This window comes from Elgaria multicarinata, chromosome 1 (genome assembly GCF_023053635.1).
Source record: "Elgaria multicarinata webbii isolate HBS135686 ecotype San Diego chromosome 1, rElgMul1.1.pri, whole genome shotgun sequence".
Classification (NCBI taxonomy): Eukaryota; Metazoa; Chordata; class Lepidosauria; order Squamata; family Anguidae; genus Elgaria; species Elgaria multicarinata.
In genome coordinates this window covers 25,543,898-25,615,986 of record NC_086171.1, presented here as the reverse complement: position 1 = coordinate 25,615,986, position 72,089 = coordinate 25,543,898, and the positions used below count along the sequence as shown (strand labels likewise).

Genomic DNA, 72,089 nt, shown 5'->3' with positions numbered 1-72,089 from the left:
TGTAATGCCTCCATAAATTCATTCTGATCACTGCTCACACACTTTTGGAAAGCATTACCATCTGTTTTGCAGATAAATATTACAATAATTAATGTCAGCACATGTTTACATTATAGAATCTTAGAAGATTTCCTCCCTTCCCTCTGCCGAAATAAAGATGCCTTTTAAAAGACCAGAGTGAAATGTACTGTCGTTATTAGGTAAAATGAGTGTGTGTCAATAATGGCTTCTTTTATTGCACAACTTTGAGACATTTTAAAGTTTCTGTTCTCCATTTAGGCCAGAAGTCTTGGCCATAATTATTGTACATAGACCAAAAAGAGCTCGAAATCTGCAGATCTAGCAACAAAGACTACAGCAGCTGTGACCCACTGACCCCACATTTGCAAATATTTTATGTGCTCCCCCCACCCAAAAAAACCTGACTCAGGAGAAGGGAGTCTGCACCCGCCTTAGGTAAGAGTTTGAAGTTCTTGTAGAGGACCTGATAGATGCTGTCACTGCTGGGACAACCACTTTAACAGAACCAAAGAAGTGTTGTGAATCAGGTACATGTCCCCTTCTTCCTGCACTTCCAGAGGAAAGAACTACCAGAAGTTCCAATGGGGTTTTTCATAGAACTACTCATAATTCTGCTGGCTTGAAAGCCAAGTGACACTTGATGGACAATCCGAAGCCAGTGGCTGATATAAAGAACCCCAGATCTTTCACTTTTGCTCAGTCTGAGGCACTTTCTCACCATTGTTTTTTGGAGGGATCATCCCTATGTATCCAAATGTGTTTTTTGGAGGGGATCCTGGGATCAGGTAGGGATGATACCTCCATTTCCCCAGGATAACTGAGACCTCAGTTATCCCGGTTTTACATGCAGTCCTGGGATGTTCCTGAGGACCACGGGTGGTGCGGGCGCCCATCTCAGCTTCTTCCCTCTTCCCCACAAGTAGCGGAGGTCATCAGAGGGAAGGAGCCAGTACGAGGGAGTCCAGGGCCATTGGGGGTGGGGTGGGGAGCAGGGGTGGGGCTTTTTGTTTTTTACCATTTCAATTTCGCTGGAACGCAAGTGCGCTCCAACGCTGGCCCTTAAAAAAAAAAAGGCAGCTGCAACGGGCATGATGCCCGTGACATCACACAGCCCTTTTAGACTGAGGGCGACAATCCCAGAAGCAGGTATATCTGGGATCGCCCCCCCTCCCTCGCTCTACACCCATAGGTGTAGAAAGGGCCTGAGTAACTCATCACTGAGGCAGGGTGTCAAGTCTTTCCTGTGCTCAAGCCAGCCAGTGAGCAATCAAGCAGTGTTCACCTGAGCACCTCACACTCTGGAAGGTTTTGCCGTTGCATCATACACTCATTGAATTTCTTCATTATAGATCTATGAGTTGTTAGGGGAGGGACCACTTCAAGTCAGGGAGCACCATTAGGGGGGTATCAGAAAGTCTTCCTCCCTCTGCCCACATGCCACTGAATTTTCGGCCACATGTTATGCCCTATATCCCTGGCCATCTTAATAGTTCTACATACTGAATAATTATTGACCAGAAACCAAGACACAAGGTTGCTTGTCCTGTATTAACCATTTTTCTAGAAGCATAATATAGAAAAACGCTTATTGAAATGTTGTGGAATTCAAATGATTTTACTCGTTAGATTTACTTGTCAACGTTGGAAAGATTTGATTTGATGCTTGTGTATTTACCTACCTGGACACTAAGGTCATTATCTGAGGCTATCCTCCAATTGCTCATGCCAAATGATGCAAGATGCGTAACTACCATATAGAGGACCTTTTCAGTGGTGGCACCCCATCTGTGGATTGCCCTCCCCAGAGAAGCTTGCCCACCTGCTATATTGTGGTCTTTTTGTCACCTTTTTATCCTCCCAGGCATTTAAGAACTGTTAGTGCTTTTAGTTCACTGCACTTTTATTCCTGTTGGGTTTTATTTTTTGCTACTGATTTTATTTTGGCTTTATTATGTGCTGTATTTATTCATGGTTTTATTGTTTGCATTTTATGTTTTAATGTATTGTACACTCACAGAGAACTTGGGGTATTGGGTGATTTAAAAGTATAATGAATAATAAGTAACAAACGAATGAATTAATGTGTGTTTCTTTGTTTGTTCATGCTATTAACAAAATGTCCTGGTCAACCAGTTTTTGCTTATTTTTATGTTAGTGTCACAGTTATAACCTGTTCTGTTAAATAATGCTGTCTGGCAGTATTGCTAAGCAGTATTACAGTTGATTCGAAAATAGTGCTTTCCCTATATTTTAAACCCGAAGGTGTCCAACAGTAGACCTTAGGCTCTCACTGAAGCACAACTCATGCACACTTAGAATCATAAAATCATAGAATTGTGGAGTTGTAAGGTACCACAAGGATCATCTCGTCCACCCCTCTGCAATGTGTAGGAAAACCAGTTAAACCATCCATGAGAGGTGGCTGTCCAGCATCTTCTTTAAAACCTCCAGAAATGGAGAACTCACAACCTCCATAGGTAGAGTGCTCCACTGTTGTACAGCTCTTACTGTCAAGAAGTTTTCCCTTATATTTAATCAAATCTAGGTAGCTGTACCTTATACCCATTATTTTGGTTCCTAATTTCTGTGGCAATGGAAAATAGTTCTTGACCACCTTCCCTGTGGCACCCTTTTATATACCTAAACACTGCTAACATGTCTCCCCTCAGTCTTCTTTTCTCCAGACTGAACATCCCAAGTTCCTTCAGCCTGTCCTCATAGGGCATGTCCTCACTTGTACGTACGTACGTACGTACGTACGTACGTACACACACACACACACACACACACACACACACACACACACACACACACCTGAAAGGTGAAGTCACACATTTGGAAGGAAGATTTCCAATGGAATGAGGCTGGCAGCATCTTACGAAGCCTATGAGACGAGTGGTGAAAGATAACATTGTGAGTGGGAATGCATAGGGCTCAGTACTGACCAATTGGCTGGGGATGAGGACATGGAGCCTGATCAGACTAAAGCTGAGAGGCCAAGAGAATGGGGCTCCCTGATCATTGTGTGTGTAGGCCAAAGAAAGTTGGCAACTATTGACTTGTAATTACTTAATGGGATGAGTATGGAGAGAAAGACTATTAGACATACAGAAGGATGAGGACATCAATTACAAGGCAGCCTTGCGAATAAGTCCACAAAGCTTACTTCAATATATACATACATACTAGTCTGCTGTGGGCTGGCAGAGGGAGGATGGAGAGATTGGTCCCTCCTGCATCATCCCTTTGCATTTCTATGCTGGGCGCAGAGGAGGGGCCCTTGGTTTCAATGGTGGATGCAGAGGAGGGACAAAGCTTTCCTCCTCCTCTGTCAGCTGTCTCGCTTGCGTGCTATTCCTCCTTGCCTACGGCTACCAGGATAATGCTTAAGAGAGACAGACAGAGATCCCTGACCACTAGGCAGTCAGCCAGAGATTGCGGCCTAGGACTTAGGTGCTTAATGCAATATGCGAAGGCTACAACTTGCAGGAACAGGCCCATATCTCTGAATGAAATGTGGCATGAAATGATGGATTCTGAGCAGCCAGAGGGCTACTCCATAGGTCAACAGAGACTATGTGGAGAACGTGGATAAATGTTGCTCCATGGTAGCAGCTCCACTTACAAATACCCTGTAAGGTAAATTAGGTTGGCAGACAGTGACTGGCCCAGTGAGCTTTATGGCTGAGTCGCATTATAGAGTAGGAAGACTCTCTCGGAGTTGGCATCAGCTCCATTGGCCCCAGTACCCTGGAAAGGCTTATCACTGACCTTGGTCCACTGCCACAGAGGAGGAGGAGCCTCCACTGCTGTCAGCTCTCTCCCTCTGAGCAGCGGGCAGAGAGAAGCCTATTAGAAGGGTCCTACCAGAGGACATTTTGTCACATGCCCCTTGAAGTATGTGCTAGTTTTAACCTAGAAAGCTTCACACGGCTTGGGACCGCAAGACCTGACAGACTGCCTCTCCCAACCTGATCTTACTCAGATATTACAATCAACCTCTGACGCCTTCCTCCAAGTCCTACCTCAAGGGGGGCCTAGAAGGTGGCAACAAGGGAGAGGGCCTTTTCAGTGGTAGGCCCCCAATTGTGAAATGATCTCTCCACGGAAATTGTTTTGAGCTGTTTAAATTGTTTTTAAAGTTTGCATCTTTACATTTTTATGCTGTATTTTACCTTGTGAATAGTTGTGAGAGCTTTGGCTATTGGCTGGTATAGAAATGAAATAAAATGAAATAAATAAATAAAATGGAGTCAGTATTGCTTGCTCTCTCACTAGCCCGTTAAGCGGATTCCTTCTATCAAAACTGATTCTCTACCACCATAACACCTTCTTGAATATTTCCCCTCCCCCACTGGTGATAATAATTCTAGGTAGCGCCACGAAGGGCTACTATAAAGTCCATGCAACTATAACAATAATAAAAGCCTGTGGGGAAAGAATGAAAGGGATGATTTATTATTTCTTCACTTCTTCCTTTATTGCTTTTTTCAGGTGGATAGTGTGTGTGTTTGTGCGTGCGCGCGTGTGCGACACACACACACACACTTGCATGAATTTCTCTTGCTCTTTTTCCTCATATACGGCTAAAGCTCCCCACTTAACACGCGAGGCTGGTGCACAATATGTTCCAGATGCAGAAATACGTGTCTGACAGTCTTGAAACAGAACTATTTTATATTTAGTCTTTAATAAGCTCCTCTTTGTCCCAGAGAAAATAAGTCACGGCTGAATTTTTCTTTCTTCAGCGTCGGCATTTTGTACACCTGTTAAGGGACTTGGCATTTGAAAGCCTTTGTCTGTTGAGAGAAGTGGAATGAATTTTGAATTTAATGAGGTTTTGCTAACATTGCATATCCCTTTGGTAGTCTGTATGTGCTGCTGGTCCCACTTTCCATAACAGCCATGTAGATATTTGAGGGGCTTGGTGTAGTTTATCAGAACCGGCTGCTTTTCTGACAGGTATTTCCCCCCTTTTTCTTTTGCAAGAGTAGCACAGAGAGAGCCTTTTCTTGAATCTAGTCTAGATTTAGGCCTCTCTGGAGAGAGTTAAATCTAACACTACTACTCAGGGCAGAAAGAGTGGCCAATAGATTTTCCTGGATAGTTTCCACCATGGATTCAACCCAGACAAAGGCCATGAGTACCTATCTGATTTTCCATTAAGGTAATTACTGATGTGATTGTTTGCAGAGAGGAGATGCACCATACATGTTTCCACTGGAAAAATGATAGCTGCAGAGAGATTATGCAAAGAACTGCACAGCAAAAGCTTTTTGTAGTAAACACGAATTTTTACTGTCAGTCTGACAAAACACAGGAGGCATGCTAGGCCTCATGATTCTTTACTGCCACCTACTGACTTCTCCTATATGACAACAAATACAGGGATACGAATAACATTCTTCAGGCCAGGGGTTCTCAGGACAAACTAGACAAAGGTTGTGGTGAAATCCACCACCACCCTTTCCATTTTCCTTGCTTTTCCATTTGCAGGCAGCAAAAAATGGGAGAGAAAATTCCATTGTTATTTTTCAGGCTGGCACACAACAGAATAAAATATTGGAGGAAAGCTTACTAGAATTTCATAGCAATCCTCTTATCAATGGCCAGTTTCTCCTAGAATGCCTCTGCAATGATACAATGCCCCTTTGAAACGCCCTCGTACCTTTGAAAATTGCATGCCAGGTAGAGGAGCAACAGGTGTAACTTTTTCCATTGCTGCATCCCCATGACAGTCGGAACTACGCCATGCTGTTTGTCATGAAGCACACAGGTAACCCACTGCAACAAAAAAGGTGACAACCCCTCAGAGGAACCGCTATAAAAAAGGAAGTTACCATTGAATGCTACAGCCAGAAAGACGGTTAGAAATAACATTTTAATGTGAAAGAGGTAGGACTCATCTAAGTCTTAGGTTGGTTCATGTGATCCTTCAAAAGCAGTCAACCTAAGAAGAAAGCTTTTCAGGGTTATAGCTTACTTAAAATACAGAGGGCACATTACATCTCTTAGTTATCAATAGGAAAGCTGAGCATGTGTTTTAAGACTCTCCCATCAAGATCCATAAAACTTAGAGAGTTTTACTTTGGCTGGATCACACCAATCTCTATCTTCTATAGCTGTCTGTAGGGCATTCATCCAGTCCAGTATGACTTGAAAGGTTATGTGCTGGATCAACCACACAATCTTCTGCAAGATCTAGATGTTCTTTGGGTAGAATTTGTCTGCATGCTGCCTCAAAATAATTTCACAGGGCTGGATGGATATAAAAATGTGTTGCATATTATTTCTCTTTTTTTAAAAAAGGTGTATTTGCTAGTTCCTATCAGATTGAAGTTAAACATGAAAAACACATTATGCTACTCTTAAGGACAAACACTGCATCTTTGTTTTCTAACACTTAGTGTACACCACTGAAGCAGCTGTTATAATCTTCAAAACATTATATTGCTGTCCAACAGATAAAATATAAAAAGAATGATGTAACAATATGGCTTTTAAAGGTCTCGTATCACGTGATATGAAGAGGGCGAGCAGGAAATAATTGACATAAGATGTGTTTAAGCACTTACCTGCATAAGTACATTCACATACATTATGGGGGAAAACAGATTATGGTTCAGCCGAGTTCAGCATTACACCTACAGATACACGGTCACTGCCAATTGTTTTTCCTGTGTTGCTCAACTGTTCAGATTTAAATTACTAAAAGACTATGCGGAGCGGGGGATGGGCAGGGACGTTCCAGCAGCAACAGGTCCCTTTAACTGCTGTGATGAAGAGGGGATTTCACCAGGTTCTCCATATATACAAATGACACCTGCTGAAATTCCCTTTTCTATGCAACTGTTAAAGATACAGGAGCCCTGACTGTCCTCCTTTTCATATGGTCACCCTATTAAAACACAAATCTAAGGACAGAATGAATGGCATCAAATAATTTCACACTTGCAGTTAAAACGAGTTGGAGGAGACAGGATTGTTTTGATGCAGTAAGTATTCAGAAAACACTTGGCTATATGACTGGGTGGCTAACTGATTTGACAAAAAAATCTTCAGCTATCAACCACACTTGTTTATCCACTCATTAGGACATTTTAATGCACATTCACTATGGGTTTATTTAAGGTGACCATATGAAAAGGAGGACAGGGCTCCTGTATCTTTAAGAGTTGTATTGAAAAGGAAATTTCAGCAGGTGTTATTTGTATATATGGGGAACCTGGTGAAATTTCCTCTTCATCACAACAGTTAAAGGTGCAGGTGCCCTGCCCTCTTTTAAATCTGGTCACTCTAGTATAGCTCCTGCACCTTTAACTATTGTGATGAAGAGGGAATTTCACCAGGTTCTCCATATATACAAATTATACCTGCTGAAATTCTTTTTTCTATGCAACCGTTAAAGATACAGGAGCCCTGTCCTCCTTTTCATATGGTCACCCTAGGTTTATTGAACATTATGAGCCTTTCTATATGAGGCTTTTATTGTTCACTCACAGTAGTCATCATCATCCAGGGCCTCTCCCATGCTTTGAATCCTTTATCACGAATTCTTTTCTTGATGGGGTATGTCTAGTATTTTTTTTCTCAGTGGTGTTATAGAACCCTCATGTAATTGCACAATTACACTATACCACAGCACCACCTAGTGGTTGTGTAATGGAACATATAGAAAGGCAGAGAAAGAAAGAAAAAACATGTACACGTTTTTTCTTCCTTGGCAAGGCTATCAAATCTGTTTTTCGTGCACTTGAATAGTATTTCAGATGGCCTCATTCCATTATAAATCCATTTCAGCTAAGTGCCCTATGCTGCTTAGAGGAAGGGTGGGATAAAAATGAAATAAATAAATAAATAAATAAATAAATAAATAAGAGAAATCCTATACTCTTACTATGCTGGGGTGGGGTTAAGGGGGCTTTAACCCGTTGTTCACCATTGCAGTTTAGCTCAAAGTCTTGTACATTTTTGCATTAGGGGAAAGCTTTGATTTGTGCCAATGGAAGATTTATTTATTTATTTATTTATTTATTTATTTGCATTGTTATACTGCTCAATAGCTGAGGCTCTCTGGGCAGTTCACAATACCTAAAATGCAGCAAATCAAAACATAATATAATTAAAAGCTTAAAAATGCCAAGTAAAACCAAAATAAACCTATCAGCAGTTACAGCCCAGGGAAAGCCTTTGTAAAAAGATGTGTTTTCAGGAGGCGTTTAACAGATGTTACATTTTCTGCCTCCTGAACCACACGAGGGAAGGTTTTCCAGAGGGTGGGTGCCGTTACAGCAGGCATAGGGGGCTTGACTGGGAAAACAGTGAGAGGCAAAGGGTTAAAACTCTCCCCAACACTCCCCAAGTCCTGATCTGAATTGGCCCCTGGCCGTGCTATTTACTTTAAAAAGAAAAAGAAAAACATTTACGCAATTGCTAATTGCGTGAATGTTTTTTCATTTAGTTTTGACCCGAGCAGTTACTTACTTAGATGGAGTGGAATTTCCATCCGTGCAATGAAACAATGCTGATCACAATTCAAAAGTGGTTGTAACAATTAAGGCTGTTCCAGGGATTCCCCCCCCCCATCCTCCCTGTGTATCCAAATGACACACAGGGGATCCAGGGAGCAGGCAGGGACGATCCCTCCATTTTCCTGGGATAACCCTTATATGCAGAAAGGGCCTAATTTAAAAAGTCTCTCCTATGCCCAGAACATCTCCTGTCTATTTTTCTGTAAATTCCTAAACTTCACATACTTATATCCTTATGAACAAGCTGGACCTAAATTCAAAGGTGCTTGACTTATTTTTCACTCTGCCATTGAATATTTTCTTTAACTATTCTTCTTTGACTTGAATTCTTTGTCTGAACTTTAAACAGGCAAGGCAGATTCTGCCAAATGCATTCTTACACACAAGCAATATCCATTATCTCTAATCACAGTTCCAAAAAGAAAATACATCCCCTCCTAGAGACATGGGGAGGCGGGGGAATTCAGGATTCATTTGTCGAATTCTAATGAAACATTTAAAAGATGTTATCAAAGAAAACGGTGTACAATGCAAAGTTTTATGCAAGCAAAGCAGCCTGGTTGTGATCTAAAAATAACAATAATTATTATTATTCCTCTTTTGTTCAAAGTGATAAATAAAATGAAAGCATAGTTTCCTAATAGAATGAACACATTAACTTGTTTCATTTTTGAACGCAATGAATACATTATTTGGTGATACAATTGTTCTTTATTGTTTCAGGGCCCCTGCCAATTAATAATTAGAATTAAAAAGATTATAAAATACAGTATTAACCATCTATTCCACTAAGCTATAGCTAAGTGGTGCAATCCATCATTCCCAGTGACCCTTTCAATGGTATCCTTCACCAATCTGATAATTTAACAATCGCCTGACAGCCTAATTCCTTCCTCAAGTGGTCAACATGTTTTCAGCAGTAACTTCTTTTTCTTTCTTTTTTTCTTTTTGGTTTCCAGCAGCACATTATAGATTCTCTTCTGAAATGCTATTAAATGCAATATACCTTCCCACTTTTGGAACCACATCAAGAATTTTGGAAATGCCTGGAGAAGCCATTTCCATTTTTCAAGCCACTCAGAAAAAGAAAACCTTCCATATCTACCTCTCTTTTTCTGTTCCTCTCACAGACCACAAGACATGCAGTCAAACCCTAATCAAATCCTCAGTAGAAAAAAGTCCTCCTGGGTCCAGTGGGACTTACATACAGGGTAGAATGCTTGGGATTGCAGCATTAAATCTGCATTACGCAGCAATCATATGGCTACACCAGTGTTACACTAATTATTTTCTACAACAGCTGTGTGTTAGCGTGACCATATGAAAAGGAGGACAAGGCTCCTGTATCTTTAACTGTTGTATTGTTGTATTAATGACTCAATACTTTTTTAGCTGTGTATATTATTTATGTTTATTTTGTTCTGATTTTATCTGTATGCCACCCTGAGATCCTAGTGATATAGGGCAGGATACAAATGTTTTAATAATAAATATTGAAAAGGGAATTTCAGCAGGTGTCATTTGTATGCAAATGCCCCTCAAAGTGAAAAACTGTTCTATAAGTCCATGTGACTTAGGCCTTAGCTAGACCTAAGGTTTATCCCGGGATCCTCCCAGGGTCATCCCTGCCTGCTCCCGGGATATCCTGTGTGTCATTTACATGAACAGGGATGACCCTGGGACGATCCTGGGATAAACCTTAGGTCTAGCTAAGGCCTCAGAAAATACTGGTGCACTGTAGAATCAAGGTTGGATTCATAGAGCGTCTTCAACCAAGGGGGAAATCGCATTTCCCTCCCGTCACTTTGCCTCATGCAAAACTTTGATCTCAAGCTACACAGACTAAGGGCAGGTATATTTTTTGACTAATCCCAATCTTCTTCCCAGTAGATCCTTTAGTCAGCTGGAACTCTCCCACACACTTTGTTTTCTTAATATTGTCAACGGGTTCCTCTAAATGAGCAATTTATTGCATGCTCATGATTGGTCACTCACAGAAGTTTGTGGGGCTTTTAAATGACATTGTGAACAACCAGGATGTCTCCCATGGCATCCGTTGGAAATTCCAGCATGGAAGGAATTGCTTTTAAAGTGGTAATATCTGAAAAAATGGGATCTTCTACTACCAGATGGTGCTGTTTCAATTGAAGGAAACAATTAAAGGAGAAGTATTTTATTCAAACCATGTGGTCACCCCTCTCTGTCTATGTAATTAAGCCCATAACAATCCCGCTAAAAACAGGAAGCACAAACACCCTGCGTAAGCAACGTGATTTCCACTTAATGAAAGAGGGCCCAAACTTCCTATCATTTAACCAGGTTTTTGGTAGTTCCAGGGAGATTTTGCCTGCTTAAAGCCTCCCATCACAAACATCTATGCCTGGGAGGACTTGCATTCCTGACCACAAAAACAGTGAGGGACTGTTATTGTCCCTTCTTGTGGCTGTTTGAGAATTAGTGGTACAGGCAAGCATCCTTCTTTCTAGATATGGGAGAATGCAGGGCTTCCCCAAAGCTTGAGCTCTTAGGACAAATGGTCTTAACTCTGACCCTCTCAATCTTTCCCCTCCAGCACTTCTTTTCAGCACACTGTAACTTACTCCATCACTGTAACCTACTCCATCACTCATCTCTTAGAATATCTCCCCATTTTGCTCCCACGTCTATCTCCGTTCTTGCAGTGATCTTTGTCCTATTTGCACTCTAAAACTTGTTCTGAAACTCCTTACCCATACTGCCCTAAAAACCCACTGATTTACCAATTCACCACCCCCCAAATCCTCCAATTGGATTCCACTCATTATAGTCCATCTCAGTTATGCTTTCTTCTCTTTCATATTAGGCTATACACCAGATTGCCAGGAAAATCACACAGTGCATGTTCTTGTCTCTAGATCAGCCTTCTCCAACCTTTCTCCCCCCCCAGTTGTGTTGGACTTCAATTCCCATCATCCCCATTGACCAACACATCTGTAGGGAGCCAGCTTGAGGAGGGCTGGTCTAAGCTTAACAAGCCATTTTTAAATATACTTGCTACTACAACCATTAATACCAATGGTATTTTCAACCCTGTAAATGCCATTTTTCATTTAAATACTTTAAATAAATGGTTTAATTGTACATATTTCAATTATAATAAACCATTGTTATTCTCCTTGAGTCTGCTAAATAAGATGCCTAGTCTAAAGTCTAATAAAATATCCTACATACAGGTTTGGGTTGAACATATGAATGCACACATATACATGTCAACCAATTTATATGATGACAAATGTAATTCCCAACCTGCAGTCTTTAATTCCCAACCTGCATTCTACCTTCTAATTTGACTATATATGTGTTTGTAGACAAGGCCATGATTTTAACAAGTTTCAAACACCAGTGCAATGCAACATAGTAATTGTCTAGAGCAGCCTTCCCCAACCTGGTGCCCACCAGATTTGCTGGACTACCACTCCCATAATCCCCCAACCAGCAATAATAACTGGGGGGTAATGGAAGTTGGAGAAGCTGCCCTAGAGTATCAAATTTTTGTACTCCGACACTTGAGGGTATTTATTTGAAGATTCCTGCAAACCTATATTTGGCAGTTCCTTGATGTGTGTTCTCCAAGGCCGTAGCTAGACCTAAGGTTTATCCCAGGATCATCCAGGGTTCGTCCCTGCCTGAGCGCTGGATGCCCTGTGTGGCACTTAGATGAACAGGTTTGACCCAAGGACAATCCTGGGATAAACCTTAAGTCTAGCTACGGCCCAAGTTATCAACAGAGGAACCATGAGAATACTTACAGCTTTGCTTTACTGGGAACACTTCTTGGAATACAGAAATTATCATGCATCATCACAGTGTGTCAACAGAAGTTAGAAATCAGATAACTAAAGTTGCAATAAACTGTCTGGAACGGTATGGATAGCTAAATCAGGATTTCCCTTTTTAGTTTTCCAAAGCTGGAAAGAAGAAAATTAAAAATGTATGAGTGCTGGTGTGGATTAAAACTATTCTAAGCGATGTTCCTGCACTGTGACACATTTTTCTCCTTCCTTTTCTCTTTGTTAATACCATGTTGTTCATAAATGAAGGTTTAAGTCTAAGAGCTTTATCACACCAGCGTTATACTGTGCAATCACTGCGAATTGCATGCAAAGGACTCTGAAGTTTTCCAGTTCATAATCTGCTTTTATTGTGAAGTACTCCCATGCAACCTGCTTTAATTGTGCTATAAAATCAAGAGAGTCGCTGTATTTTGATTCTAGTTTTCGAGCGTATCATTAGAGTGGCCACTGGAGTGCAGGAGCAGGATTTGAAGAAAAATTAAACAGATGCTTACATCTGTGTAAGCTTTAAAGATAAAGACATCAAAATTGGCACACTAATAGATATTAAGGAGAGCTTTAAGCATACCAAATTTGAATCAGATTTGAATCAGATTATGATTTTTTTACATTTCCCCCCTTAAACCCACTTCCTGGTATGCAAAGGATCTTGCCGCCTGGTAGCAACAACAGCAATAACGCTGACAGCTTAGTACTGTAGGGATAATTCAAGGGAAACAGGTACGTGGGATGACGCTTTAAATGACTGAAAAAACAAAACAACGTTGACAGTCCTGAGTATCAGTTTTTTAAGATGAGTGTTTGGTGCCACCGTGTGGTTGGTTTAGTTTTATTTATCTGAGTCAGTGCAAACATTCCACTAAACTAAGACCATTCCACAGAAGTAAATTCCACTGGAATCAAGGGGACACGAATAGGATCAGGGAGTAAGACAGAGACTGAGCTAACAGTCATGATAGAACTATAGTATGCAAAAGAAAATAAATAGGGCTGTTCATTTATGTCATTCAATAACCTTCTTTCACAAATTCAGAGTGCTGGTTATGACCTATAAAGCCCTATATGGCTCAGTTCCAGGTTACCTGAAAGACTGTATTCTCCCTTATGAGCCTGCCTGTGCTTTGAGATCTTCTGGAGAAGCCCTTCTTTCAGTCCCACCATCTTCACAGGCGCGCTTGGTGGGAACATGGGAGAGGGCCTTCTCAGTGGCTGCTCCAGTGCTTTGGAACTCTCTTCCCGGGGAAGCTAAACTGGCTCCCTCCTTGATGGGCTCTTGGAAGCAGGCAAAAACTTGTTTATTCCAGCAGGCTTTTGGAGAATAAGCTGGTCCTCCATCTATGTTAAGGACTTCTAAAGTTTGTGTTTTAATATTGTAATTATTATTTTTTGTACATTTCTTTTCCTAGGTTTAAAATGTATATGTTTTTTAACTTTGTAAGGCTGCCTTGAGGCCCAGTATTGGGCAAAAGGCGGAATACAAATAATAATAATAATAATAATAATAATAATAATAATAATAATACACAATTTTGATACTACACATATTAAACATCAATGCTGATTGCACATGAAATGAACTAATCTGATGCCATACTTTACAAACTACCACACATTATGGGGGTTACGTAGCATGAGAAGCATGCTTGGGAGTCTAACCAGCATCCCAGTCCAGTATGGAGTGACTCTTTCCTTAGGGCTCCCGAGTTCATTGGAGAGAAGAACCCTTAGAGAAGAACATGCTGGATCAAACCAAAGGCCTATCATGTCCAGCATTCTGCGGCCTGTGGGAAGTCTCCAAATAAGATGCGAGTACAATAGCACGGCCCCATTATGTGTACTAACAACTGTCACACACAGACATATTGCCTATGATATTGGAGGTAATATATAGTCATCATGACAAGTAGCCATTGATTGCCCTTTGTGAATTTGAGTAATCCCCTTTCTAAAGCCACCAAGATGATGGCCCCCACTACACCTTGTGGAGCGAATTCCATAACTTTGTGCTATGTGAGGAAATACTTATCTGTTCTGAATTTCCCACCATTCAGCTTCATTAGATGAACCCAAGTTCTAGCATTATCAGAGAAGAAGAAAAAATCCCTATAAACACCACGTATAATTGCATACAGTCGATCGTGTAACTACTTACTGCCTTTATGTTAAGCTAAAAAGCCCCAAGCATTATAACGTTTCCTCATAGGTGTGAAAAGCGGGAGGGCTGGTAAAGTATGAACAAGACAAATGGAGTCCAAGCCTGGATCTTGAAAGGTTTGGGCTCTGTTCCCCTCAGACTGGAGATAAGGCTTTTTGAACTGGGGGAGTTCACATTCTAAGCTCTCTCAGGCCAAACTTTGGCCTATCAGTTATGGGAGCGGGACAATAGAAGGGAATGTTCAACAAACTTAAAAGCACTGGAATCTGGGCTGTTATGTTCTTAACCAAGCTAAATGTCTACAGAGCAGAATAATTCCACACATTAAGCTGTGCTTACCATGTCCTTCAAAGGATACTACTCTATTCATTATATCCATTTTTACATTTATTTTGTTCTGTTTTTTGTGTTGCTGATCCCTAAGAGGACCTTATGGGAGGAAGATGTGTTAGAGCAGCATTCCCCAATCTGGTACCTTCCAATGTGTTGGACTACAACTCCCAGAATCCCCAGCTAGGCCGGGAGTTGCAGTCCAACACATCAGGAGGGCATCAAGCTGGAGAAGACTGCACTGTTAGTGTATGAGCACAAGGGCCACTAGATGGCACTATAGGACAAGAGTTAACAGAAAGAAGGAAAATGGTTCAGTTCCTAAAGTTCAGTTTCTCTTACATCACAAAGAGGACCCAGACTTTCCAGTTATGTCTCTCCAGCTATGTTGCAATGTACTGCTCTGTGCACTATTGCAAATACATGTGTCTTTACAATAAAGCTGCCAATTCTGGCCTTTATTCACAAAACATTCTTTCTTGGGGAGAAGTTGCTACGCAATAAATGCAAATTTTACAAATTCATTTGTTACAACAATCCAGAATTTTTCTCTCTTTCAAGATAATGCTTCTGTTTAGAGAAAACATGCCTTCCTTCAAAAACAAAAAAAATGAGAGCCTTGCCTAAATGAGAAAAACAAATTGAGGCACACGCTTGCACAAACGCAATGCAAGCAGAGAAGATGAAAAAAAGTATTTTGAGGAGCATATCACTAACAACTTCAAGGCCAACAATAAAGAATTCTTTAAATACATCAGAAGCAGGAAACCAGCCAGGGAGACCATTGGACTGTTGGATAACAATAGAGTTAAAGGAGTACTGAGGGAGGACAAGGAGACTGCAGAGAAGCGGAAATAATTTGTCTCATTTTTCACTGCAGAAGATATAGGACGGACAGATACTTATGCCTGAAATGATGTTTTCAGGAAGGGAGTCTAAGGAACTGAGGCAAATAGCAATGACAAAAGTTAAAGTCTCAACATCATTCACAAACTGAAAGTAAATAAATTACTGGGCCCAAAAGATATCCATCCTAGAGTTTTTAAAGAACAGCCCTGAGATCAGCCTCTGTACCAGAGGACTGGAAGATGGCCAATGTAAGGCCAATTTTTAAAAAGGGATCTAGGGTGGAACTGGGGAATTACAGGCCAGTTAGCTTAAGGTCTGTTTCTGAAAATAGGTTGAAAGCATTGTTAAAGATAAAATTAGTAAGCATATAGAAGGAAAAGCCCTGCTGAAGAGTAAGTCCTGTCTCATTAACCTTTTAGAGTACTTTGAGAATGTCAATAAACACGTGGACGGGGGTGATCCAGTAGACATTGTTTACTTGGACTTCCAAAAGGCTTTTGATTAAAGCCCCTCACCAAAGACTCCTGAGCAAACTTAGCAGTCATGGACTAAGAGGAGAGCTTCTCTCATGGATCAGCGACTGGTTGAAAAACAGAAAGCAGTGGGGTTTCCCAGGGATCTGTTTTGGGACCAATAATTTTCAACTTGTTCATAAATGAGCTGGAATTAGTAGTGAGCAGTGAAGTGGCCAAGTTTGCCGATGACACCAAATTATTTAGGGTGGTTAAAACAAAAAGGGATTCTGAGGAGCTCCAGAAAGATCTCTTCAAATTGGGAGAACAGGCATCTAAATGGAAAATGCAGTTTAATACAAGCAAGTGTAAAGTGATGCATGTTGGGGCAAAAAAAACCCAACTTCAATATAACTTCATGGGATCTGAGAATGACCGACCAAGAAAGAGATCTTGGGATTGTGGTGGACAGCTTGATGAAAATGTCGACCCAGTGTGCGGCTGCTGTAAAAACAAAAAACAAATTCCATATTAGGAATAATTAGGAAAGGAATTGAGAATAAAATTGCAAATATCATATTGCCCTTATATAAATCTATGCTGCGACCACACTGTGTACAGTTCTCATCACTGCTCCTAAACAAAAATATTGTAGAGATGGAAAAAATGCAGGAAAGGGCAACTAAAATGATCGGGGCTGGAGCATCTCCCCTATGAGGGAAGGTTACAACAGCTGGGATTGTTTAGCTTGGAAAAAAAGGAGGCTAAGGAGAGACATGATAGAGGTGTATAAAATTCTGCATTGTGTGGAGAATGTGGATAGGGAGACATTTTTTCTCCCTCTGTCATAATACTAGAACCTGGTGAGAGATGCAGGACAGAAAAAAGTACTTCCTCACACAGCAAAATTATGGAATTCCCTACCACAGGACATAGTGATGGCCACCAATTTGGATGGCTATAAAAGAGGGTTAAACAAATTCTTGCAGAAGAATTTGTTGTTGTTATTTACATTTATATACCAAAGCTCTCTGGGCAGTTTACAAAGCTTAAAACATTGAACATTTAAGAAAACAGATATACAAAATTTAAAACCCATAAAAACATAATATACTAGTCCTGCCTTGAGTAATCAGAGGTAATAAGCCTATGTATACCCATTGCTGTGGAACACAGGAGGGTGCTGTTGCCTGTGGGTATCCCATTGATAGCTGGTTGGCCACGGTATGGTCGGAATGTGGGATTTGATGGACCTTTACTCTGATGCAGTATGGCTCCTCTTATGTTCAAAGATACTGTATTTTCCTAGCACTCAAGTGACTATATTTTGTCCCCTCTCCATGCAATAGCCCATCATATGCAATATGTGTACAATGCAATCATGCAGATATACCTTTAGCAGCAAATTGTGGGGTTTGTTGAAAGCTTATTGTGGTTCAGTAGAGGCGGGTGACTCCTATTTCAGTGAGGCGAATCCGCTCTGAGTTTCAATTAGAACCAGCCAGAACTCTAAAGGAGCTGTCCAAGGTACGGAAACCATCTTGGGGATAGGGTTCAGTACTTTGGATAGGTCCTTTTAAGTTCTGACTCATCTTGACTGAAACCCAGAGTGGGTTCACCACCCCACTGAAATAGGAGCCACCAGCCTCCACGGTTGGAGTTCTTCAATGAGATGATCAGCTATTACTGACAAATTTCTAGGTCTGTGCATGGACGCCCCAAGCTGCTTCGTGGCCAGATCCGCAACTTTCAGATCGGGCTGATCCTCTTTGGGTCGATTCGATCCTCCCCCGAGATCCGGAGGGGCGGATCGAGATTTTGCCCTCCCTTCCCTACTTACTTGCCTTCGTAGCGGACAACAGAGGCAGGTAAGGGGGGGCAAAATGGGGGCGGAATAAGCCCCCTCCCCCTTACCTGGCTCCTCCACCGTCACTTCACAGACTGCGGCGGCAGAGCCAGGTAAGCCCCCTCCCTCCCCACTTACCTTCTTCCGGCGCAGTCCGGAGCCAGCTTCAACTGAGGGCCAGGGCTCAAATAGGAAGAGAAGGCCACGGCCAGCTCTTCCAGCTTGAGGCCCGGCCCTCAGTTGAAGCCGGTGCCAGACCGCAATGGAGGCAAGTAAGCCCCCCTCCCCCCTTACCTGGCTCTGCTGCCATCGCCACACAGACTGTGGCGGCGGCGAAGCCAGGTAAGTCCCCCCCACTTACCTACCTCTGTCGCGGTCCAGCCCAGGCTTCAACTGAGGCCCACGGTCCAAGCCTGTGCCGGACCATGACAGATGCAGGTAAGCCCCTCTGCTCTGGTTACCCCCCTCCCCCCATACCTGTGTTCGGAGCTCCAGATGGAGGCGAACCACTTCGCCTCAATCCACAGCTCACCCGACCTGATCTGGATCCGCCTTTGGTGGAGGTGGATCAGGTCGGTTCGCTTCGGATACGCGATCTGAATCGGAGCGGAGCACAGCCCTACAAATTTCCATAATGCAAAGTCATAGAATGTTCATATAAAAAACCCTTGTTCATTTGCCAGAAGGACAGAACTCGGTATTTGGATATATGAAGAGATGTGTGCCACTCCACACTTTGGGCTCCACATTTCAAGAAGGATGCAGACAAGCCGGAGCGTGTTCAGAGGAGGGCAATCAGGATGATTGGGGGTCTAGAAACAAAGCCCTATGAGGAGAGACTGAAAGAACTGGGCATGTTTAGTCTGGAGAAAAGAAGTTTGAGGCGAGACTGTCAGGTTTTCATGTTAATTTTAACAGTAATTATTGGCAGATTATTGGCAGAGACTTGCAAACTCAGAACACCTGTTGGTGATTGGGTGAAGTAAGTAAAAGGCTTTCACAGGAGTGTATGGGGTGTGGCGTTGGCGGCTGCTGCCATGAGGAGGGAGTATGCTGTTTTGATGTGAAGGGAGGACTTATCAAAGAGAACCGTAAAGCTGTTATCCTTACTTATGTGATTTAGGGTAAGACAGTTACTTTGTTATCATTTGACGCTACCAGCCTGGTGTTTTGTTTTTCGAAGACTTCTCTAAATAAATGCATTGAGGACTCAATGCTCACACTTTCGTTTATTTGCGAACTGCTAGGAGGAATTTGTACCACACTACTAATTCCCCCAACAGAGACATGATAGCACTCTTCAAATACTTGAAAGGTTGTCACACAGAGGAGGGCCAGGACCTCTTCTCGATCCTCCCAGAGTGCAGGACACGAAATAATGGGCTCAAGTTACAGGAAGCCAGATTCCGGCTGGATGTCAGGAAAAACTTCCTAACTGTTAGAGCAGTATGACACTGGAAACAATGACCTAGGGAGGTCGTGGGCTCTCCCACACTAGAGGCAAGAGGCAGCTGGACAGCCATCTGTCAGGTATGCTTTAAAGTAGATTCCTGCAATGTGCAGGGGGTTGGACTAGAAGGCCTTGTAGACCTCTTCCAATTCTACTATTCTATGATTCTTTGACTCCCATCAAATATTACTCCAGATGTATTTGTGCATCGAACTTGTGTCAATAATGACATCGGCGATGGACCCCCGATGGACAAAATGCATCATAACAAATATTGCATATCAACATAGGTGGTAACAGCTGCATTGACAGCTATTATATTGATCAAATGTATCTTCTGCTGTATCATCAAAAATATATGAGTGGAAATGTCCTTTTGTTTTTCACAGATTATTCTAACCAAACTTTGTGCCTTTGATTTTTCACATATTCCACCATCTGTTTCTTTCTTACTTCTATGGGGTAAAATATTTCTTTTACTACTGCATTTTTCAAAAATACTTTAAATCATCATTGTCATCAATGCCTCTCTCTGCACTGAGAAAGGGACTCAACAGCACATGCAAGACTCTACAAGCCCCAGCCAAGTGGTATGGGGGAATTCTAGTTGATTTCTAACTGTCTTTTAAAAACAGTTATTTCCATATCTGGTTCACCCAACAGCATTTCCATTATATCAGATGCAGCTAAAGATGCTGCCAAAACTGCAGATCCAGCTGCAAATAAGTGCTAGATCTATCACAAATCCTATGCACAAGGAGAATTATGGAAACACCCAGGCCACAGCTAGACCTAAGGTTTATCCTGGGATCATCCAGGGTTCGCCCCTGCTTGAGCACTGGATCCCCTGTGTGTCACCTAGATGAACAGGTTTGACCCCTGGACGATCCAGGGATAAACCTTAGGTCTAGCTATGGCCCCAGTGTTTCTGAAAGAGCTTGCATCTTGAGCGTCTTATGTGTCACCTCATCTAGGTGACACACATTGAATCCAGTGCTCAGGCAGGGGCGAACCCTGGATGATCCCAGGATAAACCTTAGGTCTAGCAGTGGCCTTAGAAGGACCTAGAAGATCTACCAGTCCAACTGCTCTCCATACAATCTGTTTAGGTCAGCTTGCAGCCAGATAATAACGTGTTAGCCGATCAAGGGGACGAGTGCAGAAAAATGCACAACTGAGGTTTTGGGAGCAGAATTCAGAATCAGCAACCATAGAAACTTACATAATGATTCAAACCTATTGCAATTTGACTCCAGTGTTACGTGTCAATCTTTGTACGCCTACAACTATCTCTCTTTTATGTACCACGGAAAATGACCTGTTGGTTTGTAAGCCAAATGGAACCCACCAGGCTTATCCAGCCTTCCTCAACCTGCTGTCTTTTGGATGTGTTTTACTGCTCCCATCATCCCCTGCAACACCAATGATTGGCAAAAGATGATAGGTTGCTAGCACTTCAGTTGCTCTCTGTTCCTATTATCCAGGTATGCTACTGTTTTGCACACATTACCACTGTATTCAATGGCACTTACTCTCAGGCAAATATGCACAGGAGTTTAGGCTTAGTCAAGGATACATTGCAACCCTAAAAATAACCAGTTCAAAACAAACCCTTATCCTTCAAACAAAACGCTGGTGGATCAAGGGCCAATCAGTTTCTCAAACTTCACGTTAGATTCCAAGTCATATCAGCCTTAGGTTACACATCAAGGCGATCACAACATGTGACGCAATATACAGGTGGTAGAATAAATATGCCCCCTCTTTGGAACTTTATCACAGGGAAGTTCCACAGGTAATCGTATTCCAGGAAGGGAGTGGTTTTGATGGATACATTCGTTTCCTTAACATCACCACGTAGCCAAGAGGCGATGCAGGGGTGTGTGGTGGTGGTGGGGGGGCAGCATTGTTTTCTTCCGGTATTTAATGAAGTAGCAGCAACAGATGGTCACACAGTTCAGTGTTCTGATTCCCTGATACCTGTACTTAGCAGCCCTGAACTAACCTTTCCAAACAGGTAGCAAAAGCGCGCGCGCAGGCAGGGAGAGATGCCGGGCTGCAGCTGGCACACCGACTGCGTGGAGCGGCCCCTGTCGCGCGCGCTCCGGGCCCTCGGCGCCTCCGTGGGCGCCCACCCGTGGCCCTTCCTGCTGCTGCCCTTGGCGCTCTCGGGCGCCTTGGGCGCCGGCTTCATGTTTCTCCCGAGCCGTGAGGCCAACGACATCGAGGTTCAGTTCACGCCACTCGGGGGTCCAGCCAAAAGGGAGCGGAGCTTCGTCCAGACGCATTTCCCGACGGACGACGCCGAGCGCTTCTCTATGGAGAGGCTGAGCACTGAGGGCGCCTTCGCTTCCTTCATAGCCGTGGCCTCTGGAGACAGCGGCTCGGTCCTCACCAGGGCGGCTTTCGCCGAGCTGCTGGCGCTGGACGCGGCGGTACGGGGGCTCAACGCCACACCGCCCAACGGCACCGAGCTCACGTACGACCGGCTTTGCGCACGCAACAGCGGCAATTGCAGCAGCCCCAATCCGCTCCTCAGCGCCGTGAAGGGCGACCCGGCACAAATAGAGGCGCTGCTCCCTACCGTCACTTTCCCAGAGTTCCAGGACCACCAATTCCTGGGCTTCTTCCTAGGGGGCGTCACGTTGGGGCCTGGAGCTGGGCCGAAGCGCCCCGTCCGGGCAGCCAAAGCGCTGCGCCTCATCTATTTCTTGCAGGAGGATGAAGCGGCGCAACGAGAGGCCAGCGCGCTCTGGCTGCACGCCTTTCTGGAGCGCATCCCGGGCGTGCTGGAGTCCTTGAACCTCACTTCGGTCCGGGTAAGTGGGTTGGACCACCAGCCGGAGGGCCCCGAGCGCTACGAGAAAAGATGGAAGAAGCGGAGTGGGGTGGGGGAGGCTGCAACTTCAGCTGGGGATTTTATTACGCAATAATAATAATAATAATAATAATAATAATAATAATAATAATAATAATAATAATAATAATAATAATAATAATTTTGTTACCCGCCTCCCTCTGGATCGAGGTGGGGCACAACACAAATAAAAACACCATAAAATACATATAACTAATTAAAACATTTAAAACTAATACATTATTAAAAGCAGCACATTATTTTAAAAAAGGCATCTTAAAATTCAACTGGTAGGCCTGCCGGAAGAGATCGGTCTTTATGGCTTTCTTAAATTCTGGAAGACTGTTAAGTTGACGAATCTCTCCCAGCGAGTGAGCCATTCCACAAACTGGGAGCGGCAGAAGAAAAGGTCTTCTGGGTAATAGTTGTCAGCCTTGTTTTTGTTGGCTGGAGTAAACCCTTCCCAGAGGACCTGACTGTGCGGGCTGGATTGTACGGGAGAAAGTGATTCCGCAGGTAGCCTGGACCCAAACCATGTAGGGCTTTCAAGGTGATAACCAACACTTTATACTTCGCCTGGAAACTAATTTGCAGCCAGTGAAGAAATTTTAAAACTGGTGTCTTGTTCACAGAATTTTATGGGGGATCCAGGAGACACCCTCTTCCCTTTGTAACGCTCCCGTATTTTGCCACCGCTTCTTCTGGCTCCCCCACTACCACCACACTCACACACACTTTACCTAAAACAATCTATTAAAGAGAAAAAGATGGAATTGCTGCAGGAAGTCCTTGGGACAGACAGCTCTGGTCCAGAACTATTTGCAGACTTCAATCAGAAACTGCTTTCAAAATGCTGTTTAGTTTTAAACGTGGTTTGCACATGGCACGTTTTCAGAATTAGAACCGGAAATTTCCTTTAGAGGTGTTGTTCTGGGAATCCTATGCAGGGGAACAAATGCAGCTCAAATGAACGGGACATAACAAATGATAGTACTTGCCCATAGGGACACCATACTTGCCCATAGACATGAGATAATGCTTGCCCATGTGGTCCATAGGACAGCACTGCACTTGCTCATATGGAAACCATACTTGCACATAGGGATCTATAGGACATTACTTGCCCATAGGGATCTATAGGACAGCACTTGCCCATAGGGATCCATAGGACAGTACTTGCCCATACGAAAACCATACTTGCCCATAGGGATTCATAGGAAAGAAGTTGCCCATAGGAAAACCATACTTGCCCATAATGATCCATAAGACAGTATTTACCCATAGGGATCCATAGGACAGAACTTGCCCATAGGGAAACCATACTTGCCCATAGGCATATGAGATTTACTTCATAGTAGACATTCGTGGGATTGCACTGCTAGATGTGTATTAGGAGAGAAAATTATTTAATATGTTGTCCTCTTTCTTTTCCCTGATCCTTGCAGGTGGCTTATTTTACTTCAGTGTCCAGACAGGAGGAGTTCGAAAAAAATGCCAAGGGAGTGATCCCTTTGTTTTCCATCACATATTTTTTAACTATATTTTTTTCAATAACATCATGTTCAAGGTAACTTTTCCCCCCTTAATTCTTGGTGGCACATGGGGGGATAATTAGTTTATTAGGTGATCATTGTGTTTCTCACTAGTTAACAAATCTGCAAAAGGAAAACCTTAATTACATTTCTGTTAGTCCAAATTAATACTTCACGAAAGTATTCTAGCTGTATCAAAAAAAAAATAGAAAATGATTGAAATGTCATTTTTTTTAAAGAGCAAAGAATACATAGACAAAGGAAATGTTTCAGGCATATTATGTAGTTATTAATTGTTTACTAAAACACATACCAGTCCTAATCCTAAAAAGATTTGTACTCATTCGAAATGTAATTATATGTAAAAGAGTAAGGACTAACTATATCTCTGACAACAAATCTAGCTCGGTTCTTAGTTCAGACAAGTATGGGCTCATCTGAGGGCAAGATTGCCCTCTCCCAAACCTGAGTTTTTTTCACCAAAGTAAATAGTATAATCTTATAGAGATTGGTAGGCTATTCAGGGAGGTCAAAATACGCAAGAGACAGTAAACAAGCCACAGTCCCATGTATTGTACTTTTAAAGTGCCCAATAATGAAGTTCACTCGACAGTGTACAACACATTAAAAACATAAAATACAGGCATTAAAATAAGAAATGAAAACAGTGCAAAATAAAACTAAGTTAAAACTAGCAGCAAATAAAACTAAATTAAAACGAGCAGCAGAATAAAACACTGAAATGAATCATGGTCCAAAGTATAAGTGCAAGGCACATATGTAGCCCAAGAGCTTTCTTCTCTAAAAATAATGACATTTCTAATTCTCGTGGTTATGGAGAATGTCTTTCAAATGCAACAACTGCTTTTTCTTGTTATAGTTTTAGAACATAAGACGTGACATGCTGGATCAGACCAAGGGTCCATCTAGTCCAGCACTCTGTTCACACAGTGGCCAACCAGCCATCGGCCAGGGATGAACAAGCAGGACATAGTGCAACAGCACCCTCCCACCCATGTTCCCCAGCAACTGGTGCACACAGGCTTACTGCCTCAAATACTGCAGATAGCGCACAACCATCAGGGCTAGTAGTCATTGATAGCCTTTGCCTCCAGGAATTTATCCAACCCCCTTTTGAAGCCATTCAGATTGGTGGCCATCACTACATCTTTTAGTAGTGAGTTCCATAATTTAACTATGTGCTGTGTGAAGAAGTACTTCCTTTTATTTGTCCTGGATCTCCCACCAATCAGTTTCATAGGATAGACCCCAGGTTCTAGTATTTTGAGAGAGGGAGAAAAATGTCTCCTTGTCCACATTCTTCATACCATACATAATTTTGTTCCATATAACACACAAAATGAAACCTTGATTCAACCTGTTTTATAGATTTGACTGTGTGCGGACAAAGTTGTGGATTGCAACATTTGGAGTGTTGTCATCAGGTTTATCCGTGCTCAGCAGCTTTGGATTGTTGCTCTTCTGCGGGGTGCCATTTGTTATCACAGTCACAAATGCACCATTTCTTATACTTGGTAAGTTTGCAAACATGCACATTTTCCATGCTTTTTTTCTGTGCTTATTCGTTGGGCCTACCATGGGTATGTCTGAATCAGGGGTGGGCTGGAGATAGATCTGGAGGACTGGTAAAGGTGGACTATAGCAACAACTAAAAAGCCACCCCTCCAAAAATAGTTTGTTGAAATGGAATTGTTGAGAAGTATTGCAGGAGTGGAATTCAGAGTGAAAGGATGTGAGCTCTGTTATATATCCCAAAGAACAATGTGAGGATCTACCTCTAACTGCTTTAATTAACTGAAGTTTATAGATAGGATCCAGAATTTGAAAGCAGTTAGGCTAAGAGTCGTAACCTACACAGGAGATGGATCCACAGATTAAGGGTGATATTGATCTTCTGCTTCATACAATCTAGAATTGTTCTGCAGCTGTAGCCATAGCTTGCAATCTGAATATCTGATTAAGCCTTATGCAAAGGCCCTATGCTGGCCTAGATATGTAAAATTTCCAGAAATTTTGAAGCCCTGTTTTCCCCCAGAAAAAAATGGAAATTTTCAGGGGGGAAAAGGAATATTAGCACTTTTTACAGATTGAAAGTCATTTTGTTGCTTTAAGAACATAAAATGTAGTTATGTAAAAGTTGGTTTGGCATAAAATTATCACTTTTGGTACGTTAAAAGTAAAGTGAATTCAAGCAATCATTACAAATTGAAATTACTTTTTTAAATTCTTACTTTTTTTGGTAGCAAATGGAGCTACAAGCTCCTGAACTATAAGGAACACCTGAACTGTAAGGAACCTCTTTGGTTTTGCTAGTTTATGAGGAGCAAGCAAAAAACAATTAAAAAACAACAACATAAGAAACCATCAACATTAGTAACAAAGAACATTATTTATGTCTCTGCTAGTCCTCCAGTGTCAAGCAGTCATAAAGAACCTATTCCCATACAAAGAACTGAGAAAAAGGGGGGACTAAGATTCAATGAATATGCATGAAATATCATCAGATTCATTTTCTGAGCTATAGCTATCACTATAAGATTCAGTCTCTGCTTTAATGGCAGTGCCCCCTAGAGGCAGGAATGCATCTTGCTTTTTCATTTGAGAGTTGTAGTCTCAGTTTGCAACCTAGGACTAGCTTGTCTTCAGTGCACAGAAATTGTAATAATCTGATACTGTACATAGTTTTTAGAAATCATTTGGAGAAGTAAATACATGAACACCTTGTCTTAAACATTTTATTCATCATGCTAAAATAAAACATTCTATAAGCCATTTTTTCTTCATTCCCCCCCACACACACCTTTTTTCCAATTTTGCAGGGGGAAACCAAAAAAGGCTTCAGGGAAAAACAGGGGGAAATGGTTTTTTCCCCAAATTTCCCAGGTTTTTTTTCCCCAGGACTTCACATCTCTATGCTAGCCTAGCATTTTTCTTTCTTTCTTTTGGTAGCAAAACCCCACCCCACCTGCCTTCAATGCCATTTTGCAAATAATTGTGGAATGCAATTTACCATGTAGTAGCATGGATGTTGGTATTTGAGAGAACAAGTATAAAGCTCCCTTGCAATCAGGGAATTTATTTCATGGTTATTTGGATCCTGACCAGAGAGTACATTGTCCTGTAACAGATGTTGTCTGCTTCTAGATCCAGAAAAATGTCAAGAATGGTTCATTTATTTTCTTACTTTCAAACTAAAGTTATGCACCTCCTTTTGGTTTGGCCGAACACTGCAGTGCGATGGAGAAATATTGTTTATCTTCAGAGACTGCAAGGTTGAAGAGAGACTTCAACCTTAATTCTACTGGATGCTTCATAGCCATTAAAGACGACAGAATACGGAAATCTGGGCAAAAGCAAAATGTATAAACATCCCTTTCATACTGGCTTTATGAAAATGCTGGTTTTATGAACATGATTAGTTCTGGCAGGGGGCACTGAAATACACCATCACGATAGTTAAATGTTTTATTCTATATGGTCTTAAATGTCCTTGTTTAGAGGCAAAAAATAAATAATTGATCAGGCTCTGATCCAGTGTGAACAAAAGATACAGGTTCAGATTTGGTTTGGCTCTCTGTTCTTTGGTCTCTGATACTTTGAAAAACTAGGAAGAGAAAAATATTTTGTGTGCAGACAGCCTAACTTTGCTCATTTGTTTCTATTCCAAAGATGAATATTATTAATTACAAAGCTTTTGTATTATTTTTGTATTATTATTATTATTATTATTATTATTATTATTATTATTATTATTATTATTGTATTATTAATTATAAAGCTTTTCTGTATCAGTTTCCAGAGGGTAGCAACGTTAATCTGTTCTAACAAAAATAAAGAAGAGCCTTGAGACATGTTAAAAACTAACAATTTTATTGTGGCATAAGTTTTTATGGACACTGTCCACTTCCTCAGATATATTCCCTTTCTCATATAGCACATTGTCTTACATTTTTTATCTGCTACAGGAGTTGGTGTTGATGACATGTTCATCATGGTGTCCTGCTGGCAACATACTAAAGTGAAGGACAGAGTCAAAGATCGGATGGCTGACACCTATGCAGAGGCGGCCGTGTCAGTAACTATCACAACTCTTACTGATGTTTTAGCCTTCTACATTGGAATTGCAACTTCCTTCCCATCAGTTCAGTCATTTTGCATCTATACAGGAACAGCCTTTGTCTTCTGCTACATATACAACCTGACATTCTTTGGAGCTGTTCTTGCTCTAAATGGTCGAAGAGAAGAAAGCAACAGACATTGGCTTACCTTCATGAAAGTGAAAAATGAGCCTCAGGATCCTCAGGACCATATGTATAACATGTGCTGTGTAGGAGGATCATATGATGAGTCCACTGGAGCTGAGACTGAACATCCCATGAATGGATTCTTTAGAAAGTATTATGGTCCTTTCCTTATGCATAGCTGGACCAAGTTGATAGTGGTGGTCCTGTATCTTACATACCTGGGCAGTAGCATTTATGGGTGTATTCAGCTTAAACAAGGAATCGATCTTCGAAATCTAGCTACAGATAATTCTTATGTGATTCAGTATTATGTTTGGGAACGTGAATATTTTTCCGAGTATGGTCCAAGGGTTATGGTCGTCGTTACAGAACCCGTAGCTTATTGGAATTCATCTGTCCGTGCAGAACTTGAGAACTGCATGGAGTCATTAGAAAACTCTTCCTATGTGGACAAAAATCACTCAGATTCATGGCTGAGGGTTTATCAAAAGCTTTCTAAAGACTTGTTTCTAAATATTGATAACCACAAGGATTTCATTGACAATTTACGTATCCTGTTTACAGTAAATCCAGCATCTAAGTGGGATATTAATATTAGTGCTATGGAAATATTAGCCTCACGGTTTTTCATACAGACAGTCAATGTTACTAGTGCAGTGGATGAAGGAATTCTCTTAAACCAGTTGAGAGGCCTTGCTGAAAACTGTAAAATCCCACTAATCGTTTATCATCCAGGTTTTATATATTTTGATCAGTATCTTGTTATAACTCAGAATACTATTCAAAATGTTGTGATTGCTAGTGGAGCCATGTTGGTTATTTCCTTGCTGCTCATTCCCAATCTTCTCTGCTCTTTGTGGGTAACTTTTGCTATTGCATCTGTTATTGTCGGTGTGACTGGTTTCATGACCTACTGGGACATCAATCTTGACTCCATATCCATGATCAACCTTGTTATTTGCATAGGGTTTTCAGTAGACTTCTCTGCTCACATTTCTTACGCTTTTGTTTCCAGCAAGAAACCCAAAGTGAATGAGAAGGCAGTGGATGCTCTATACCATCTTGGTTACCCTGTTTTGCAGGGAGCTGTTTCCACTATATTGGGTGTGGCTGTGCTGTCTGTAGCAGCTTCGTACATCTTCAGAACCTTTTTTAAGATAATGTTTCTGGTCATCATGTTTGGAGCTGCTCATGGTCTCATTTTTATTCCTGTGTTTTTAACATTCTTTGGCTTTTGTGGCAGGCAGGCAATCACACAGGACCAAATGAATGGCCAATGCTATGAAAACTCAATCGTTGTTGAAGGAAATATTATAAAACTGCCTCCTGTATATAGAGAAAAACCACAGCTATCTCCATCTCAAAAAAACCCAGATTGCCCATAAAATCTTCCTTTAATCACTATGTAGTATATTAGTCAGAAGGATTAGTAATTTAAATGTCCTATATTATGTGCTGTACCTCTTGCTTTGCAGAGTATGCATGTTCTTGGATATAGAATGCCTATTTGTAACCTGCTATTCAAGAATACTCCAAAAACAGTACACATTTGGTCTGTAACATCTTGTGCATTTGTTCAGGTACCAGTTCAAAACCATTCTGCTTTAACAAAATTACCTTTTAATCTTATGTGTCTTCTGAGAAGTAACCCCCAATAACATCAATGGGATGTACTCCCAGATAAGAGGGTGCAATTCTGTACTCACTAACCTGAAAGGAAGTCCCATTGAACTCACTGCTTACTTCTCAGAAGCTTACTTCTCAGGAGACTTTGCTATTCGTAACAAGGTGTTTAGTCATGACACGACTTTGAATTAAAGGCGCACAGGATTAGCGGGGGTCAGCAGAGGGAAGGAGCCAGGCCGGGGGGAGTCATCGAGGGTGTGTGTGGGGTCAGGGCTTTTAAAAACAACAACTTACATTTCACTGGAGCGCAATTGTGCACCCGGCTCCGGACTTTTAAAAATAATAATGGTGGGTGCGACAATCCTCTTTCCGTCCTGGACGTCGCACTTCCATTTGGATGCCCAGAGAGGATCGCAGAAGCAGGTAAGTCTGCAATCCTCCCCACTTCCTCCCTCTACACTCTTAGGTGTAGAAAGGGCCTAGCCTTCAGTAGTTGGTAGTGGAGCCACTGCTGAGTGGTAAGGCAGAATGCTGCTGCTGCTGCTGCTGCCTTTTCTTTCCTGCTTTTCCTCAGGACCTCTCTTTTCTGCCTCTTCCCAGTTTTTTCTTCAGGCCCCGTCCTTTTAAAAATCTGTCTCTTTCTTTGCCCCCTTCTCCTCTGAATCTCTCCTCACCGTCCCCCCATATCACTGCAGTGGCTCATGAAGGTAAAAAAAAAGAGTTGACATGGCTAATTTCAATGTGATTAGCTCATGTTTTAATTAAGTGTTCAGTAGCCGATCAAGTCAATGTAATCTCCTTTTCATATAACTCAAACATGCCCAGGACTCTTGTCAGCATTCTGATGCGTTAGTAGGAAACTCAACTGAGAAAAGTGTGAGGTGATTTTGGAGACTGAGGGAATCGCTCTTCTTGACAAATTATTGATGAAGAGGGGATAGGGAAGGAAATCTTGTGCAGGCTTACTTGGAAGTAAGCCTTTCTGAATCTTGTGCAAGCCTTTCTGAATATAGAGGGCCGTATTTATTCATGTACATAGATGTATCCAGCTAATGGTGTATTTCAGAATCATTCTGTAAACTGGAAATACTGCAGGTGTATTGTATCAATATTGAACCAGTGCTAATACTTGCAAAGGTCTGTTGTAAAGGGTATGAAACATTCTAGAGAATGAAGAGTTAATATTCATAGGAGGGGCCAACTGATACTTAATTGTGGTGTGGAAAGAAGAATCCCTTATTGTTATTGGCTGTTTCTGTTAAGATGGCTGATTGTAATCAAGAGGCTCTATGCCTCCACTGTTTTATACTCAAATAAATATTTTTAAGTTAATTCCTGTGATACTATGTCTATTCTGAGTGGAAAAGGAGGAGGCAAACTCCAGTGCTCAGGACAAAAATTATTATTTATTATGCTCTAAGCATTTCGGAGGAATTGCCTCCTCCTTCAGGAGCTGGTCTCCAAGAACAAAAATATTTCCTTCTTTTTTGAGTGCTGTTAGTGCTACTTTTTGAGCTTTTGTAACTCAGAGAAAACTTACACAAGTCTTTGTTTCAGTAGGAAAGTGCTGGTACTAACATTCAAAGCCCTAAACTGCTTGGGGCCAGGTTATTTGAAGGAATGCCTCCTCCCATATGTACCTGCCAAGATCATCCACAGGGGCCCTTCTCCGTGAGCCCCTGCCACAGGAAGTGAGGCAGGTGGCTACTAGGAGGAGGGCTTTCTCTGCTGTGGCACTCCAGCTGTGGAATGAGCTCCCCAGAGAGGTTTGCCTGGCGCCTACACTGTACTGCTTTCGTCACCAGCTGAAGACTTTTTTATTCTCTCAGTATTTTAACACTTAATTTTAACTTAAATTTAAACTTTGCTGTTTTAATTCTGTATTTTAACCTATATCAATTTCTATCGTGTGGTTTTATCCTGGTTGTGCTTTTTATATTGTGTTTTGTATTTGTGTTTTTAGATTGTTGGTTGTTTTATTATGCTCTTTGTGGTTTTAATTTTTGTGAACCGCCCAGAGAGCTTCAGCTATTGGGCGGTATAAAAATTAAATAAATAAATAAATAAATAAATAAATAAATAAATAAATAAATAGGAGCCTGAGCACCAATAGTGATGTGGGGGAAACATGTAAACATGGAGCTCCATCATACCAACTTTTTATTCCTGATATATATCCACAATTTCCACCTCCGTTTCATTAGCGCATCAAGTGCTGATCATTTTTACGTGTGTGCGTTCTTGCACTATTTCACCTTGTTTACCTTTTCATCTGCGCTGGCTCACATTTTCTGGTATCATCACTGTTCTTGCCCCACCCCACCCCTTTTCCTTCCCCCTCCAGTTCATTGGGTCTTGTGGTTGATAGACGTGGGCATCTTCCCCACCCCCCACTCTCACTCTGGTTTTGTTGTCTACTGTTTTAACAATTTAGTGTTTGATCGATTAGGCCCCATTTCTGCCTTTTGAGGGGGAGAAAGAGCAATGAGAGTTGGGTTGGAGCAGTGGAAGTACGTTCGAGCGACTCAGCATAAGCCTGGTCATTTGAGCAACTCAGCACGCACACCTCTTTCATCAGCCTCTTTCAACACAGACACCCCAAGAAGGGAGGTTATACGACATAGTGCGAGGACAGCAATGCACAGAAACGGAAGGGCGGTTCTATTCCACATGGAGAAAAAAATGCCGCACTTTCCCCGCCTTAGAAAAACACAGAAAATGGAGGGGAATAGGCAAGATGACTACAGGACAGGGATGATGTCATGTGAGGGTCACAGGGCAAATCAGTAAACAAGGCAGGATGACAGTGTGATAAAACGCTGGCGTGATGGAGCTCATGGGAAGCAGGTGAGGGGAGGATCTTGATTGGTTTTAGCCCATATCCCATTCCACCTTGTCTATGCTTCTCAGGGATGGAACTTTGCCTGCTAGGCTTCTACATGCCACAGCACTTCATGAAACAAGATTTACATTACACCAGGTTTTGTTTTTTAAAAATACTTTTCTGAAGAACAGAAAATATTTATCTAGATAGGTGACAAATGGCCCTTGCTGACAGACAGAACACTGGAAGGAGAAGAACGGAAAGAAAATTAAAGTCTTGCTGTAAGCTCTACTCAGAAAGAAGTGCTATGTCTCTGGGAACAGCAGTGGTGGCCGTTAGCCAATCTGAGTGGAAGGTTGGGGGAGGGGGAGTTGTCACTGGAGGCGGAGTCAAGGGGGTGGCACCAGTGGCTGTGCAGTGTTATAAATCTCCAACATCTGGGAACCCATATAACAGAAAGGGGAAACTGAGGCACATGAACTTTAAGATTGTATGTTCAAAAGGCGGTGGGGCCATCACGTAGCCACACAAAAGCACTCCTTTGGACCCATATTCTCCATCTCCAGCAACAGCTCCCATTCCACAGAGAATCAAGTGACTAAGATCATGAGTGCCCAGTGGGGCACATCTGGAGCATTCTCATGACCATACAAAATCACGATGCTGCCATTGTTAATGACTCATTAGGGTGACCCTATGAAAAGGAGGACAGGGCTCCTGTATCTTTAACAGTTGTATAGAAAAGGGAATTTCATCAAGTGTCATTTGTATGCATGCAGCACCTGGTGAAATTCCCTCTTTGTCACAACAGTTAAAAGCTGCAGGAGCCCTGCCCTCTTCTGTATCTGCTCAGGAGGGCAGGGTTCCTGCAGCTTTTAACTGTTGTATTGAAGAGGGAATTTCACCAGGTGCTGCATGCATACAAATAACACCTGATGAAATTCCCTTTTCTGTATAACTGTTAAAGCCACAGGAGCCCTGTCCTCCTTTTCATAGGGCCAGTCACTCTAATTATTAAGGATAATATTCTATGGAGATATCCTTGGGGCCTGATGAAAGTCATGATGGGCCCTGGTGCTAGCCATCTGTAGTCTGAATTCACACATGAAATTTGTGTGTGTGCGTATCTGCACACACACAAAGAGTGAACAATGTACAAAAACAATACCGCAACATTTTTCACTGCATATCTTCATGAAAATCATATTCCATGCTTTCCTGGAAGCAAAAAACGAATATCTGTTCTATGGTAGAGAACTTAAATACAAACACAAGCTTCCCCTTTTACAGCATACAGACACAGAAAAAAAAACACAAGCAGACACGCTCTCTCATAGTCATATACAAGCACATTCAAGAAAACATAGACTGACCCACTGACTCAGTCAGACACAACAGCCAAACAGGACACACATGTGTACACAGCCACTGCTGGTCCAGGACATTTTGCTGCTTGAAGAAGACCAGCAAATGCCTCCAATTTCTCACTAGATGATCTGGGCCAGCGACTAACTCTCAGCCTAACTAACCTAACAGGTTTGTGAGGCTAAGAGTTTCTTCAGATGAGCATTTTAAAGCACGCTCATGACTGGCCACTCATGGATCTTCGTGGGTCATTTTGACAAGACTGTGTTCCTCCTACGTGTCTCTAGCTCATCTCCCGCTCCTTCTGCCATTTTTGCGATATAAAATAATCTTCATTAAACGTGATTCTTCTGAGCTATAATGTTATTTGTTGCTCTCTCCTGCCATGTGCAGGGGAGGTTTCGCTATAAAATGCCCACTAGAGGGCACTGTCCCCCTAAACTGAATGGGTCATGTAGGTGCTTCTCTTCCTGCTCTCTTCCTCCGTGTAATTGCAGTTCATTGCAGAAGCGGAACAGATGCAGCTTCAGAGCCAACGGTAAGGGAACGTGATTCCCCACCCACCCCATCTGAAGGGGCTCTAAAAATGGGGAGCTCTTTACTTTCTGAATGAAAGGCAAAACATAATATGTCTTGTGGCATCTTAAAGACTAAAATCTATTTTGCCATAAGCTTTCGTGGACTACAGCCCACTTCATCAAATACATGGAGCTTTATGGATTTTTTCAGGATTATATTCAGTGCATATGGTGGCGGGGAATTGTAAACAATGAGGTCAGAAGGAAATTAAATTCAGAGGCCACCAGTGAGGGAGGAAGCAGCAGCCAGGCACCTCTCCACCATGCCTGGATCCAGCTCCAGCTAAGAGCCCCCTCCCTCCTGCTACCATCTGTCTCTGCAGAGGCCACCAGTGAGGGAGGAAGCAGCAGCCAGGCACCTCTCCACCATGCCTGGGTCCAGCTCCAGCTGAGAGCCCCCTCCCTCCTGCTACCAACTGTCTCTGCAGAGGCCACCAGTGAGGGAGGAAGCAGCAGCCAGGCACCTCTCCACCATGCCTGGGTCCAGCTCCAGCTGAGAGCCCCCTCCCTCCTGCTACCAACTGTCTCTACAGAGGCCACCAGTGAGGGAGGAAGCAGCAGCCAGGCACCTCTCCACCATGCCTGGGTCCAGCTCCAGCTCAGAGCCCCCTCCCTCCTGCTACCAACTGTTGCTGCAGAGGCCACCAGTGAGGGAGGAAGCAGCAGCCAGGCACCTCTCCACCGTGCCTGGGTCCAGCTCACTGAGAGCCCCCTCCCTCCTGCTACCAACTGTCTCTGCAGAGGCCACCAGTGAGGGAGGAAGCAGCAGCCAGGCACCTCTCCACCATGCCTGGGTCCAGCTCCAGCTGAGAGCCCCCTCCCTCCTGCTGTCACCTGTAACTGCTGAACTTTCCAACTAAGATTGTAGTGCCTGAATTTGCTTTCCTTTCCCCCCTCCTCCTCCTCCTCCCTCCCAATCCCCTTTCCTTTTGTGTCATGTCTTTTAGATTGTAAGCCTGTGGGCAGGGACTGTCAAGAAATACTTTTGTAAGCCGCCGTGAGAGCCTTTTTTGGCTGAATGGCGGCATAAAAATCCTTAAATAAATAAATAAATAAATAAATAAAAAGAAGGCATTTAATGAAAGAAAGTACCCTTCTTTTGATTAAATACTTCACAGTCCTCCCCCAACTGCATTCACCACCTCTCCACAACCCCCTCCCCCAAACCACTGGCAAACTAGATAACCACTCTGGACTACGCTGCAATGAAATCATCCACTACTCTCTCCCACTCCCAGCAATGTGGGTATAACAGCCATGGACTACTTTAGAGTGGGGGAGCATCATCACATGGAGGGAAATAGCGTTCCCTTACCGTCGCTTCTCCCCACCCCCACCCCCCTTTGTCCCTCATTACTTCCTCTTCCTACCCAGAGGGGAAAGAGGAAGTAAACAAAAGCCATGTGGCCCATTCAGGCGCCGTTTGTATAGCTCCGTTTTTCCTGCACACAGCAGGAGATTGTGACACATTCCATTTTTTAAAAAAAGTTGGATTAAAAGGGGTCTATTTTGCAATGGAATCACAAGCAGAAGGAGCAGGAGGCACTGGGAGGCAGGCGTCATCTAAGGGACGCGTGTACACCCATAAGTGGGCAGTAACGACAGTGTGATAAAATGCTCAGCTGATGAACCTCCTAGATAACCACTCTGAACTACGCTGCAATGAAATCATCCACTACTCTCTCTCCCTCCCAGCAATACAGGTATAACAGCCATGGAGTGTGGATGTAACCCATAGTTACTACTTTAGAGTGTGGATGTAACCTGTTGTGGATGAGGTGGGACTCTGCATATGGCTGCAGCATCTCAAGGGAGGAAAACTGCAACACAGGCCTTAGCTAGACCAGGCGAAATCCTGGGGCGAACCCTGGGATCATCCCTGTGCTTCCACATGATGCACAGAGGATCCCGGGATCATGGAGGAATGATCCCTCCCTTCCCCCAGAATCTCGCCCTCCCCTTTGGGCCCGCTTTTTCCGCGGTCCCGGGCTGAGCCCGAGACCGCGAAACGTGTGGCCTGTTGCTGCAGTTTGACCTGGTTCCGTGCGATTCCTTGCATGGAGCCGTGCACGCGGTGCAGTGCTCCTCAGGAGCGCTGCACCCATCGGGGCTAGGGTGGGGGGAAGCAGGAAAAGTAATTTTTAAAAACCTTACCTTTAGCGCACGAGCATTCATGCGCTCCTTCATCTTTTTTTAAAAAAATGGTGGGTGCGACACCTCTCCTCCTGAGGTCGTCACGCCTCACGTGTAAACAGAGGAGGGATCTCACATTAATCACAACGTGAGATCTTCCGTCCTCCATCGCGGACTATGAGGTAGGGCTAGCTAAGGCCACAGTTTCTAGGCAGAACATTACCCATGGGGGGGGGGGGAAATGTCACCAATCAGATCAGCAAACAGGTGTTTCTGATGGTTTTTAAAATTTTGTATACTTTTTTAATGTTTACTGTTTTTAACTGTTATAAACCGCCCAGAGAGCTTTGGCTGTTGGGTGGTATATGAATATAATAAATAAATAAATAAATAAATAAATAAATAAATAAATAAATAAGATTAGCTGGGAGATGTTGATGCACAGTTTGGAGGATTGTGAAAATCATATTTTCATACTGAAAAGTTTAATCATGATAATTCTCTAGTACAAGCTAGGGGCATGCAAAAATCACAAGGTTCAGTTCAGATCCTGATTTGCTCGAACCAATTCTGAAGTTGCCCAACCAATTTGAGGCCAAATCTGAATCTCCATTTGGAAATGGTCTCTCATTATTGACTATCATGAGAAATCAACAGTTATAACTTTTTAATGTCCATCAGAATTGGATGAAATTTGCAGGCATAGTAGCCCCAACCTTTTCAGCTCCAAGAGCCACGTGTGATCTTGGTTGGGAACTGTTCATGCACACCCACACCCACACACGACGAAGAACACCAAAACCAGTTTTTGTCTGCATATTTTCCCAAAGTAATAAATGTTCCCCAGTCTTGATTTTAGTATATGTGTACTCACAGACCCTGATTGGAAAAGAACCTCCAGAGAGAGGTTAAGCATAGCTTCATAATTATTTATATTAGAAAACTGTCCGTCTAATATGTCTTGGTAAATTGGACTCATACATTTAACACAAGCTTCAGGAAGAAAAAATCTGAAAGTGAGAAACTGCAGGGGCTAGAGGATAGAGTTGGATGCAGTTTCGCTACCACATACGAATCAATCTCTCTCTCTCTCTCTCTCTCTCTCTCTCTCTCTCTCTCTCTCTCTCTCTCTCTCTCACACACACACACACACACACACACACACACACACACACACACACACACACACACACTGTTTTTTGCCCATGGGTTTCAAAGGAAGGGTGTGCTTTGAACTCCACCAGGTGGAGGAGGCAGTAGAGTGGGTAGTGAAAGGGTGAGGGACTGTGTTTCTTCCTCACATTACCACTTCCAGAAAAGATTTGATTCTAATAAAAGAAAGTTATATCAGGGCTATCTTTCATGTGTTTGCACATCACACAGAAATCAAAACAAAAGAGAAATTTCCCTGTGGTAAATCCTTCCCAGAAAAATGCTGAGAGTGAAACAAGCAAGAAAAAATTAATAATTAAGAGGTCAACCTGTCAAGAATGTGTCCCTTTGTAGAAGCAAAACCACAGACACTCTGCCAAGTGTTGAGTCAATAAATGTTTTCTAGAAGCAGTTCTGTAGAATTGCTGTGTATAATCCCTTGTTAGCGTGACTCATTTCTTCAGAACTACATGGCAGCTCAATATCTAAATACATGATTTGAACAAAATAACAAATGTCCACTTCCCTGACAAATGCCTCCCCAATCTTGCACTTAAGGGCACAACCCTATGGGATCTGCCCTGGGTACTTGTAAGCCTCCAATTTGGATATATGACATTGGAGGTTTACAATGCAGAGTGGGAGGACCTCGCACCTCCTGCTCTGCACTTTTGGTTAGTTTAGGGTGACCCTATAAAAAGGAGGTCAGGGCTTCTGTACCTTTAACAGTTGTATAGAAAATGGAATTTCAGAAGCTGTCATTTGTAGAGCTGTGCAAGCCTTGGGCCTCAGATTCAGAAATCCGAATCACAGAGGCTATTTCACGGCGGATCTGCCATTTTCTTGCACAGCCCTAGGCCCCCCACACAGCCTACAACTCCCAGAATCCAGTGCCTGGGAGGGCTGTATTTAGCAGGTCCCAGGAGCAGAGGGAATAGAAGAAGTAGCTGCCTGGTCCATGTGAAGGAAGCAGCTGTAGGGCACCTACAGAAGTCATGTGGACCCCTCCAAGGTCAATGGAGACTAGGAGCTTCATCCCACGTACCTGTTTCCCTCGAATTATCCCTACAGCGCTAATCTGTCGGCGTTGTTGTTGTTGTTGTTGCTATCGGGCGGCTAGATCCTTTGCATACCAGGAAATGGGTTTTATGGGAGAAATGTAAAAAAAATCATAGAAAATAAACGGATGGCTCAATCCGATTCAAATTTGGTATGCTTAAAGCTCTCCTTAATATCTATTACTGTGCCAATTTTAATGTCTTTATCTTTAAACTTATGCAGATGTAAGCATTTGTTTAATTTTTCGTCAAATCCTGCTCCTGTGACCCCAGTGGCCGCTCGGATGATACGCTCAAAAACTAGTATCAAAATACGGCGAGTCTTTTGCTTTTATAGCACAATTAAAGCAGGATGCATGGGAGTACTTCACAATAAAAGCAGATTATAAGCTGGAAAACTTCGGAGTCCTTTGCAAGCAATTCGCAGTGATTGCACAGTGGACCGCTGGTGTGACAAAGCTCTAGGGCTGTGTAAGAAAATGGCGGATCTGCCATGATTTTGGATTTCCGAATCCAAAGCTTGAGGCTTGCACAGCGCTAGTCATTTGTATGCATGCAGCACCTGGTGAAATTCCTTCTTTGTCACAACAGTTAAAGCTGCAGGAGCCCTGCCCTCTTTTGTATCTGGTCACACTAGGCAGGGCCACAGGGTACCATCTTGTCCCCAATGTTGTTTAACATCTATATGAAGCGGCTGGCAGCAGTTATTAGATCTTGAGCCAAATACCATCAGTATGCTGATGATGCACAGCTCTATCTCCTTATGACATCTGAATCAGGTGAGGCTGTGCAAGGCCTGGATCAGTGCCTAGAATCAGTAACGGGCTGGATGAGGGGCCAATAAACTGAAGCTGAATCCTGGTAAGATGGAAGCCCTGTGGGTGAGTGGTTCTCTCGTCCGGAAGATAGGCCCATCGCCTGTTCTCGATGGGGTTGCACTCCCTCTGAAAGATCAAATTCATAGTCTGGGGGTACTCCCACAGTTGCTGGAGGCTGAAGACGATTACTAAAAATTCAAGACTGGATTCCTGCAATGTGCTCTTAAGGCTGCTCTGGAGGCTGGAGCTAGTGCAGAGCGCAGCGGTTTGGCTGTTGTCACGAGCTGCCCCTTTTTCAGCATGCAACTCATTTGCTGAGGGAACTGCGCTGGCTGCTTATTTGCTTCCTGGTCAGGTTTAATGCTTGGGTACTAGTGTACAAAGTCCTAAACAACTTGGGACCAGGATACCTGAGAGAGCATCTTTCCCCTTACCAACCTGCCCTGTAACTGAGTTAATCAGAAGGCATGCTCCTGGTGGTTCCCCATGGACCTATGGCCAGAGAAGAGCCTTCAGTGTGGTGGCCCCCTTCCTATGGAGGTCCCTGCCTTTGGAGGTTGGGCAGATGCCAACATTGTGCTGCTTCTGGTACGACAGGGCTCCTGTATCTTTACAGTTGTAGAGAAGAGGGAATATCAGCAGGTGTCATTGGTAAAACTACAGGAGCACTGCCCTTTTTTGTATAGTATAGCTGGAGTGAGCAGATACAAAAGAGGACAGGGCTCCTGCAGCTTTAACTGTTGGGATGAAGGGGACATTTCACCAGCTGCTGCATGCATACAAATGACACTTGCTGAAATTCCCTTTTCTATGCAACTGTTGAAGATATAGGAGCCCTGTCCTCCTTTTCATATGGTCACCCTAGTTTCATCAGGACTTTCTTTCTTTTTAAAAATAGTTACTGTGTTTACAGCGCTTAGTTGGGTCCAGTTGGCAGAGGGACAAGGCCAAATTAGACACACAGGTGTAGCTGGGATAATAAATTGGTCATAACTTTATTGACTCACTTGAACAAGCTTGGCAGTGGCATAGGGCCTGGATCCTGTAATTGGCCAGCCCACCTGCTGAGCGATTCCCCTTCCTGGTCCACATGCCAGGGGCACTGGACCTCATGGTGGTTGGAAGGGCCAGGGGCACACCATGGCATGGACCACTAATGTGGACCCTTTTCCATCACCCCAGACATGGCCAGCTCACAGCTCCCATGCTGTTCTGGTCTTGGTGCCACATCCCTGAGATCCCTTATGGGGGACCAGGGAGCCTAATCCTGCTTCCTTTCGCCAATGGATCCAGCCCAATGCCTATCACACCTACGTAAGTTATGACAAATGTTATCAAATGAAACATCCACAAAGAATTTACTGATAGTCCAAATCAACTTATTTATAATGGAATTAATCTTGCAACAGAGAAGGCAAAAACCCTGCACAGCCTTTGCCAATTGGTACATAGGTAAAGTTCCTTCCCAGCCCCATTAACTGGTGACTACTTCTGCCACTGCAAGACACCTTACTACTGGAAGTACATGGGTGGGGAAGTCAGAAACAGCGATCCTTGAGCTGCATGGGAGGTCTGCCTTTGAGAGTCTCATGTTGAACTGGAGGCAGAATGAAGGAGAGATCTCACATTCCTGGGTCCGCCTTTTTGGCCCCACCCCATCAAAGCACTGATTGACTCAGCAGTCCATGTCTGAGAACGAAATAATGATGCTATAGCAGCTGTGCAACTGCTCTTCACCAGCCTTTCCCCTTTTCCTGCCAGCCATTGTGCCTCCACAAATCACTGCTCCCCGCTAAGAGGGGAACTCAGCTTGGTGGTTTTATTACCATAGGATTTTTTATTATTCACCGCTCCAGAACCTGTCTGGATGTGGCACGGCATACAAATGTTGTAAATACATACATAAATAAGGTGCCTAACCTTTCCCCATCTGCAGTAGGCTGAGCCATCTTGGAGAGATTGGACTGGTCTGTGATTGCTGTGGGTGGCTCTCTTGAAAGGCTTTGGATCAGTGCAAGTGTGTGGCTTCCCTTTCATACAAAAATCAGGCAGCTTATTCATGCTGCATTAGGGGAACTATGCTTTTGCCTTGGAGGCTTGTAAATTCCTGGTTCAGTACCTGCCTTTTAGGCATCCCTACTGGCTCAACACTGGTGTCTGTCTCAAGTTTCAGCTTCCCTGCCAAGTGTCCTTCTCCTTGAAAAACATCCTGACACCCTCTTGGTATCTCCTCTGTTGTCTAGGCAGCAGCATGGCCCATTGGTGGTGGTGGTGGCTTGCTACAGCCCTCCAAGAAACGTAAGAGGGCCAGGGGCACAAATTGTGAGTTATTTAACTGATTATAGTTGTATTTTTACTGCCAGCCAGAGACGATTACAGGATTTGCTGCCTCAAGGGCCAAAATAATAACCTTAGATATTATGGAACTTGGCTTGTGGAAGGGGGTGGGGATCATATGTTCAGACAGTAAAATATCTTAGGCCTGCCCTGACATCTTCAGTATGTTTCATAGAATCATAGAATAGGGCAGGGTTGGCTATTCCTCTCTTCCCCCCTTCGCTCTCCCCACTGAATGGCAACACTGGTTCCCCCTTACCGTATCAGGGCGCCACCATTCCACGGGGACGAGCGGAGAGGGGGGAGAAAAGCTCCCCTGCCTCCTTGTTGCTGCAGTGGCGTCCACAGCTCGTGTCCCTCTACAGCTGCAGGTTTGGGCTGCGGCAGCTGCGGGGGGACACATGCCGCATTGCTGGCTCCTTGTCCCTACGTTTCAATGCCGAGGTTGGAGAGAGCTGTGTCCTCGGCCTTGGTGTCAAAACAAATGGAACAGGACGCCAGGCAGGCCAGCAGAGGGAGCTGTCGGCGTCAGTTCTCCCCCTGCGCTCAGCCTTGAAACAAATGGGGATGCATGTGCTGTGCATCCCCATATCCCTGTACAGTGCACGCATCCCCATTTGTTTTGATGCCGAGGCCGGAGAGAGCTCTCCGGCCTCGGCATCGAAATGAATGGGCCGGTCCCAGGAAGCACGTGGGGAGCCACAGATTGTGGGATCCCACCAATGGACGGCACGGTTGACAGCTCCCCAAGCGCTTCCCAGGACAGATTATTTCCCCTGTCTGTAGTGCCCCACTGGGCACGAGTGGCAGGGGTTTCTGCCACCCTTGCCTCGCGACTCTGCAAGCAGGAGAAATAACCCATGGAGCCTGACAGTTGACACAATAATCAACAGCTGTGCAGATAAACAAATCAGCACAGCGTTGGTTATTGAAATAACCAACTGTGGGGTAGGTTTTGCACCACAATAGTCAACGGTGGACTATTTAGATTACCATGGACTATTTCATCAACCACTGAATATTGTGTCGTCCGAACCCAGTCAGAGAGAGAGAGAGAGAAGAGAAATATCTCTATTCATTTTCTCCATATTATTCATGGTTTTATAAATTATTCTCAGCATCCATCCCAAACTAAAAGTATAATGATTTGGGGGAGGAAGCTGTAATGGTTAAACTATTACAACAGTGATATTTTTTAAAGTTCACTTCCTCCCACAAACTGTTCCCCATGTCATAATGCATACCTCTTTTGAAACAAGGGAGAATCCCAAGAACAATTTTTGTTCCGATTGTGGAGGGCAATTGCAGAAAAATATTTCTAGATCTGTCTTTCTATTATCTATATCAATCTATAGATCTACAGATCGATTGATCTATCATCTACTATCTATCTAACTACAGATCTATCTATAGATATAGGTATTATCAGAGGGAGAGAAAAACTTTTTTTAAATTTTTCATTTATTTATTTACTTATTACTTGTATATACAGACTTTCTTCCAAAACAGCTGATGATTTAAAATCATTGTTTACAATTTAAAAGATAATTTAAAAGATACAAAAGGAAAAAAAGAACAGGAGAGGGAGCAAAAGATCAAGTACCAACACCTTCATACTGTTATATTATAATATCACATAATAATCATCTTGAAAAGTCACTGCAGTAGACAGTTCCGGGAGAGGCGAAGCCAAATGGAAGTTGTCTCAATGTTCCTCTAGTATAAATCATTTTCATGCCATCAAAAGCAGCGGATGGATTTATGATGAAAAACTATTATACAGTTGAGTAAAGAGCACTCTCTATTATGTACAGGAACCCTGGTTTTAAAAATAATTTGTTTAATCCCAATCATTTCCTAAGAACTACATTGCATGCAGCCCACTCCTATGTAAAGTAAATAAGTTTCATTATGTTTAAGTAATGTAAGTTTACATTGGATTGAAGTCAGTGTACATTGTACTGAAGGCTTAAATATAATGCAGATTGGATCAAGATGGGGATACCTAGGGAGGTTGTGGGCTCTCCCACACTAGAGGCATTCAAGAGGCAGCTGGACAACCATCTGTCAGGGATGCTTTAGGGTGGATTCCTGCACTGAGCAGGGGGTTGGACTCGATGGCCTTGTAGGCCCCTTCCAACTCTGCTATTCTATGATTCTATGATTCTATGATAATCTAACCTGACAATTAGTTTCCTTTCAAACAAGTAAAGCAACTCTTTTTACACAATCTTTGGTTATGCTAATTTTAACACCTTATGAGCGTCATCAGATGAGTGTTTTTTAGCACGCTCATTACTTGGCACTTACAGATTTTCGTGGGTCCCTCCCACACCACCGTCTGCCTCCTGCATGCCTCCCGCTGGTTTCCCGCTCCTTCTGCCATATTTTACATAGTTAAATAGTCCAAACAAAATGGGACTCTTCTGCGTTATAACGAAATTGGTCGCCATTTCCTACCATGTGCAGAGAAGTCTCGGTATAAAACGCCCACTAGAGGGTGCTGTTCCACTACACTGAATGGGCCACGTGGTTGCAGCTTGTTTCCCCTTCCTCTCCTGTGTGATTCTTCTCATCCCCATAGCGGAAGAGCAGCAGGAAGCAAGAGCGACGGGAAGGAAACGCGATTCCACCCCGGGTCTGATGATCCCTTATGTTAATTTATTTTTTGCAATATTGGTTTGTTATATTATTACATCCAAAAATGAACATATTCAATAAAGTATTTTCATATATGGAATATATAATACTATTCTGTATTGATAATAGTACTAAATACATCTATACAAATCAACCTCATGAATTAGGTAGTTTTTTCAAGCAATAGAAAGCATTTCAGTTACATTTTACGTTGGACAAAGACTCAAACCAAATACTAAATCCATTTACTTTGAAGTAAAAACTCAATGATTCAAGCAGAACATCTTCCAAGAAATGTGCTCAGGATCACATCAGAGATAAGGAGGAAGGACGGCTAGTCACCCAGTTGAGGATGATTAGTATTAACTGAAAATGTATTCCAGGGGTATTTTGCATTACTACAGACTTGAATAGCTATACAAGATTATCAGGTCTCGCAAGGTGAAATCTTAACGTTTGGCTCTATAAGACTTGTCATTACAAAATTACATATTGGTGAAGGGAAATGGCAAAGTTAAGATATAGAATAAACATAAGTTCCTTGCTATCCCCCAAAGCTGTCCTGGCCATCTATACCCTTGGAACACACACACCCCTTTTCTTTCATTTTCCTGGCAAACTTCAGTAGAAGCAGCAGCAGCAGCATCCGGGGAGAGGTAACGATAAGACATTTTTCTCTCTCCTCCCCCCTTCTCCATTGCTTTGACATGATGGACAATCAGATGCTGGGGCTCAGAGCCTGAAAGGCCTTGGAAAATGTTCTCTTCCTGTAGGCTGCTGCAATTCAAATTAGAGAATTGCCTCTCCCATGTTCAAAGCTTACTCTCCCATACTAGCACTGATATTGATTTGGATACTGTCCACTGTATCAGGGTAATGGAGAAAGAGGGAAGGATGAGAAAAATCTCTGTCTTCTCTGATCATAGAATAGTAGAGTTGGAAGGGGCCTATAAGGCCATTGCAGGAATCCTGGTACTATTGATTCCACTGTTGCTCCCAGGTAAGAGAATGAGGCCACAGCTAGACCTAAGGTTTATCCTGGGATCATCCAGGGTTCGCCCCTGCCTGAGCACTGGATCCCCTGTGTGTCACCTAGATGAACAGGTTTGACCCCTGGACGATCCAGGGATAAACCTTAGGTCTAGCTATGGCCTGAGAGGGAAATGGGTTTTTGGGGGGTGGGGGTGGAGAGCTTCAACACGCAGGAGGGAAGCCAGGAATTCTCTAGCTCGACTTTTGATCTTAACTGGAAAAGCATTCAGGGTCTTTAGAAGCTCAACCTTAATTTCAGATAGACATTTATGGACCCATGAAGTTTGTATGTGAGCCTAGTTCAGCTGAACTTTGCTGGCATCAAAGGTTCCAAATATTTAACATAAAAGCTTAATTATATGCATGTAGCTATCATTTAGAGTTCTAGAACCCGTACAGGTATTACCACATGAGAGCTACAAATACGTACTCCATTTTTCTCCTCCAGTATTCTGTTTCTCCTTATATTCTCCTTCAGGCATTTTCTCTTCAGATGACTCTTCTAAGAATGACACTAATTGAAGAACTGTGGTTTCAGGATCAAGTAATTTCACAACTGGTATATCTACCCCTTTTTCCTGAAAAATGTGATTCTGTAGAGTCATAGCTAACATAGAATCTATCCCAACAGACAAAAGTGAGGCATCCATTGAAATGTCACCTGGGTCTGAACCACTGAGTTGGCTCACCAATGACATAATATAATCTTCAGATTTTTCTGTAATGAACTCGTTGGATGAAGTTTGTTCTGCAAGTTCAGCATTACTACTAAGTACATCACTAACAACTGAATATATGCGAGTTCTGAATGCGAGATTTCGAGAAACGTACCTAATCAAAGATTTAAAGTTCAGTTTTACCACCGCTTGCTGAGGATTGTTTAAAATTAAGCTTGTTTTAAGATACTCATAAATTTCATTCACCTGCATAATCGATATGCCTTTTGATTCCAAAAGATTTTGAATGTCATTTTGATTTTGCAGTATTCCAAGATTCAAGGCACCCCAGTTGATGGATTGACCTGGCAATCCGCAGTTTCTCCTGTAATGGCAGAAGTGGTCCAGGAAGGAATTGGCAGCAGCATAGTTTGCTTGCATTGCATTTCCAATGAAGGAAGAAACTGATGAATAACACACAAAATAGTCCAGATCCTTCCCTTGAGTAGCATGATGAAGATTGATGGCTCCAGCAACCTTTGGACTTAAAACTTCTTCAAATGAAGCAAGAGTCAGAGCTCCAATGCTTCCATCGTGTAAGACCACAGCACTGTGGAATACACCTTTGATTGGGAATTTTGGAAAGATGATGCTGATTGAATTGATAGCTCTCTCAACTTCAGACCTAAAGATTACGTTGCACTGCAGACTAAATATTCTGCTCCGTTCATATTGTTTCTGCAAATCACTTATTTCTTTTTGCTTTTCAGCACTGAGGCTTCTCCGGGAAAGAATCACAACATAGCCTCCTCCATTTTGAGCAATAAACTTCACGGTTTCAAAGCCAAGCCCTGTGAGTCCACCTGTGACTATGTAAACAGCATTCTGCTTAAACAGTTTCCTCTTGGTTTCAAACACTGGTATGTCAGGAACACAGCTGCTATTTGCATCACTTTTCAACAAAGCAAATGGGATAGATTTACAGGTAAAATGGGATGATAACGCACCTTTTACTGTCCACTGAAAAAGGGAACAAGGTAAATTCTTAAATTGCTTGAGTTGCATAGATTTCATCCAGCTGGTGAAAGGTTTGTGGGATTGTTTCAGAGATGCTTTCTGAAAAATCGTTGCAAGACTGACAACATGAATTTGAAAGTTTTCATGGCCATTTCTCATGACAGACCTTAGGTGTTCAGAATGGTGATTGCCAAGTATTACCACTACATGCTGGAGATGTGAAAGACGAGCTAAAACATCTTCGGGTAATCTTTCCAGCGGAGGCAGGAAAACAAGGACACTGCACTGACCTATACATTGCTCCAGGCTGCTGTCAAGAATTGTACATTTAGTTTTCCAGCCTCCTTCATGAGCTGAGTGCATAAGTACTTTGCAGAAAACTGATTCTGGTTCAGTAGAAATAATGCCTAAGAAATAATTCTGTTTCATTTTTGGTAAAGTCTGATGCAAAATTTCCCATGCTATCCTGAAAAAGGATACGTATGGTACATTTCCAAAGCATGGAAATTTCTGGGTGTTAAGACACATTGCCTCTGGGACTTTGAGTCGTGAAGCTGCAACAACTGGATAACATGAAACTATATGATCTCCCACACTGAACTTATTCACTTTACGACCTGTTGCAACGACTGTCCCACTGAAATCCAGAGCCAAGAGTTTGTATTTATCGACTGTCTGTGAATTCCAATATAACGTGCTTCCAAAGTTCCAGCTGGAAACACTAACAGGAAAATAGTCTTCAGAATGGAGAGTTATTTTTTCAGTTTGCACTTCCACACTATAATTATCAAGAGGAATATCAGTGTCATCATCCAGCTCAGCAAACACATCTCCTACTTCATAAGGCTCAGAAGTGTAAAGAGTAAACAGCTCAGAGTTCTGAGAGATCTGAGAGGGTAAATTGGAGTATATATTTTCAGTCTGGGTACGCTTGATTTCAGAAGTATAAATATTCCCCTGATTAATCCAGACTTCAGGATACTGTTGAGCTTCATACGCTACTAAAACATCTGCTAAGGCTAAGACGTCCATGGTACTTGTTGAGCTGATATCAATCATCTGAAATGTGATGTCAGTCACTTCAAGCATGCAGGTCCGTCCCATGCCATACAAAGCAAAGCCAGGGTTAATGTGGTCCACGTTCTTGTCTGTTGTCCTGTAAGTGATTATCCTGATAGAAGAACGGCTGTTCTTCTCTCTCAGAGCAATAATAACTTGTCGAAGGGCTTCGCAGCACTTTGATAAACTTGCAACAACAGCATCTGGGTTTTCATCATTCAGTTTTTGGATTCCCCACATAAACAAAACATCACTGTAGCCCTGCACCTCTTCTTTAACTTTGTTCCATGCAGCTGATTCTGGTTTGTTGGAATCCAATAATTTTTCCCATTCTTCATACATTAATAGCCTAGAATTTTTATGTAAGTGTTTTTTGAGCTGCTGAGATACTCCAATTTTGTCAGCAAACACTGCAACGCTGGGTGGTTCTCCTGAGTTTTGGATTATCTGGGAACGGTTAGTCTCCTTCCATTTATTTTCAAATAATAAATCATTTTCTCTCCTGGCAGTTTCATTCATGAAAGTTATCCGAACATGTTTTAACTCAACCAAAACAAAGCCATGTTTATCTGTGAAGCATCCACAAAACTCTAAATAGTTCTCAGTAGACTTGCTTGTTTTCAAATATATCATCATTTCCTCTTCCAAAGGTCGAACAATTACAAGGCTGCTTATTCCAGAAGGAAAGCCTATCGTATTTTTGAAAAAAGTTTTTGTGATCATTACCACTGTCATTTGAAGAAAACAATCTAAGAGAACTGGATGGATAACATACTCATGCATTTCTTCTGTGGTCTGCTTTTTCACCTTCATTATGGTAATTGCTTCCTTCAGTTCTTCACAATAAAATACATCACTTAGCTGCTTGAATTGTGTACCATATTGGAATCCAATGGAAGTCAATGTTTCATATATCTCATCTGTGCTTATGAAAGATTTACATCGTAGAAAGACGTCTTTATAGGAAATGCTCTTTTCTTCAAGGGAGCTTTCTGGGTTCCCTGTGACTTGTCCTGATGCATAAACTGCCCCTGATGGGGACAGTATTTTGAAATCTCTCGCTTCTTTTTGTGATTCCACTTTTACCTTCAGATCGTGAGAACTTTTACTTAAAACACAAGGGGATGAAAACTTGATGTTCATCTGCCCCAAACTTAAGGGCACTTTTGTTCTTGAGGATGTCATCAGAGCTGCCAAAGCAAGTTGAACAAAAAAGGCACCAGGAACTAGAGCGACACCATTGTGCTTGTGCTCGTACAGATATGCGGTTGCTGCCTGAGATATGGAATACTTGAATTCTGCATTGACGTTGCTAACATTGTGAACGACAGGATGGTTTAAATTTGCAGCTTCCTGAGTTTGCCATTGGAGGACATCCATATAGGGGGTGTGCTTCTTACGATCAAACCAATATCTGGGATAGCTTGCTGGGGCTCCCTGATATCCCTCGTAGACATGTTGCCAAATCAGATTGAAACCCAGTTCAAAAAGGCCTTTCATAAGTGTAAGTAGCGTCTCATATTCTTTGTTAATTTGCAAAGAAGAAAATACTTTAGCCTGTGTCCCTAATGTTTCGGTTATGTACCTCTGCAATGCTCTTTGGGGCCCAATTTCTACAAACACAGCATTCTCCTTGCCTTTCACTGAAGTCATTATGGCCTCTGCAAAAGAAACAGGGTCCCGTACCTGCCTGGCCCAGTAGGTGCCTGTAACAAAATCATCATCTGAGGCAGTTTTCCCGGTCAGTGTTGAAAACACCTCCATTTCAGGCTTCTGTTTCTCTAACAAGGATAGATTTTCTGTTATCTCTTGCAGGATTGGCTCCATCATGTGGCTGTGGTATGCAGCTGGGACATTTAAAAGATGAAGAAATATCTTTGTTTTGCTGAAGTGTTCAGCTAAATGCTTCTGAACAGCATTGATGGAATCTGCATCTCCTGACAATGTAGAAGACTGAGGACTGTTAAAGGCTGCTACACAGACTTTTCCTGAATATGCTCCCAGGGCTGCTGACACTTCTTGAACAGGGATGTTCCCAACCACCAGCATTCTTCCACCAGTGACCTTAGCTTGGAGCCTGCTCCTGTGATAGATGACTTTGACTGCATCTTCCAGGGAGAGGAAGCCAGCACAATGGGCAGCAGCCACCTCACCAACTGAATGGCCAACAGTGGCAATTGGCTTAATTCCCCAATACTGCAGAAGTGAAAACAAAGCCACCTGCAGTGTGAAGAGTAAGGGTTGGGCGATGTCAGGCCTCGACAAATCCTCATGGTCAGTTTCACTTAATTCTAAAATGCTACTGAAGAAATGTTTTTGAAATAATTGGTCTACTTCTTTACATTTGTCTCTAAAGACTGGCTCATTTTTCAGCAAGGTCCCAAATATCCCTTTCAAATTCAGGCCATTTCCAGAAAACACATAAATTAATTGTGGAGGCTTCTTCAATGGAACTGTTTCCATTTCAGCTGCAGAAAGAAGCTGTTGCTCTAAGTTCTGAAGAGAGGATGCCACAAAGGCTTTTCTGTGTTTGTAGTTTATGTGGCTTCTTCTACAGGCAGATGTGTAGGCCAGATTTGGGAGCGTTGCTGAGTCACTTGTGTTGACATGCCTAGCTGTGTCTTCTATTGTCAGTTTGAGAGAATTACCTGAGGCTGCAGAGGTGACAAACAATTCAACAGGCCTTTTAACCGGGGAAAGAAGCTGGGTGTGTTTAAACTGTCTGACAACTACGTGGGCATTGGTTCCCCCAAATCCAAAACAATTGATACCAGCTACTCTGCCAAATTCACTAGACTCATCCCACTTTTCCACCATTGTTGGGATGGAGAGGTTTAGCTTCTCTGTATTTATGCTGCTGTTGCTCTCTGAAAAGTGCAAGGATGGAACAATCTTTCCATGGTGCATCATGAGAAGAACTTTGATTATTCCTGCTGCCCCAGCTGCTGATTCTGTATGTCCAATGTTCCCTTTAACCGAGCCAATCTTGAGAGGGGGCAGGTTAGGAGACCTCTTTTTACTGATGACATTGGCGAGACCTTCTGCCTCAATGGGATCTCCTACAGGGGTTCCTGTGCCATGTGCTTCGACATACTGTACAGTGGATGGATCAACATGAACTGGATAAATGCTGAGCAGTAAGTTCTCCTGTTGCTGCTGAGATGGTCTGGTGATTGGAGTGACAAATCTTCCATTCTGGTTGACTGCACTGATGCTGATGATACCCCATATTTTGTTGAAATCTTCTTGTGCCTGTTTTTGGAAGGGAAAATAAGATGGGATTAATGAAGGGTTTGATAAAACAGCAACCACAAAATTAAGATTACAAAATTACAAAAAATAGTTATGATCTTGTATAGTAACATTACTAGATTTTTTTTAGCTATACAGCTATATGATTCGGATAGTCTTCTGCTATTTATTTTACTTTGATATAGCCCCCCCCCCCTTTCAAAGATTTACATCAGTGGTACAAAAAGTGTAGCACGTGGGACACAGGTGACCTGCCCAGAATTCCCTGTCCATAAAACCAGGAAAAAAGGAATTAAGTTCTAGGAACAGGCTCTATGGTTGTTGCCATGGAAGCCTCATTCCTAGAGCATCTCCTGGTCATCCTAGGAAGCAGTGCTCAACCTGAGATAACTGTGGAGGAACTACCTTGTATCCTATGCTTTACTGCACTAAGGCCAGTGAAGCTGAAATGCATGCAGGATCTTCTCCACTATGCAGGAACTTCTCCACCTATGCACTTTAGGTATTTCACTCCCAGTCGAGAATCTCTTAGTTACCTCTCTAACTAGCTTCCATCACCAAATAAAATGCTTTTTATTTAGGAAAGATTTTCCTATAATCTGAATGTTACCATGTGCCGTTGGGGCTTTTACTGGAAGGTTGAACCTACTGCTATTTTTTAGCTTCGTCTTGACGTTAGAAAGTGTTAGGTTGCATATGTTTTACTGTACTTATTAATTAGGTTATGATGGTAATGTTGTATACCACATTGAGTAATTTCTAAGTACAATGGTGGCTATTTAATGCATTTAATTAATACCTGTGTTTCTCGCAAGGGCTAACAAAATGAAATTTTAGAAATGTACTTTTGTTCATTTTGACTATCTTTTTTCATGTAATAAATATCAGATTCTATTCTGCGAGACAATAATGGTTCATTACTAAGGCCTTAGCTAGACCTACCTGTTAGCCCGTGATAGAGGAGGGAAGATCTCGCGTTGTGTTTATTGCGAGATCCCTCCTCTGTTTACACACAACGCGCGACAACCTCAGAAAAAGTGGTGTTGCGCTCGCCTTTTTTTTATTAACGGGCCAGCAGCGCATGAACGCTTGTGCGCAAAAGGCAAGTAATTTTTTTAATTTAAATTATTTTCCCCACTCCCCCCACCCTCCCCCCAATGGGCGCAGTGCTCCTGAGGAGCGCTGTGCCCCGTGCGCAGCTCCCAGCTCCTCGCGAGGAATCGTGCAGAGCCGGGTCAACCTGCGGCACCTGGCCACATGTTCCGTGGTCTCGGGCTCAGCCCAAGACCGCAGAAAAACTGGGGCTAAAGGAGAGGGCGAGATCCTGGGGCTAGGGAGGGATCATCCCTCCCTGATCCTGGGATACCCTGTGCATCATGTGGACGCATAGGGACGATCCCAGGGATCATTCTGGGATTTCGCCCTGTCTAGCTATGGCCTCAGAAAAGGTCAGCCATTTCCCCTTCACCCAGCAGCATATTTGTCATGATTGCAAATACTATGTTGAATGTGGCTGCACAAATAAAATTGGCATCTTTTGGCTAAGGAAGCATGCTTGGAAATTGTATTTAATGGGAAAGGATTTGAGATCTCTAACAAAAGAATCCAAGCACTTTCAGGGAGATGCCATGACAGTTCAAAAGTATTTTCCAACATCTCTATATGTGGAGTGTAGCTTTGGAACCCAGGGCCCAATACTGTTGCTGCTGCTGTTTAGAAAACACGGGATCAAGCTGAACGACTCTATTTAATTTATGCGTTATACATAATATCTGTCCTTACTTTCGTTCCAGAATGAGACTTTAACGTTGCCATGGCAGCCATTACTAAACACTCTCTTGCTCTGTATTCTCACACATATCCTGCACTGGGATCCATCCCCTAACTACGCCCACTCTCTTAATCTGAACTGAAGCCACCTCTGACACATGCACAAAAAAACATGGTGACATCAGAGCAAAGTAAAAACTCGCGGTAAAATTACACATCGAAAATGCGCAGCTTTGTGGGGAGTAATACGATGTGGCTGCGAATTGGTGGCTGTATCATATAAGCAATGGAGTGCAACTGCGCAGCAGCTTCAGAGTATATACAGTCTATAGACAAGCCCTGATAGGAAGAGGGCCTTTTCACTGGTGGCCCCTCAATTAGGGAATGCTCTCCCCAATGAGGCTCGCCTGGCACCAACGTTGTTATCTTTTCGGTGCCAGGTCAAAACTTCTCTTTTCTCCCAGGCGTTTAATAGCATATGCTGAGTTTTTTAACTGACCCCAGAATCGTTGTTTTGAATGTATATTGTCTGTTTTTGTTTGTATTTTATGCTTTTTATGGTTTTAAATTTTGTATATTTGTTTTTAATGTTCACTGTTTTTAACCTTTGTAAACTACCTAAAGAGCTTTGGCTATGGGGTGGTATATAAATGTAATAAATAAATAAATAAATAAATTTGACCTGACATTTTGATCATTTATTATTGTGGGTCTTTAACTATCACAGTACCTTCTTCAGTGGTTTCAGTAAAAGAACGCCACAGCCCTCTCCTCTTCCGTAGCCATCTGCGTTTTTAGAAAACGGTTTGCTCATCCCGTCAGGAGAGATCATTTTTGCTTTGCATAGAGACACAAAAGTGCGAGGATCTAGGATACAGCTCACTCCACCACATACTGCTGCTTCACAGTCACCTGTAATAAAATAAAATAATTTTCAAGTTTCATTCATTCAGTATATATACACACACACACTTTATATTATATATATATAACCATTCCTTCTTTCAGTGAAGTTTGAGAGTGATGTGTGAGTGGGTTGTGTCATTTTGGTTACACAAAGATCACCACCAAATATAAGTAATCAGTAGATTTTGGGAAATCCCAAGATTTGAAGTACAATTAAATCGTAAAGGAGAGCAACCGAATGAGAACTCTAGGCATGGAATGCTAATGCTGTACAGCGGGGAGGGGGGAATAAAATAGAAAACCAGGAGCAGGGGCAGGGAAGGAACTGAATATCTCAGAAACCATGGCTGGCTGGATCACTGAACAAGAACATTCCAGACTGCAATATTTTGTTGCAGGATCCGTGTGTTTTTAGGCTTCATCCCACATACCTGTTTCCCTCGAATTATCCCCTACAGTGTAAAGCTGTTGTTGTTAGCTAAATCACACCCTGGGCGGCAGCGCTCCTAAGATCCTTTGCATACCAGGAAAAGGGTTTAAGGGGGGAAATGTAAAAAATCATAAAAAAATCAACGGATGACCCAATCTGATTCAAATTTGGTATGCTTAAAGCTCTCCTTAATATCTATTACTGTGCCAATTTTGATGTCTTTATCTTTAAAATTTACGCAGATGTAAGCATTTGTTTAATTTGAAGCTTAAAAGTATCAAATCCTGCTCCTGCGCCCCCAGTGGCCGCTCGGAAAACAACAAATGATTCGCTCCAAAACTAGTATCAAAATAGGTCGTGTCTTTTGCCTTTGAAGCACAATTAAAGCAGGATGCATGGGAGTGCTTCACAGTCAAAGCAGATTATAAACTGGAAAACTTCAGAGACTTTTGCATGCAATTCACAGTGATTGCACAGGTGTGATGAAGCTATAAATGTATAATTATGTAAGTCTTTGTGATCAAAACAAAATGTTCTCAAGCTCTAAAAACATAATAAATGTAATTTATACGCAATGCACACATAAGAAACTTTCAGTCAGTTGGAAGTAGTACAAAAAATGGCAAGTAAGTCCCATTAAATTCAATAGGTCTTACTTTTGAGCAGAAATGCATAGGATTGCACTCTATTTATTTGGATTGTCAGTTTCAATACTGTAAACCATCTCGGGAGTCCTTTTGAGGACAGATTGGTGGTATATAAAAGATGTTATACATAAGCAAGCAAACAAACATCACTTGTATTTCTTGCTGACATTAAAAAATAACTTCTATTAAAATTTTGCCCATAAATGTCAAATTACAACAGACTTCATTACTTCAGAAATCTCATACCTTGTTTGATTGCATGTAAGGCATAATGCAGTGCATAAAAAAAGGAGGAGCAGGCAGTATCAAGGGCAAGGGATGGTCCAGTCAGATTAAAAGTGTATGAAATCCGGTTAGCGGCTATGCTCACCGCTGCCCCAGTACCATCATAATGGTTCACTTCTGTTATTGATTTGCTGTTTACGACCTCATAGTCACGATTCATCAGACCTGTAAATAGACCTTCACATTAACATGAGATGGCAAGGCCCCGTGCTTGCAGATGGTTATGCCTCTTTGTTTCCAAGACAAAACGGGCATACAGTGTGTGTGTGTGTGTGTGTGTGTGCGTGCGTGAGAGAGAGAGAGAGAGGTTTAACCCTTTCTCCTTCTATTTTCTCATTAAAATTACCCCTACCCTGAAGCTGCTATATATGGCCCAGTTTAAAAAAAAAATCAGGGAAAATAGCTGGGAGAGGGACAATTTACAGTGGAAAAATGGCATATAGGACAAGGGTCAGCCTTTTCTTCTCCTATGTCCTGGTTCCTCTTGCTTTAGGAAAAAATTAGGCCTAATCTACACAAAGCAGGATATTGCACTATAATAGGGAGGCCATATGAAAAGGAGGACAGGGATCCTGTATCTTTAGCAGTTGTAAAGGGGAATTTTAGCAGAGGTCATTTGTATGCATACAGCACCTGGTGAAATTCCCTCTTCATTGCAACAGTGAAAGCTGCAGGAGCCCTGTCCTCTTTTGTATCTGTTCAAGAGGGCAGGGCTCCTGCAGCTTTAACTGTTGTGATGAAGAAGGAATTTCACCAGGTGTTGCATGTATACAAATGACAGCGGCTGAAATCCCCTTTCTATGCAACTGTTAAAGATAGAGGAGCCCTGTCCTCCTTTCCTTATGGTCACCCTACACTATAAAAGTGGTATGAAAGCAGTATATAAGAGGCAGGATCCATACTACTGCTTTATAGCAGTACTGAAGTGCACTGACAACTGTTGGGATCCATTGACACATACCATATACCATTTTCATTGTGCTATATCCTGCTTGGTGTGGCTTTTATATACCACTATCACAGTGCAATATCCCGCTTGGTGTAGATTAGGCCAAAGAGACATGGATCATTTGTTTGCAAAGACTCTGGGTGATGTAGTGCAAGAAATCCAGAGGGCACCCATTTGGGGAAGTCTGCTTTAAGTCATTACTGGTTTAATCCTAAATTAGGGGGACACAAAAGAACCGCCTCCATTTAATCATCAGCCTCCATTGGATCTTCCTCAAAGGGACAGATTTTAGGGGGTTGCTCGGGCTTTCAGGGAGGTGATTGGACCCAGTCATGCACTATGCTATTATCACGAACATGATTGGAACCAAGTTCAGAATTGCGTTTTGTGGGCACCAGCTATTTCCTGATTCTGTTCGAAATCAGCTTGGTTTGTTGAACCCAATTCTGACTGAGCTCAATTCTGAATTGAGCCAAGGGGAATTTTGTCCATCACTATTTCAGACTGGGGGGTGCCCACATGACACCACATTGAAAGGGGATCAGCTCAAAAGCTCGCAGCACCGCTATGCATGGCTAAATCAATAAAGCTAGACGGGGCAGGAGGGAGCGTGGGCTGTCTGTCCAGGAAACCCGCAGCGCTGGCGAACATTGTTATCAAACCCACCCCTTGCTCTGCTGCATTTACCCAACAACAACAACAATGCCTCTATCTGAACTCCCTCTCTACCGTCTTCAATAGCCAATTGGACCTTTTTTGCTATGCCCACTGGACAACCCAGAGCAAAAGTAAAAGTCACAGTAAATCAAAAGTTTGAAAATGCGCAATTTCAGGGGAGAAATCCTGATGTGACTGCAAGTTGGCGGCTGCGTCATTTAAATAACATAGTGCCACTGTGCAGCCAGTACAGGGTTAACAGAGAATATAGACACCCCCTAGGTGTATAATTCAATAATTTAATTTAATGGGCCTTAACTCACCCACAAAAACCCCAGTTTTAGTGCCACTAATATCCTCTGTGGGTATCCCTGCATCTTCCAGAGCTTTGTAGGTGCACTCCAGCAGTAGTTTGTGCTGAGGGTCCATACGTTCCACTTCCAGATCATGGATGCCAAACAACTTGTTGTCAAATGCGTTGACTCTGAAAAGAAGAGTTTGAAATAAGTCTACACATGGGGAATACAAATGACCAGGGATAAAATGACCAAGCTGTAACACTTCCAACCATGACTCTTCACTATTCACCTCTCCTGCACATAGGACGGGACAAAACCATGCGGAGAGAAATCCTAAAGGTTAGCTCACAAGTGCACCTAGTTCTCTGTTCCACAAGCTTGTTTTGCTCTTGTCTTTAAACACTCTGCGGAGAACTGAGGTTGTAGGGAGGGGCCATTGCTCAGTGTGATAGAGCGCATGCTTTGCATGAAGACGGTCCCAGGTTTGACTCCCAGCTTCTCCAGGTAGGGCAAGGAAAAAATCCTGCCTGAAACCCTGGAGAGCCACTGCCAGTCAGTGGGCCTGTTCAGATGACACACTAAGCCAGGGTTAGGCCACTAACCCTTTTGCAGCAAAGAGTTAGTGAGCGAGTAAACCATACTCATGTAGTCATAACGTTTAGCTCAAAGTGTTTAACCACCATGGCTTTGCGTATCGTCTGAACAGGGTCATTACTGACAATAATGGCCTAGATGGACCAATGGTCTGACTCAGTTTCCTATATTCCTTTTGCATGTATGAGAACTGCTGCGCAGAACTAAGGTCCCACCTTTGCAATCACAGGAGCTGTTGCACTGGGGGTTTACTCCTGAGCAGATGTACTTAGAATTGAGCTGTCTTTTATACACTTGTTGGGAAAATGTCCAAACGAGTGAGAATTACATCTGGCCCTGCTTTCTCAGTCCTTGGCCATGCCCCCATGACTACTGGAATGCAACACCCAAGACCCTTTCCAAATTTGAATTTGACCCTTGGGGTGAAAAGAATTTGAGTAACATGATTTTTAGAATATGAATACACAGTCCTTACTCGGCAAGAAGAGCAGCACGTTTTGTGTATATTTTTCCTGGTTTGTTAGTATCTGGATCATACCATTCCTCGACATTAAATCTTCCTGGAGGTATGTCTACAGTACAGTTTCTGCCTTCTGTCAGCACTTGCCAGAAATTGTCAGTTCCTTCTCCTGTAGTGAGATTTAAAACATGTATATTTGCTCCAATATCAATACTTTTTTGGGAGATGGGAGATCTTATTTGGTACATGTTAATTTCCTTTTTAAAAGTTGACACTTAGCTATATTAAACGAGTATTACTACAATGATTATATCCATACACTGTGACATTTGTTTCCAGTGATCAGCCATTCTCTGGCCTTCCTTCTTCTCACATCAGTCCGTTGGTTTCTGTCCACCACTCTGCCGCTAAGATCATCTTCCTGGCTCGCCGCTCTGACCATGTTACTCCACTTCTGAAATCTCTTCATTGGCTTCCAATTCACTTCAGAATCCAATATAAACTTCTCCTGTTAACCTTCAAAGCTTTTCACGGTCTAGCTCCTTCCTATCTCTCCTCTCTCATCTCACACTATTGCCCCGCTCGTCCTCTTCGCTCCTCTGATGCCATGTTTCTCGCCTGCCCAAGGGTCTCTACTTCCCTTGCTCGGCTTCGTCCATTTTCCTCTGCTGCCCCTTACGCCTGGAACGCTCTTCCAGAACATCTGAGATCCACAAGTTCAATCGCAGCTTTTAAAGCTCAGCTAAAAACTTTTCTTTTTCCTAAAGCTTTTAAAACTTGATGTTGTTTGGACTTTACACTGTTAGTTTTACCCTACCCTGTGCCTGTTTACCCTACCCAGTGCCTGTTTACATTCTCTTCCCCTCCTTATTGCTTTACTATGATTTATTAGATTGTAAGCCTATTTATTAGATTGTAAGCCAGGGTCTTGCGATTTACTGTTTTACTCTGTACAGCACCATGTACATTGATGGTGCTATATAAATAAATAAATAAATAAATAAATAAATAAATAATAATAATAATAATAATAATAATAATAATAATAATAACAGTTCTTCTACATACCCAACATTAAATTGTAAATCCAAGTCTATAAGTACTACACTCTGTTTAATCTACCAGTGGTTTGCTCTCATCAGTAACTCTTTTTAGCAGCAGGCCACATTGAATTCATCCCAATCAGGCTCAGAACTGGTCTTGGAGAACCTTTTTAAAAAACTCAGATAATGACTCCCTGGGGATGTCATTAGGTGAACTAAAGGGTATGGCTTTCCCCCTCCCAAACTTGGCCAGTGAGCCTCCAAACCCCCTTCCTCCCACCTCTGTTTTTGTGGGCTCAGCACCAAGATAATACATGTCCGAATCAATACTTCTATGAAGCATCTTCAATTCCTGAACCATTGTGAATCTGCCTAACTGTTTTTCCCAAGTGAACAGCATGCAGTTGATTTAGCAGAGTGCATCACAGCTTAGAGAGTGTTTCTAACCTGCAGGCGCTTTCCTGCTTAAAGTTTTAAATACCATCTTTTCATTTAATTAAAATTCCTATTTAACTCTAGACCTTGATCTTTCTGCTGAACCTCAGATTTTAATTTTAATGTATCAGTTATGGAAACATACCTCCAGGAAAATTGCAAGCTATCCCTACAATGGCAATTTCATCTTCAGGCTCCATTTCTTCCATGTATTTGGTAGCTGCAAAATAATATATTTTATTTCTAACAATATATTGGATCTTAGGTGAATAAATTCAAATAGATGCTGAATAATACACACATTGATTGTTGTGCAAAATATTTGATCAAGGAAGGCTGCAGTCCCATGTACACTTATAGTACCATGAAAGAACAGAGCAGGTCTTGTTTCTGAAGAAACATGGATAAGATCAGACCAGCTTAGGATGCAAAAGCACAAAATAATTATTTTATGTTCACTGAAACATAGGCAAACTGACCTTAATTCCATCCTATGACCCTGTTCAGACAACACGCTAAGCCACAGTGGCTAAGCATTTTGTGCTAAACATTATGGCTTAGTGCGTCGTGTGAACCATTCCTAACCATGGTGGCTACATAACCACGGTTTAAACACACTCACTAACCATTTGCTGCAAAAGGGTTAGCAGCCTAACCATGGCTTAGCATGTTGCCTGAACAGGCCCGTAGTGTTCTTAGAGGCAATGAGCTACATGAACAGTTTTCTTTATAATTTTACTTTGTATATTTTAGTTTATGCTTACAGGCTATGATCCAACAGTATGCATGTACAGCTATAGAACCCTCTTATGAATGCAGAAATTGTAACAATCAACAGGTAGGAAAGAGAGAGTAAATATAGCCCTCATTACGTTCCCTCTTGAACACCTGATCAACACTGTTGCTCTTTCTTTCTTTCTTTCTTTCTTTCTTTTTGGACTCTATTTGGGCGGACCAGGAAGCTGGATGAGGAAAGGAATCCCATGTGCAAGAACAGCTAGGGAGGTGCCTGCAGAAGCCTGCTTCTGTATCAATATCCAGTGGGGTATGCACATGCATTATATTATGCTTTCCTTCCTTTCTGTCCAACTTGGCTTTTTGACACCCTCTGGCAAGTCGACACAGATCACTGTTTTCAACAAAACTCCTTATTGCAGTCGATCATGTTACACAGATCAGCTTTCCAGAGTTTGGTGGCTAAGCTTACAGCATTTGCAATCCTCAATATAGCAAACAGTTTATGAAAAAGCTATTGGCAAGCTGCTTTGCTCACGAGACAATCCTAAGGCTAGAATTCATACAGAGTCATAGGGCATGGCTAGAGTGGGCGATATCCCAGAGACTGTCCCGGGATCATCCCTGTATGTCCACATGATGCACAGGGGATCCAGGGGGCAGGGATCATCCCTCCCTTTCCCTGGGATAACGGGCACCACTTTTATCTCAACTTTTCCCACGGTCTTGGGATGATCCTGAGACCGTGATTGGTGTGGGCTACCATCCCGGTTTCATCCCGGCTCCTCATGAGTAACTGCAAGGAGCCAGGAGCTGAGCATGAAGCACAGAGCTCCCTTAGGGGGTGGTGTGGGGGGAGCAGGAGGGGTTTTTTATTTTAAAAAACACTTTTCGCTGGAGCGCTCGAGAGCTCATATTAAAAAAAAAATCCAAAATGGCGGGTTCAACATCCTCTTCCTCCTGAGACATCGCACACCACGTGTAGACTGAGGGGAAGGATCTCGTGATCCTCCCACTCCGGTCCCTAGGTCTAGACATGCCCACGGTCTCGGCAATATATTGCAAGTCATACAAAAGTCGTGGCAGACAAGAGTTCAAGATTCCCAATCGGTCCAGGCAAGAAAGCATTCTGAGCACTGAAGATGTTCTCAGAAAAGGCTCTTCAGCCTTTATCCTGTCTTTAATACAGCATATAGCCACCATATTTAGGAATGGTTCACATGACATGCTAAGCCATAGTGTTTAGCTCAAAATGCTTAGCCACACTTCCTCTCAGGATAGATTGTCAGAAGCGGGATTGAAGTGGGGAACAACAATGAATATAAAACACATTAAAAACTGATTAAAAACATAGCATACATGATGATGATGATAATAATAATAATAATAATTTGTCACTGCAGAAGTGTCACGACTCCCACAGACACAGTATATCTGTTATTCACATTGTACAAGTGTGTCAAGTATCTTTTGATTTACGACTATGGATAATGATTAACAAATGATACACTTCATCCGTCACATGCCCTCTCCCCCACCCCAATATACAGGTGACGCTAAGTCTTACAAGCCTGATAAAGACTATTTGTTTATCGACCCTTTTGATTCAACAATCCTCTCTTTCCTAGTGTGCATTATGAAACTGTTATTTGTTTCTGCCCTTCCTGTTTAATGTTGTATTGTTTTATGGTGTTCTATTGCTCATATCCCACACTTTGGGATTATTTTACAATAAAAAGTGGGCAATAAAATTCTAAAATAAATAATCATTTACAAAAATGCACTACTTCTTTGGAGGCTGAGCAATTCCCTAATACATCAGTCCTGGGGTCAGGGGGAGGGACAGCTACTTTCTCCTCTCTTTAGTTCTAGGCTCTGTTCTAGACCCTTTATAGCATTGAGTTTTGCCCCATTCTCGGCCAGTCCTCTCATGCACCCTCTTCATGGCAATGCCAGTCACAGCTCTCTGCCTTTTGATCGGCATAGGTGCTACTGCCACTGAAGAAGGTGGGGAAGGACCAATCCTGCCTTTTCCAAAGCCTCACCTCACCACCCTTCCCTCCTTCTCAAGCCCAGAACCAGGCTGTAATTGTGGCTTTAGGGACCTGGTTTTTAAACTTGAATTTGGAAAAACAATCATATACTAGAAGAAAGGTGTGTGCAACGTTTCATAAATGCTGGAAAACATAAATGAATGGCAAAACATTCACAGAACAGCAAAATTCACTCAAAATACTAGGCACTCCGAGTGAGCTCTCTACAGTCATTCTTCACCTTAGACTTCCATGCTAATCCACTTCAACACGTGCTTTGCTCATGATGCCATATTCATCCTATTCTGGTGTACCCTATTTCTTCGATTCTAAGACGCACTTTTTTCCCCATATAAACATCTCTAAAAATGGGGTGCATCTTAGAATCGCAGGTGTGTCTTAGGTTTTTTTTCTCTGTTGGTGGTACTGAAATTAGTGTGCATCTTACAATCGATGGCGTCTTACTATCGAAGAAATACGGTATATTAATAATCACAAGTTGAAATAAAATGAGGCAACACAGCACAGAAGTCACAGTATAACAATGACATATATCAATGGGCTCTAGTTCTGTGTGGCAGAACCCAGTCCCCCAAAATTCCTGTTCTGTGTTTGTATTAAAGAAGAAATCATCCATTTGAAAAATGAGCAAATTCTACCTACACAAATCTTCCCAAATTACAAAAGAATCCAAAAGATCATAAATAGAAACAACTGTTGTTTAAACAAGCCCTGTTTCTAGCATATGTATTCTGACCAACCTGATAATACCTGTAAGCTTTTCGACAGGTGTGCAATTCTTCCTGGTGGTTGAATCACCTGCTGTTTGAGATGAACTAGCAATTGCTGTATATATACACCAGAGCTCTATCATGTGATCAAGATATGTCATGCATAAGAAAAGATTGTACTATCAGGTAGGAAATTATATACAGTCCCTGAAGGCTTTCAGAGTAGTCTAGAAGCTGTCGTCCCGTCCCCCCCCCCACACACACACCAAATTCCATAGATAATTCTTAAAACAGGGCCCAATTCGATGCATGTTTAGATAGAAAAAAAATGCTACAATTCTGAGCATCCCCAGCATATCTGGCTGGGGCATGCTGGGAGCTGAAGGACTTTTATCTGTCTAAACTTGTATAGGAGTCACTCTTAAGTCTGGAATCCTTGTACATACTTACCTGGGAGTAAGTCCCATTGTCAGCAGAGCTTACTCACTGGTGATATATTTTTGAAGTGCAGGTACTCATCATGACAGTCCTCATAGTCATGCTCCAAAGAAGCAACTGTGCTGATCGCAGCTGTGTGTGTGTTTTAATTTTATATGTGTCTTTTCTAAAGCTAATCTTAATTACTCATTCAAGAGCAAGCCACCCAAAATACTTTGCATTACAAAAGGGATAGCTCACAACAATATACCCTTGCTGGAAAAATCAATTTCTTCCCAGCTACTCTAAAGATTGCAGTTAAGCTTAGAGGGGACAGAGAAGTCTGAGGGGGATGGCAGATAACATTACCACACCTGCTAAACAAAACATCTGGGTACGTTGAGCCCTGTGAGCCCTGGCCATATTACAACACTGGGCTAATTTTGAGGAGATTTAGGATTACAGATTAAAGCTGAAATCCTATGCACATTTACAGGAGATTAAGCTCCACTGAATAAAGATAGGTGGTGGTTTATTTCTATTAGGACTGCACTGGAAAGGAGGGAAAAGCTCCAGTTGTTCATTTACTGGGGCCTTTGCTAGACCTACAGGATATCCCAGGATGGAGGAGGGGTGATCTCGTGTTGTCAATAACATGAGATCCTGCCCTCATCTACACATAATGTGAGGTGACTAAAGTAGAGAGCCGTAGCGTCCGCCTTTTTTTTTTTTATAGGAACAAAGTGCACGAACGCTCGTGCGTCAAGATAAGGTGGGGTTTTTTTTAAGGGTTTCCCTGCTCCCCCCCACCCTGCCCCCAAGCGCTGTGTCCCATGCGCGGCTCTCGGCTCCTCGTGAGTAATCGCACGGAGCCAGGAAAAGCCGCAAAAACAGGCCACATGCTTGCAGTCTCGGGCTCAGTCCGAGACTGCGAGAAAAAGTGGGCCCAAAGGGGTAGGCGTTATCCCGGGGCCAGGGAGGGTTGATCCCTGCCTGAACCCGAGATCCCCTGTGCATCAACTGGATGCACAGGGGCGATCCTTGGTATCAGTCCGGGATAACCCCTGGTCTAGCAAAGGCCTGGGATTCTCCCACTGCGCTCTTATTTGGCATTTTTGCCTCAGTTTGTAAACTAGCCCTAGGGGCTGTCTACACGCAGGGAAAGCCCTGCGCCTGTGGTGGCTGTGGATCTGTGCCCCATTGGTTAGACTGTGCAGGCGCAGGTTTGCAGCCGCTGTAGGCCTTTGCTGCTGATAAAGAAATCTGAAAAGCCCACCTGAAGCCCATTACTCCAATGTGAATAAAAGTATGAAAGCATGCACACTTCTGGCCCTGGCCCCCACCTTCATGCCTCCACATGGAAAGTAATAAAGTTTCCAGTCTTCACTTGAGGCTCCAAGGTTGTCCTAAACCTTTTGTCCCACACCCGATAGCAGAACATATCAGAGAAAGAAGGTTTTGAGGCCAGAATCAAGTTCCCATATTTCCCCAGACATATTTCCAAACCATTGAAAGCCCTCTGACCAGGAACAACTGTTCATTATGAATAAGAAGCCATAATACCTACCATGTAGGATTGACAAGGTATAAAGGCTGGAAATTTTCCATGCAATTTTCTGTTAACCACAAATCTTATATACAAGAATAGTTGTGATTCATGAAACAATGTTTCAAAGAATGTAACTTAGTTTCTGGGTGTTGTTCCTCTTTCCTCTTTTCTATTTTATCTTGTTGATTTTGAATTGTTATATCTCCTGATGAAGGACATCCTGGCCGAAACGTTGAGCACCTTTGGATACTAGTAAAAAATTCTCCAAGCACCAGAGCTGGTCTCTTTCGCGCCCACGCTTGTTAAAACGCTGACATCATAGTCAGGAAACTTCTCCATGACATTTGCCCCAGCAAATGGTTTTGTAAATCATTTTAAATATGGTTTTAAATATGGTTTTAAATATGGTTTTGTAAATCATTTTCTTTCTGGATGACTAGAAATTTTGAAAAATGTTTGCAAAGCACTGTACCCCAGCACTTTCAAAGCAGTGGGAAAGTGGAACGGATGAATGGCCAGGTCAAGAGCCAACTGGCAAAGGTATGTGCAGAAACAGGGCTCAAATGGACAGAGGCCCTGCCCATTGTTGCCCTCTAAATTTAGATCACATTCCCCCCCACCCCCGGGAAAGTATGGGCTGCTCCCCTTTTTGAAACCCTGAAGGGGCAGCCCGATCTCACCTGGATACGGCCCCAGTGCCAGAGGATGTTCACGCCCTGCACTACTCCCTCGTGGTTGCAAGGGACCCCACTAATGCTGTTCAGAAAATTACGTCACAGGTCAAAAAGTGAGCCAAGGTTACCCGAAGTCTCCCCCATTTCCTGATGCCTGAAAGCTGGAGTCACGTGAAACAGTGGCAAGGAAAGCACTGTCTGGAACCCAGGTGAAAGGCTCTCATCAGATCGTGCTTCACACATTGCAGCTCAGATGCCAGATGACAGCACGCCTGGAAATGACGCCGTTTGACAGCCTGGACAGCCCTCCTCGCATCGTCATGGACCATCCCCAAACCAAAGTAACTTCGCTCCAGAGCATCAGCTGATGATCTGGAGGCGCAATGGAGTTGTCGCCTGATGGGGAACCTCAAGCTTTGGTTCCAGAGGCAGAAAGCCAGCATACCTAGTGACATGACCCCCTGTGCGCCCCGAGCAAGCGACAGTCAGCAAGCGGCCTCTCTAAGCTTTGATCCGCCACAGCTGTTTGTTTTGTGATCCCGGTTTTCCTTTGGTTTCTCCCGAGATTGGCAGCAGGCTTTTCAAACCACAGCCTGGTGCTTTAAAAGGCCTCAGAAAAGTGCTGAAGAAATGAACAAGACTATTGGGCTTGCAGTCATATGCTAGTCCATGCTGAAAGGGGCATTTCCACCATCTCATTCCCACTGAACACTAGCCTGATGAACGCTTTAGACCCCAAGGACTTGAAACTGGAATCCATTAGGGATGAAGCTTGCTGGGATGTCAACAAGGACATCCAGCAGCAGGCTAAAGTGAAGAGACATTTCTGTTGGGGTTGAAATGAGACTGATATTTTGAGTGGGTCACAGTGAATGTGTCATTCAAGTCTAAATTAAAGAGTGATGGTGCCAATAGACATCCTTGTTTTACTCTTTTGTTTGTGGAGGCAGAATCAGTTAATGAGCCAGAAATACCAACACTTATTCTAGCAGTTGTATTGGAGTAGAGTTCCTGAATTAGAAACAATAGGCAATTATCTATATTAGTGTTGGCCAATTTATTCCACAACAGGTTTCTATCGATCGAGTCAAAAGCTGCTGCTAAGGCAACAAAGGCAACAAATAAATGTTTGGTAGGACCAGAGGGTGCTGAGAGGGTGGTGAGAGTTCACCACCCTAAGCAAGTCTGTAGGGAAAGGGCCTATAAGAGCCGCCCAGCTGGGGAGGGGTCAGTAACAAAGGCAACCTGGTTCCCACTGCTCATGTAACACCTGAGCTGTCCATGTGGAAGATTCACAATGCCCAGTCCTCAAAGGACCAAACTACTGGGGCCCTAACAAGGAAGCAGATGGTAAAGAGCGTGCTACTTCCCATGCATGGGGTGGGCAGAATCGGATCCGCTGTGCTTCGCTTATAATCTGTAAGTAAGACCTTCTGCAGAAGGAATGTTGCATGTATGTGTCTGACCATTCTGAAACCATCTTTGAACATGTGACAAATATCCAAGAGGTTGCAGAAATGGGGGAGGAAGAAAACTAGTCCATTTAGTCTTGGTTATAGGGATCTTTGAGACTGTACTAAGACTGTCCAGCTTTTAGACCTCTGTTTTGATTTTCTTGTACCTTTCGTGTTTTATGTGATAGTTGCCCTAATCTACTGTGTTCCCGTAGCTGCATAAACCAAAAGCAGCAATAGACACTCAGCAGAAGGTTAGCCAAAAGGTTTTGCGTGAGCTGGAAAACCAGGAGTGGAATTGGAAGCAAATTCTGGAGTTGATGTCTATAAATCAGTAACTTCAAATGCAGTTATGTGTGGGCATTTTAGAGGTTAAAAATGCCCACAAATGGGGAAATGATAAAGAAATCTGAAAAGCCCTCCTGAAGCCCCTTACTCCAATGTGAATAAAAGTACAAAAGCATGCACACTTCTGGCCCTGGCCCCCACTTTTGTACCTCCTTATGGAAAATAATAAAGTTTCCAGTCTTCACTTGAGGCTCCAAGGTTGTCCTAAATCCTTTGCCCCACACCCGATAGCAGAACATATCAGAGAAAGAAGGTTTTGAGGCCAGAAGCAAGGTTCCATATTTCCCCAGTCACAGAGGCATCCAAACCATTGAAAGCCCTCTGACCAGGGATTTTTAAAGGGTCAGAGCATACTCTGGAAGTCCTATCTCTCCTTGTGGTGCTTATCAAGGAACAGAATGAAACTTTTTGTACTGGGGCTGCCAAAATAAAGAATCTCTGTTTCTGGACCGGTTGCGAAGTTGTCCTTTCCCTAACACCGCGATGGTGCATTGTGAAGAAGTCAAGGATTTACACGGACTTTTTCAAAGGGAGTGATGTTAACATAGCGCTTTAGCTGTGTAACGTCGCTCCGCATCAACCCAGGGCAATCCAGAGGCGGAGCCTGGTGGAAGGCAACCAGCGATTGGTTGCCTTCCACCAGGAAGTGGGTGAGGATGGCTGCAGGACTCAGATGGCTGCCCAGAAACCCCACAATCCCTCCTCAGCATTGGGATTACCTGTCGCTGCTGTGGGAGAGGGAAAGTGCAGGGTTGGGGAGGGAGGCTGTGCCAACACTGCGCTGTGAATACCGCCCCTGAGTAAGCACTTTGGCTACTAGTCCTGATGGCTATATGCCATCTCCAGTATCCGACGCAGTAGGCCTATGTACACCAGTTGCTGGCGAGCAACAAACCAAAAGGGCAGCAGTTGAACGGAGAACCAGGCTAAACAATGCTAAAACACACACACACACAACTGCATACAAAGTAAATTGTTTTCTACAACACAAGTAAATACTTTTTTATAAGACAGATAAGTCAACTGAGTTGTTTTTCACAAGTCTGATTGTTTTTGTTAGGTCTGCATCCGAGGAAGCGTCCGAGGATGAAGAGGAGGAGGACAACTAACCCACAGGAGAGGGAGTTTCCCCCCCTACAACCAGGCAGGAGATCAACACACAGAGGGAGGAGGTTGCAGGTCCATCGGAGGAGCTGCCAGTTAGCCAAACCCTTGCCTTGCCTGACGTTCTGGAGGTTGAGGCAGAGACAGAGATGGTGACGCCACCCAGCCCTCAGGAGTGGAGGCGAGGAAAGAGGGCTGAGCAGATGCAGGCACTGAGGAGGAGTGTGTGCATGAGAAACCGACAGGGGAAAGATGCTGAGCCTAAATAAGAGGCAGGTGTAACAAGGCACAGCTGGACTCTGGGTGGGGCCAGACTGGCAGGACTAGAAAAGGAGGAAGTCAAATGCTGGGTCAGCCTGGCAAACACCTTTTCGCTTTCCCCGGTTGCCAGTACCTTGCCTTGCTTCCTGCCTCTGACCTTGGACTGACTACGCATCTACGTGACCCTGACATCCTGGACAACGGACTCAGCTCTTGACTTGGATTGGACTTCGGACTGGCTGTTGACACTGCGATCTCCGCATTCTTCATTTCTGGCTGGTAGGATTAAAGTTCAAGCTGAACTTCTTGTTTCTGCCTAAAAGACTTGTTTTGTCCTGAAGAAGCCAGTCTGTAGCCAGCCACTTTCGCTTATCTCTTTGGGCAGAGTGCCCAGACTGGGAAGCCCACCAAGAATCAGACAACACAGCACTAAACGATAAACAATAATGTGTATTCACACAAGTTAAATACAAAATAGAACAGTCTTTAGTGCTCACGTAAAGTTCCAAGCCAATTCCAAATAACAGTCCAGGGTTCAAAAGGCACGAGAGAGCAAGTCACCAGAGTCCATAAGCCAGTCCAAGTTTCAAAGGGCAGGAGAGAGTCACGGGGTCCAAGAAATCCAGAGTCCAAAACGATCCAGCAGGAACACGGCACAGTCAAGGGTACACGGTCCAGAGCTTCTCCCAGGCAAACCAGATAAGCTCTGACAATTTGCTGGCCTGCGCACTGCTACCTAAATACACCAGCTCAGCCTCACAGCTGTTCCTTGTTCAGCTGGCGTTTATTAGCAATCCGCTTAGATCGGCGTAAAGCCTCCTTCTCTGCCCTTTGCTGTTTGAACGAGGGCACGTGTAACAAGTCTGTTTGCTCCTCTTCTAAGTTTGCACTGGATGAGGCCTCTGCTGGCTGTTGATCAGCCAAGCTGGTACTGGGTCCCGCCTGTGGCTGCTCATCCCCAGAGTCCTCATCCTCAGAAAACTCACCGTTCCTCACATGTTTGCATTTCTGGCCAGAGATTTATGGCTCTCAGCTGTTTCATAAAAGTTTTATACAAAGCCAGTAGGTAGATTCTTTATAAGACAGATAAGATAAGATAACAGATAAGAACACAGTTGCTTACCTGTAACTGTGGTTCTTCGAGTGGTCATCTGTGCATCACATATATGGGCTCTGTGCCTGTACGGAGCTCGTTTCGGGAAACTTCTAAAGCTGAGGCAAACGTTTTTGGTGGGAACCCCTCCCCCACCAACCACTGCGCATGTCTATGTGTTCCCAACGCTCCCTTCAGTTCTCTGTCAATTCAGTTCTCTGAATTGACAGCCTCATAACGAGGAGTTAGAAAAAACACTCGGTATCGGCAGTCATAACACCGAAGTGGGGATGGTGGGTGGGTTGTTTGAATGCACAGATGACCACTCAAAGAACCACAGTTACAGGTAAGCAACCTGTTCTTCATCATTGACTCTGTGGATCACACATATGGGTGATTAACTAGCTCACTTACCACTGGAGGTTAGGTGGAGATGCTCTACTGAAGGATCGATCATAGGACAGCCCGGCCAAAGGAACAATCTGCCCTCGCACAGACATCTAGTCTGTAGTGCGAAATAAAAGTAGAAAGCTGGGCCCATGTCGCTGCCTTACAGATGTCTGAAATGGATACTCTTTTCATGAACGCCATCGATGTGGAGATGGCTCGAGTAGAATGAGATTTGACACCCTGGTCAACTGTCAAGTCTGCCATTTCGTAAGCCAATTTAATGGTGGTGACAATCCAGGCTGCCAAACGTTGTGTTGACACTGGAAGTCCCTTCTTCGGACCTCTGTAACAGTCAAAAAGTCTTTTGGTTTTTCGAAAGGGTTTGGTTCTAGCTTTATAGAACAGTCTGGCCCTTCTGATGTCCAAAAGGTGTAGCTTGGTCTCAACAGTTGTCAAAGGGGACGGGAAGAAGGCTGGTAGAACAATATCCTGAGACATATGGAAATCGGAAACAACCTTGGTAAAAAGGACACATCTGGACGACGGACAACCTTTTCTTTATGAAAAACGAGTTATGGTTCATCGACACAAAGAGCGGCTAACTCACTTGCACTGCGGGTGGAGGTTATTGCCACCAAGAAGGCAACTTTCCAGGACAACAGTCTAATATCTGAGGTTGCAATGTGCTCAAATGGCTTAGTTGTCAAGGATTGCAACACAACTGATAAGCTCCAGGACGGGGTTACCAACCGTATTGTGGGAGCGAGATTCCTCAGCCCCGTAGAAATTGTCGCATTATTGAGTGGGTGAACAAGGAGAAACCTGAAAAGGACCATAGGAAGCTGAAATAGCAGCTAAATAAACCTTAATAGATGATAATTTGAGCCCCTTATCATAGAGGGACCGTAAATAGGAAAGTATAATCAACATTGCTGCTGTTGAGGGTTGGCTGCCCCTAGACTTAGCAAAATCGGAGAATTTTTTCCACTTTGCGTCATACGACCTTCGGGTCAATGGTTTCCGAACTGCAAGCAAGATTGCAGTAATAGAGTCATCAAGTTCTTCTATGACAGTATTATCCGCAGGTGGTCAGATTGAGTGTGCGGGGATCAAGGTGGCGTGTGTTGCCTTGATCTATGGTCAGTGATGTTGGGTAG

At 43.0% G+C, this 72,089-nt stretch overlaps 2 protein-coding genes across 2 annotated transcripts; one reads left to right on the top strand and one right to left on the bottom strand.

Annotated features, from left to right (window-relative positions):
• The first annotated feature begins 21,515 nt into the window (after positions 1-21,515).
• On the top strand, positions 21,516-42,681 carry LOC134413429 (patched domain-containing protein 3). The gene is made up of 7 exons (XM_063147605.1): positions 21,516-22,286; positions 23,770-23,891; positions 25,246-25,391; positions 27,843-29,449; positions 34,434-34,474; positions 41,919-41,973; positions 42,280-42,681. Exons 1-7 carry the CDS (start codon positions 21,516-21,518, stop codon positions 42,679-42,681), a joined length of 3,144 nt encoding a protein of 1,047 aa, XP_063003675.1.
• Positions 42,682-46,100: 3,419 nt separating this feature from the next.
• On the bottom strand, positions 46,101-60,352 carry LOC134413428 (uncharacterized). Its single transcript, XM_063147604.1, has 6 exons — positions 60,289-60,352; positions 58,681-58,834; positions 57,636-57,796; positions 55,668-55,871; positions 54,169-54,350; positions 46,101-51,668 (listed from the first exon to the last, which is right to left on the bottom strand). The coding sequence occupies exons 1-6, from the start codon at positions 60,350-60,352 to the stop codon at positions 46,101-46,103; spliced, it is 6,333 nt and encodes a 2,110-aa protein (XP_063003674.1).
• Between the last annotated feature and the right edge of the window lie 11,737 nt (positions 60,353-72,089).

Bases quoted from the DNA above. Each gene is read 5' to 3' on its own strand.
- LOC134413429 (XM_063147605.1), top strand. From the start codon at position 21,516: ATGCCGGGCTGCAGCTGGCACACCGACTGCGTGGAGCGGCCCCTGTCG. The intron at 22,287-23,769 runs GTAAGTGGGTTG...TGATCCTTGCAG, and splicing joins TGAACCTCACTTCGGTCCGG to GTGGCTTATTTTACTTCAGT. The intron at 41,974-42,279 runs GTAAGAGGGCCA...TTACCGTATCAG, and splicing joins GCTACAGCCCTCCAAGAAAC to GGCGCCACCATTCCACGGGG.
- LOC134413428 (XM_063147604.1), bottom strand. From the start codon at position 60,352: ATGGAAGAAATGGAGCCTGAAGATGAAATTGCCATTGTAGGGATAGCT. The intron at 58,835-60,288 runs GTATGTTTCCAT...ATCTCACTACAG, and splicing joins AGCTTGCAATTTTCCTGGAG to GAGAAGGAACTGACAATTTC. The intron at 57,797-58,680 runs GTAAGGACTGTG...TCTTCTTTTCAG, and splicing joins CGTGCTGCTCTTCTTGCCGA to AGTCAACGCATTTGACAACA.